At 46.1% G+C, this 72,089-nt stretch overlaps 1 protein-coding gene across 8 annotated transcripts; it reads right to left on the reverse strand.

Annotated features, from left to right (window-relative positions):
- Nucleotides 1-1,184: 1,184 nt before the first annotated feature.
- On the reverse strand, nt 1,185-37,436 carry IL1R2 (interleukin 1 receptor type 2). 8 transcript variants are annotated; one of them, XM_009442997.4, is made up of 9 exons: nt 37,312-37,436; nt 20,957-21,084; nt 19,761-20,025; nt 13,554-13,734; nt 9,802-9,976; nt 7,370-7,432; nt 4,948-5,083; nt 3,362-3,504; nt 1,185-1,389 (listed from the first exon to the last, which is right to left on the reverse strand). In XM_009442997.4, exons 2-9 carry the CDS (start codon nt 21,021-21,023, stop codon nt 1,223-1,225), a joined length of 1,197 nt encoding a protein of 398 aa, XP_009441272.1. In that variant the 5' UTR covers nt 21,024-21,084; nt 37,312-37,436; the 3' UTR covers nt 1,185-1,222. The 8 variants fall into 8 exon arrangements, with proteins under 8 accessions (XP_009441272.1, XP_525836.3, XP_009441270.1 ...); XM_525836.6 differs by having other exon boundaries at nt 37,297-37,386; XM_009442995.4 differs by having other exon boundaries at nt 37,275-37,328.
- Nucleotides 37,437-72,089: the final 34,653 nt, after the last annotated feature.

Genomic DNA, 72,089 nt, shown 5'->3' on the forward strand with positions numbered 1-72,089 from the left:
GTTGTAGCAGCCCAAAAAGACTAAGACACATGCCTTTTCTATGACTTTGAATAACTCTACACATGGTAGTTATTCATTCCTTGAACTTGTCTGACACAATTTTGTCTAAACCTTGCTTTTGTTATTTTGTTGTGCAGAAATTATAATGTAATTAAGCCTACTCACCTTTACTCTTGCAAGTCTTTGGGTAACGAACAAGAGAGAGTCCATCCCATCTTCATTTATTCTGCAAATATTCATTAAATGCCTGCTTTGAGGTACTGGAAATACAGCTGGGACCAAAATAATCTCTCTGACCTCATGGGTCTTCCATTTGGGTGGGAAACATAAATTGAAAATCAACAAGCAAATCTCTACTGGAAGGTCTGGTGGTGATAAAAGCTACAATGGTACAAAGCAGGGTGAGGGGACAGAGAGGAAGGAAGGTCCTCTCTGGGGACCTTCCCTCTGGGAAGGTCACATTTGAACAGAGACCTGAAAGGTGGAGTCACCAGCCGTGCTGATTTTCCTGCCATTGGAGTTTTTTTTTTAATTGAACTCATTTATCTATCTGGATTTTATTTTTGGTATATGATATGAAAGAGGCTCTGGGTACGTTTTATTCAGTTTGTCTACAATTCTTTTAATGCCCTTCCTTCTATTTTCAGACATGTTGTTATGAAGTTGGGTCTAATTCTCAGTTCACTAATACATTCCAATGTGTGTATTTTTAATTGCTATTTTTTGGATAGCCCTTTCCAAAAAAGTTCACCAATTCTTGCTGATTCTTCTGCTTTAGCACTAAATTATTCTTTTCAGTCTCAAAATGAACAACCAGCTTCCTGAAAGGCAAACTATGTCTTAACCATTACTGTATGTACAACATCTCCCATACAGTCTAGTCAAAATAGACTCATAATATGTTTTTGTTGAATGAATGTCAAAACTCATGTAGATGTTTTCCACTCTCATGCAGGCCTAAGAGCACCTCATTCTGTTAAATAGGTCACAAGTAGCAGACAGCTACTCACACCCACTCACAGGCACATCTACTGTTGTCACTGATTTTTAGGGAAAAAAAAAACAGAATGTAGGACTTTAGTCCTTTACTACAAAGCCACTATAAATGTGGCACCTTTGGTAGACAACTGAGGCAAAGAACAGAGTCCCTCAAAAAGACACAGCCACTTCCATAAGAGAAGACGTATGGAGTTTGTGTTTGAATTATTTCATTCCATTTATTTCACTTGGGATAGGATTGAAAGTCTTGATGATGAGGCCATAGCACAGTCAGACCATCTGCTTTTCCAGTTCTGTGTTTGCACCGTCTGTGCATCCATATTCCCCCCAAAACCAAGAAGGCCAGTGAAAGTGGGGCCAGCACAATGCCCCAGGAGAACGTGGAGGAGGCTGTGGGAAGAACAGAGTCACATCAGGAGCTGAACAGTCTCTCACTGTACAAGAGGACAGGGCAATGCAGGTGTACAAGATAAGAAAGAAATTGGAGTTTGTTTTTCTTGATAAATGTGCATTGATTTTCAGAAAGCACATCCCTCACACCAACATGGAGGATATTTGAGAGTGATGTCTGTGGCATTAGAGAAACGAGCGTGATAGGGCAAAATCTGTGAGAAACATCGTAGGGTAAGTGGGCAAGTGCTGAGGGTTTAACTTTGTTCCAACAGTGGGACACTGTGCGTTTAAGATGCTGTCTGTTTATGTCACAGTTGGCCAACTGTGACAGAGCCAGGAACAATCTGCCCTTTTCTAATGAGCATGGGTGTCATGAGGATCAAAGGAAGTAGCAAAGGAAAATAAATTTTGAATAATGGAGCTGCAGGGGCCAACACGATTGCTTGGGTCCAGCTATTTTATGTTCTGCTCCTTGGCGTCTCTGTGTTATGGAAATACAGGAAGAGATTCTGAGTAAAAAGTTAAAAAGCAAATGTGAGAACAGAGTGTTATCAGACACATTGTTGATGAGACTAGAATCCTGCATTTTTAAGCTATTATCTATCACAGTCTGTTTAGTCATCCAGGAATCGACATGACCTCAGCCTGTTGCTTCAGAGGATTCTCACATTTTAAAACCCCACTAAGATTAGAAATAAGTTCAGCTGTAATTTTCTGGGCAGCTGTTTGAATACACCTCTCAGTCCTGGTGAAAGACTTACAGCCTGTGTTCCCTGGATCAGTCACGGCCAGCCACATGCAGGGACAAGGCTCATGTTATGGAAAATTTTAAAGGTTCCCAGCATCAGGGCCAGACAAACCACAGGTTCTTTGGGCTCACTAATCTGACCCCGAGAGGGAACATTCTGATTTTTGTGGGTAAATGTGTACAACCACCATCTCTCCCAACCTGCTCATCTGGAAATGATCTGAAACGCCGCCCTTCACATGTGTGCCCTCATTCTCAAACTTCACTGTGAAAGGAGCTTGTTGAGTCACAGGCTGCAGCCTCTCCCTAGGAATATTTGACAGGGTGGATCTGGAGTAAGTCCAGAGATCTGTGTTTGTAACCAGTGGCTCAGGTGAGTGTGAGGCTGGTGGTGCACAGCGCACAGTTGGAGGAAAGTTGGGTGCCATTCCCTGTCCTGAGGCTGGAACACATCATTGGCTTTCCAGTTTACACTGTGTCTGTGGCTGCCTCCCCAGCAAAACATGGAGACCTGGAGCAATTTGTATTTATGTTATTGCTGTAAGATTGTCCACGAGCCATCACTGAGATGCTGGGAATCACTTTGGCTTGCCTGCCATTAGCTACAGGCTGTCAACAGAGACTACATTCAAGGCAGCTCTCCCTCCTGCTCAACAATTAAACATTGATATGAAATCAATTTAATCAAAAACGATAATGTGGGTTTTCCTCTTCTTCTTTTTAAATGTCCTTAAATGAACACTGGGTTGATTTGGCTGTAGCCTTGTACCTATTTCCGGTCATATAATGACTTTGACCCTAAAGCTACCCTGAACCCTGGGTAGCTCCCAATCCCCAGCTCTTAGAGGATGAAGTTTCTCATCTTCAGGATAAAGAACAATCCACCCTCCTCTAGAGGCCATGCGAAGACAGGTGATCAGTGACCCAAGGCAGAGCCACATGCAGACAGAGTATTTTGAAGTTTACTGTAGAACCATTTCATCCGTTTTCCAAAAATCAGCTTGCTATTTAAATTTTTCATTTGAGTATAATCTCCCAAAGTCCAGCCTCCACCCTACCAAAACTCTTTAAAAATGGGAGGTTTCTTTTCAGCTCTCCACTAGCAGGCAATGCAAGGGAATTTCTATGGAATCATTTGGAGAACAAGTAGATTTGTCTAGTATCCATGGAACATTCAACATGTTATATTCTCCTATAGTGCTCCCCAAAATACATACATACCTTCCTTGACTGTGGTGCGCAGCGTCTGAAAACTCAGGGTATTATGGACAACACATTTAAAATCCATGTGCAAATCCTCTCTTGTGACAGGATCAAAAATCAATGGCACTTCAATGTAGTTCTCATTATTTTCTGAATATTCCCTGAGTTAAAAAAACATTCACTTAATTATGATTGTATCAAATGCAAGCTTGTCTTTCACAATGTAGACATCCAAACACTCTCCTTTAGAAGTACCCATTGCGCTTTTATTGTTTTCAAGTTTCATAAAGTTAGGAGCTCTTGCCACCATACTTGTGATTCATTTGGGACACTTTCTAAGCCTGTCCCCGAAGGCCTTAGTGTCACTGAAGTTGGCGGTCACTGGCATCAAACAGTTGTTACACTACAGGGTTAGATAATGGGGAAGTTCATCTTTTAAGTCTCTTAATGAACAACAACAACAAAAAAAAAACAGTCATGGGAACAGAAACGTCTAGTTTGAGGAAACTTGAGTCCCTCACCATTAAATCACTTGTATATTGAAGGGCAGGGAGTTTCCAGGACTCCAGCCCTCAGTGGTGCCGTCTCTTCTCATCTCTACTGCTGACTGTCACTCTGGAAACCTGCAGACAGCCCAGGGGAATGGCTGTGGCCAGGATAGCTGCCATTTATAGTGTTAGAGGAATCTGTAGACACCTCACTACTATCTGTTAGTGTGAATAAAAACACAGATGAGTGGATCCACTGGGAATATTTTTGTTTTATTTGTAGGGGGAATATAGGTTCCTTTAAGTAAGTGGATCATATGAGTAAGCTGAGATGGGCATTTAGTTGTGGCCAGGTCTTTCGCAATGAGAACTTGCAAGCACATGATTGTGCTACCCACACATAGTTTTTATCCACTAAATTACATCCAGAAAGATCTTTTGTGATAAGTCTTTCAAAAAACACAACCATTTGGCAAGCAAAAGCTCAGGCTAATTCAAAGTATCAAAACTGTAATTTTAAAAAGAGTTACAATTTGGAATGTTGAATGGTCTCCCTCACAGGCAACAAGTTCCCACTTACAAAAGGTCTGATTGTTCGAGTCTCAGAGTAAGAAAACATTTTCTAGAGATGACTGCTTATGAGAACTGAATTCTTTCTTTTTTTTAATTATTAACCTCCCTTAGAGAGTGTGGCAGCCCACAGCTCCCTGAGAAACAGAAGAGGTAATATAGATACTGTGGCTAGGTCTCAGGGTCTTTTTAAGGGTTTATGAAAATGTTTGATAGTCAGGTTGCAGAGTGGAAAATGGAAAGATATGAACTCCAAAATATTTTTTAACTTGCAAAAATAAAAGGATCAATGTTTAATGAAACAGCTACAAAATGCAACATCAATACCAACATGTCAACTGCAACTCAACTTTTAAGTATTTACAGAGAAAGTTTGATTCTCAAGATAATTTTTAGCAAAATACAATTTTTTAAATTCTAAACATCCAACAGTTTGGAATCAAAAAAAGTAACTTTTAATGTGGTATGTGGGTCATAGTGATAACTGTCTCCAAAAGGAAGAGCGAAACCCACAGAGTTCTCAACAGAAGACCCTGGCCCACTTACTGGCGTGGCCCCTCGGTCACGCGGCCTCCCGGGTAGGCGCTCTCTATGTGGGTGTCATTGGCCGTCCACCACAGCATGGTGGTTAAGGGTGTGCCGGTTCCCAGAAACACCTTACACGGGATTGTCAGTCTTGACCCTGTGGATAGCAAGGCACAGCACGTCAACTGCAGAACCAGCACCTCCCACCCACCAGCAAACCTGAGCCCTGAGTCCCTCCTCGGCTTCTCAAACACCCCTCACCACCCAATTCTTTCCTTGGTAGAAAATTTAGTTTTCTCAAATGATTCTGTTCACACAGAGCTTTACTATTTACGAAGTACCTCTGGTTCCTACAACTGGTCTTCATGGCAGGCAAAAACCAAGAGGCACCTGAAGTTAAATGGCTTCACCAGGGCCCCTGCGCTCCCACGGGGCATGCTAAATTCAAGCCGACTTCCTCTGCCCCTCACTTCAGTTACCTCAGAAAATCCAGATCAATGTGTGGATTCTTTCTCTTTGCCTGAAGCTGGTCTTGGCTCTAATGTTTCTCCTGGGAACTCTCCATTCCCAGATGACTCTGACTGGGGATCAACCCTTCTTTAAAAACTCGTTTTTGTTTTGTTTTGTTTTGTTTTGTTTTTTTGAGATGGAGTCTCGCTCTGTCGCCCAGGCTGGAGTGCGGTGGGGCGATCTCGGCTCACTGCAAGCTCCGCCTCCCCGGTTCACGCCATTCTCCTGCCTCGGCCCCCCGAGTAGCTGGGACCCGGGCACCCGCCACCACGCCCAGCTAATTTTTTTTGTATTTTTTAGTAGAGATGGGGTTTCACCGTGTTAGCCAGGATGGTCTCGATCTCCTAACCTCGTGATCCACCTGCCTCGGCCTCCCAAAGTGCTGGGATTACAGGCATGAGCCACCACGCCCAGCCAAAAACTCTGTGTTTTCTATAGATGGTGCCCTCTGCAGTTGTGCAGTGTGATGTACTGGGTCCCCCTGCCTCAATCATAGGAAATTATTTTTTTTTTCATTCACCAAAGAAGAGTAGAAGGAAAAGAAGAAGAAAACCTTCTCACTTGTTTTTTCCTCGTGGGTGATACGGCTCCCTGTGGTGTGTCTTTTAATGCACCTGGCCCCACCACGGGTTGAGAATGCCAGCCCTTCTCCATCCTATGCCACTCCTATGACCTTAAAGATCTTCCTCAGCCGTAACAACCTACTAATCAGTGTCACGTGGCCCCACCACCCATTCCAGTGCATCCAAAGCAACTGATTGGGAACTGGGCCTGGAACTTGGCTGGGAAGCCCCAGGGAGCCAGAACACTGGGGCTCCAGTAGGTATCACCCATGTGCCCATTGCCCCAGATTTCCAGGTGGTTTTTCCTAGAGCTGCAGCCATGGGGACTGCACTGTGGCAGTGGCAACCCAAGTGCCAGCCAGCAGTCCCAGCAACTGCACAAAACCCCTCCTCCTCTATGGCCTCCAATTCAAATTTAAAATTTAAACCAGCACTAAACAAAAGGAAAAAGCAAATAAATTGTTTTTTAAAAGACTGTGCAGCCAGGGTTTCATAAATGAGTAACAGACCTACAAAAACACTACCCAGAAACAAACACATAAAAGGGTGCAGGTTTTATAGGCACACAGACCTGAATCTGAACTCCAGCCTGACTCTGAGCATGGCCTTTTGGCCTCCACTGAGCCAACGTGATGCCCTGGGTGGCTTTTTCCTTTTGGAAAATTGAGAGAATAAAACCTACAGGGTCTATGTTGAGATTGAATGGGATCCCATTGGACATAGTGGATCCTCAATAAACATCAGTTCCGCCCCACCACTAGCATCAGTCGGTTGTTAGTACAGTACACTTATATACCCTCACTGGCCACTAGTGTGGACCTGTGCTGGCCAGGATGGACTGTACCACATGCAGTGAAAAGCAGAAAGCCCCACTGGTCATTTTCATGGCACCATTCAACCAGCTTACCAGCTCTTCTGGCAACAAGAAACTGACCACAGCTGAGCCCACTTTACAAATGGAGTCTTAGAGAGAGGCAGAGCGCCAGCCAAGTTTTGGTGATGTGAATTATTTTAAATACACTGAGGGTGCTGGCTCTGCCTGGGGTTCATGCTGTTCATCTTCTCATGCAGTTGATAACTGCTGCCAGAACGTTCAGATTTTCACATTCAGATTTTTATAGGTAGGCTTTGCATGAAGCAAAGTATACCTGTTTTCAGATTATGCCATTTCTAACCAAACTGGCCAAAGGGAAATATTTCCTCACACTTGTTATTCCAGCCTCACACACTGGAGTTCTAAGGTCTCCACCCAGGCACATTGCACCCAAGGAGCAGGTATGATCAGCAGACGCAAGGGTCCCAAGCCCCCTGCATTGGGATACCAGGCACCCCCACAGGTGCGTGGAATGCATGGTCCTTGTGGGCCTTACCCAGAGAAGCTGATATGGTCTTGAGGGGGGAAATGATCACAGGAATGGTCTCTTCTTTTTTTTCTGAGAAAGATGTAAGGAAAAGAGATTCCGTTAGGAAAGCCTTCATTTGACGCTGTGGTTCAAGTCATTGTTTGGCTAATCAACTAAGTTATCCTTTCCAGTATGGCCAGTCATTATGAGAGTCAGGCTTTGTCTGGCAAAGGAAACAGGCTCTCTACAAAATCGAGCATCCTTGGCCAATGACTTTCCCAGCAGAGCAATTACTGGAAGAGGCCACAGCCAAACACACATTCCGCTGACAGGAGGTCTTCAGTCCTTGCTCTATGATAAACAATTAACCATTTCCCTCCCAGACTTCCTGAACACAATCATGTTTATGAGGTCCACGAGATAGATTTTCCCCGAAACTTGACCTGACCTAAAATACCTTCTCCACCTCTCCAAAGTGCCTGCCACAAAATACTCAAGACTCAGTTCTTCTAGAAAAGGCACAGGGCTCAAGAAACATCTATTTGGAAGGCTAGTGTGTAACCTGGCCTCGGCCACAGAGGCCTAGTTAATTGAAGAGATAAACTCTCTGGAGAGGCAGAAGTGGATCTCCAAGGGATTAGAGCCAACGTAAAGAAAGGAGGTGGCCGGGTGCGGTGGCTCACGCCTGTAATCCCGGCACTTTGGGAGGCCGAGGCAGGTGGATCAACAGGTCAGGAGTTCGAGACCAGCCTGACCAACATGGTGAACCCCTGTCTCTACTAAAAATACAAAAATTAGCTGGGCTTGGTGGCGTAAGCCTGTAATCCCAGCTACTCAGGAGGCTGAGACAGGATAATCGCTTGAACCCGGGAGGTAGAGGTCGCAGTGAGCCGAGATCGCGCCATTGCACTCCAGCCTGGGTGGCAGAGCGAGACTCCGCCTCAAAAAAAAAACAAAAAAACAAAAAAAGAAAAGAAAAGAAAGAAAGAAACGAGGCCCCTGAAATGAGCAAAAAGGACACCTGGGGGGTGAGGGCCGTGAGTTGTCTCCACGACGGGCCTCATCATCCTCACTTCCACGAAACAGCATTTTGAAATCCTGACATGAGTACACATTAGACAGCATGGCAGGACAGCCTGAGGGGCAGACGGCTTTTCGACCACGGCCAGACGCCTTTTCCTCCCCTCAAAGTCACGCGCTGCCCTATGGAGCTGGGGCATCCAGGGAGAGAAAGAAGCCTCCAGGATCTCAGTGCTTCTTAGACTTGAGGGTCCCCAGCATCACCCGGGGGCTTGTGAGACACAGATGACAGCCCCCAGACTCCAGTTTCAATCAGTAGGTCTCCACGGGACCCGAGATTTGCATGTCTGTTGAGTACCCAGGTGACGAGGCGCTGCTGGCCCAGGACCACCCCTTGAGAGCCACTGAGATCCTGGGAGGATCACAACACAGACAGGCACGTAGGGCGGCTGCCCCCTAGTGTTCATGCACAGTATCGCAGAGACAGGACCGTGCCGGTCCACGGAAAGGCTCAGGAGACCTGAGTCAGCGGCCTGTCCAGAAGCAAGGAGCTGATATGAACGAATCCTCACAGGACTGTAAAACAAACACAATCAGGACACCTCAGTCCGTGGGAAAATGCGGTGCAACTGAATCTCTGGATTCTCTGTGAGAAAAATATATTTTCCCCTTATAGACCAATTATTTAAACTTAGCATGTTGCTGAAGCTCTCTGAAATCCCCTCAAAAGACCCCAGCTGTGTTCATTATTCAGTATAAAAAACAAAGAAGTGTGGCCCACTCTCCAAGGCAAAGTCCGGTATTTACACATGGTTACACCTGTCTCCATGTCTGGCACACAGTTGGTACGGAGTAAATGTTGAACAAATGTGAAACAATAGCCAATACTGCTCAAAACAGCATTTTCAAACGAAACTCATTTTAATCAATGGCAGCTCTGACTATTTGAAATATCGCTATTAAGGGCAGCTAGACCCACCTTAGGGAAGACAAATAAAAGGCAATTTCCACTGGATGTGCAAGGCTAGCTCTCTGGTTAGAATACCCAATAAAATTGAAGTATCCTAAAATTGAACATAAAGTTACAGCATGTGGTGACCTCTAGCCCTATAGGTGCAAAGCTTCACAGGACACTTTCCAAGGGTACCTTCTACAGAAGCCACTGTTTGACTCTCTTGAGTGGTGTGTTTTAGCCTTCATCTTGCAACCCTATAACCTGCCCAATTCATTCACCTGTTCTCAGAACAACACCCTGATTTATACCTTTCAAAGTATCACACACGTCTTATTAACCTGATGCTTCAGGGGAGCTGATGGATCTGTTTTCCTTTATCCTTCATTCCAAAGACCTGCAAGGAATTCTACATGCACCGTCATTTGTTCTCTGCATGCTTGTTATTGAACCGGGATAGATAGGTGCCTCAATGGCAAGTACTTACTCTTGATGCGTAGCTCAATACTCCTAGTGATGTTGTATTGCTGGCCTTCATGGGCAAATGTCAGGACACAGCGGTAATAGCCCGCATCTTCCAGGGCCACATCGTGTACGAGTAAGTGAGTGGTCCCCCTCACACTTAGAAATTTCTCATTGTCTTTATCCAAAAGAAGAGAATCCTTAAGGGAAAATGTTTTTTTAAGTTGACATTATACCAATATACATCTCAAAGGCTATGAATTACATCATCATTATCAACCAATGTGGGATTTGCAATCCAAGAATTGTCCTGGTATTTACTTTGCCAATTTTGTACTTTGGGCATACTTTTGACTGTATTATTAGGGGAAGGAATTTGTTAACGTATAAACAAATAAAATTGCTAGATTTGGTTAACTACAATAGTTAGAGCATATTTGTCCAAGGGGAAAAAAAAGAGACGAACTCTTCTTTGACAAAGTAAGCCATCTAAAATACAAATATGTTTATGTCCTGACTGCTACCTTCAGGCCTTAGGAAGTATCTGGGAAGAGCACTATAAATCGTCCTGATGAGCTGGACAACAATGCTCAGAAGAGATGACGTTGCAGTAATTACTTTAAAAAGCATTTCAATTTTGTGAGTCAGTAACAGAAAAATTTCTGTTATAAGAAAAACTAAATAGGGGAAACGAGTCCACACTTTTTATATGGGCACAAGGTTCTCTGGGGTCTCTGCAGAATAGAATCCTCAAGATCAAGGCCTCCAGGAAATAGAAAGAGCGGAATGGGATTTCTAAAAACACCCTAATGAGCACACAATGTTCTCAGGGACATCACTTTCAAAATCATGATTATTCAATGTTTGCAACAGTCAAATATAACCTTGAGTCATTTCAGAATCTTACTCCGAACAAGAACACAGATAAAATTGAAATTGCCACATGGCTCATGAAGTACCATTTTAGAACATATTTAATTGAAAGGAGATATTTCATTGTTCTAAGCATGAGTAGTCAAATATGAAAAATGCCAAATAGAGCCCAGCACCACAGTCATTCCAGTGGTGTATGGGAACTGGCCTCCTGGGTTTGAGTTTTGACTTCACCATCTACTGGCTGTGTGATCTTGGGAACATCCTTATGGGTCCTTATCTGTAAAAAGGGGGGATATTTACAGTTCCTACTTCATCGGGTTGCATGTCAGGGAGTTTAGAACAGGCTTGGATATAGTACATGTGCAGTAATAGGTAGCATTATTATGAAGGGAATAAATATTACTAAGCATCACTATGACATCTTTGTCCATGCACATTTATTGAGCACCATTTATATGTCAAGCACTGCACCGGGTGCTTCATACACATGATTCCATTTAATCTTTGAAACAATCCCAGGTGGTGAAAGTTATTAATTGCCACTTTACAGAGGAAACAGGTTCGAGAGGTGGAGTCACTCGGCCACGGCTGCACAACAGATCAGAGAAGGAACAGAGTTTCAAACCCAGACCCATTGACGCCAGAGCCTGTGCTCTTTCCTCTCCAGGTAAAAACTTTCATTTGTCCTCTTTATGCTTTTCCCAAACCAAAAGAGAATGCATTCTAGGCTGGGCTTGGGGGCTTGTGCCTATAATCTCAGCACTGTGGGAAGCTGAGGCGGGAGGATCACTTGAACCCAGGAGTTCGAGGCCAGCCTGGCCAACAGGGTGAGACCCTATCTCTATTAAAAAGAGAGAGAGAGAGAGAATACATTCTAGAGCTCAGCCAGCTTATTCATAGGAGCTGGCTACTTTCCTCTACTTTCAGAAAATCATTTCAAAGTTTCTAATATTAAATCAATATCCTATATAGAGATACTGTAGTTACAAACCAGCCAACTACTTAACCTATTGTCAATTAAAGGGTTAATTCTCATTAATGATTAAGCCAATAACTACTTTTCAGTATCAATCTAGGGTCTCTATCAGGAGTTGACCAATGTTTTCAGGAAAGGGCCAAATAGGAAGTATTTTGGATCTTGGAGTCTGCAGGGTCTCCATCACAACTAGGCCGTGCGAAAGCAGCTACAGACAGTACAACAAGAGGATGTGGCTGTGTCCAGTGAAACTTAATTTACCGACCCTGAAATTTTAATTTTATGTGATTTTCACATCATAAAATATCCTTCTTTTACTTTTTTTCAAACATTTAAAAAAGTGACAACTATCGTTGGCTTGTGAGCCATTCAAATCCAGGAGACAACTTGATTCCAGGGCCCAACCATGGTTTTCCAACCCCTGGTCTAGATAAGCAATATCTAATGACAATATCTGATGTTCTCACTAGGAGCAGTGAGCACATCAAATAACATCTATTCAACCAGACAAGGGAAGAAATTGTGTTCATATTTGCTCCCTTAACCCAAAAGTTTGCTATCATGTGCTTTTTTTTTTTTTTTTTTTTCTGAGATGGAATCTCACTGTTTCCCAGGCTGGAGTGCAATGGCGCGATCTTGGCTCGCTGCAACCTCCACCTCCAGGGCTCAAGTGATTCTCCTGCTTCAGCCTCCCGAGTCACCAGGATTACTGGCACCCACTACCACGCCCGGCTAATTTTTTATTTTTAGTAGAGATGGGGTTTTGACATTTTGGCCAGGCTGGTCTCAAACTCCTGACCTCAGGTGATCTACCTGCCTTGGCCTGCCAGAGTGCTGGGATTATAGGTGTGAGCCACCGCACCCAGCTGTCATGTGCTTTTTAAAAAAACTCCTTTAATATGTCTATAAAATTGTTATGTAAGCTTTTTTCTACATTTTTGTAGACAAATTACAGTAAAAAGCTATTTCCTTCAGCTGTTATGTACTCTGTCTTCACAAATCACTATTTCAAGTACCTTTACTCAACCCACATAAGGACTAATAGAACATATTAATTACGGCCGTTTTAAATTCTTTAAAATACAGTCATCCCTCAGTTTCTTTGGGGGATTGGTTTCAGCAAACATTCCCCACGGGTGCCAAAACACAGATGCATAAGTGGTTTATATAAAGGGGTGTCATCTTTGCATATAACCTACGGATATCCTCCCATATACTTTAAATCATCTCTAGATTACTTGTAGATTACTAATACAATGTAAATGCCCTGTGTAAATACAGTCATGTGTCACTTAACAATGGGGATAATTCTGAGAAACAGTTTAAGTGATTTCTTTGTTGTGTGAACGTCATAGAGAGTACTCCCACAGGCCTAGATGGTAGAGCCTCCTACACACCTAAGTGACATGATACAGCCTGCTGCTCCTAGGCAACAAACCTGTACAGCATGTTACTGTCCTGAATACTGTAGGCAATTGGAGCACAGTGGTCAGTTTTTGTATATATAAACATATCTAAACATAGAAAAGGTAATGTTTTGCACTATGATGTTGAGACAGCTATGACGTCACTAGGCAATAGAAATTTCTCAGCTCCATTGTAATCTTACAAGACTACCATTGTACATGCAACCTACTGTTGACTGTCATGCAGCATGTGACAGTAGATGATGCACTGTGTTGGTTTCTTATTTGTATTATTTGTATTGTACTGTTATTTTATTTGTTTATTTGTTTATATTTTCAATCCCAGGTTGGTTGAATCCCAGGATGTGGAACTCACAGATATGAACGGCAAACCATGTGTGTGTTTGTGCGTGTGTGTGTGTGCACTGTCTTCAGAAAATCGATATTTTATGTCTTTCCTTTATGGCTAGTAAAAAAAGAAAACACATTTTAGTAAAATGGCATTTTTGAAAGCCGTACCTTGTACCATTGAATCTTCACGTCAGTTTTGTCACGGGTGAATTCACTCAGATCAGGGCACACTAATACCCCAGAGGTTGACAAGGGTAAAATTTGCGGGTATGAGATGAACGGCAGGGAAGCATCTGTATTCTCAAACACTCTGAGCTCAATGGACATTTTGTCACAGTAAGAAGCATTTCTGATTTAAAAGAAAAAAAAAAAAGATAAATGGCAAGGCAAAATAAAAGTAAAGCTAAATGAAATTAAGCATCATTTCCCCAACTCTATTAAAATCTGCATCTGCATTTTCTGGATTAGTACAGATGGTTTCCCGACATAAGATGGTTCAACTTAGGGTTTTTTGACTTTACAATGCTGCAAACACAACAAGCATTCAATAGAAACCCTACTTCAGTATAGTATTCAATAAATCACATGAGATATTCAACGCTTTATTACAAAATACGTTTTGTGTTAGATGACTTTGCCCAGCTGTAGGCTAATGTAAGCGTTCTCAGCCCATTTAAGGAAGACTAGGCTAAGTTGTGATGTTCGGTAAGTTAAGTGTTAAGTGGTAACTTAAGTTAAGTGACAACGCTACTTCCAACTTACAATGGGTTTATTGGTATTTACCCCATTGTAAGTCAAGGAGCATCTATATTGCAATACTTCTGTCCCTGATCTTTTCGAACACTGGGGGGGCAAAAAGTGTCGTAACATAATTGTACAGAAAAAAGCATATTCTGTGTTTTTCACAAAGGACTGTCTACAAGCCCGATTCTAATGCCACCAAGGTTCATTAAGAAATCCCCAAGTCCTCTTCAAAAGGGCTTATGCCTTCCAGGTTGTGGAGCTCCTTGAGCCCAGCCTCCGCATACTCCAACTTCATGATCCAGGAAACCATATCCACATGCAGAGATTGTTTCCCAAGAGCCACTGTTTCCGTAAAAAGGAATATTCCCTTTGCTCCTTTGGGGAATGATTTACCAACTGAAGTCTAGTTTTAGAAAACTGCTGGAAACTTAGTGTAAGACCCATAAAAGATTTTTGTAATACTGCATGGGGAAATTAACTTGGTAAGTTTGCTTTATTATTATATTATTATTATTATTATTTTACTAGCCTAATCATTATTTCACTGCCATAATTCTATCAAGACCTTAGAGCTGGAAAAAGGGAAGAGGCAAAACCTTGCTGGAAACTTGTGGGAAATGGATGGAGGACAGAAAACAGTAATTAAAACTACTCTTTTAAGTAGAAAAATATAAAAATATAATTATCTCAGCTAAATTTCTGGCTACCTAAAACACATGAGACTTTGACATAGACAATGAGGACGAGTTTTACATATAGCGGTAAAAATTACTTGCACAGCAAAATCTAAACCATCCATATCCAAACAAGTAACAAAATGTAAAAAAAAAAAGTGAAAGAAATGTGATAAAAGCTTACCACTTGAAAGTAAGAAGAATTAATTTAAATATATGAAGCCAATATCTGTATTATATTTAGCTGAAAAAGGGAAAATAGATGAACAAATATTATATTTTGTGCATAAAGAAATACAGAATGTTAACTCTCACCTTGAAAAATGCGTAATGTCACTACATGTTGAATAAAGGCAACTAAGGACAAATCTAAAGACCCAGGCCTACTTGAATAACAGTCACACAGCAGGTAGCCAGCAGGGAGTAGATGCAGGCCAGACCCTGTGCTGTGTACTTTGCACACGTTATTTCATTTATAGTCCAGCCCCCATGAAGTAGGAATTACTATTATATCATTTTTATATGAAAAAGGTAGGTGTACAGAAATTGAGTGGGCTGTACAGCTGCAAAGAGGTCAAACCAAAATGGGAAGCCCAGCAAGGCTCTGGGAAAACCCATAAATCTATCTTCAGTACCCATAAGTACTATCTTCAGAAACCAAGCTTAGTAGACATATTGAAAGTTACAAGGCTATTCACATTATTGATCTGGTAATTCCCCTTGAGCAAGAAACTTCATAAAAATAACTCAAAAGAAAGAGAAGGGTGAGGGGCAATTTGATCACCACTTGCACTCCCCATGTAGTGTGGCACCCCCATGGCAAAGGCATGATAGTCATTCATAGTGCTGCTCACCAAATAGGCCCAGTTCTCCCCATTCTGAGCACATGGTGTATCACATGTCCTCGTCCCCACTGTGGGGACTCTTCCTAGCTCATGAGTTGTATGTGTGGCCCTTCTACATGAAAGTTGTAACAGCCATGAGAGACCCTCCAAAGCAGGCTTCCTTCTGTTCTAGCAACCAACCAATAACATTTGAAATAGTGACTGTGACTGCTCCTTCAGCCTAAGTCCCTAACTGTCTGCAAACCCACAATGGACCTGATGCATGTGTAAGAAATAAGCCTTTGTTATTTTAAGCCACTGAGATTTAGGAGCTATTTGTTACAGCAGCATAACCTTGACTGCCTACTCTTTCTCTTTTTTTTTCTTTTCCTTCTTTTCTTTTCTTTCTTTCCTTCTTTCTTTCTTTTTTTTTTCTTTTTTGCAGTGATAGAAAGTAAGGCATTTATTTGCAGAGCACCAGTCAAGGAGGCCCAGGCAGCTACTGCTCAAATCTTGGCCTCTCTGATGGCTTGCATCCTTGCCTACTCTGACTCACCATGTGGGTTCTAGATCACAAGGTCTTAAACAATCATGAGAACAGGGCAGTCTCTTGCCTCATGACTATCAACGCTAAAGAGTATTATGGCAACTGCTGGTGATTCTCACTCAATTAGAACCCCAATCTTACAGTTGACAAAGAGTATTAAAGGTCAGCCAGGTAAACCTTCCCATCATGCAAAGAAAGTTTGACACACACTGGGATTTCCACCGCCCCCTCAATCTCAGCTCTTTTTTTCCTACAAAAATTGATCATAAAAGCAAACTTTAACACAAACAGGACTCAGCTCACATCTCCCTGATGTTTGCACAGTCTCACTTTCAGTAGTCATGAGGATTGCCTTTTGGGAAGGAGAGGGAATTTTTATGTATATATTGACCACCTACCATGGCAGACCCCACGCTAGTTCCTTCACATGCTGTGATTTCACATAACCCTCTCAACAAACTTCTTTACAGGAAAACTAACACCCATAAAAGTCAAGTGATAAGCCCAAGGTCCCACCAGATAGGAAATGAGAGAGCTAAGATTCCCATCTTTCTTTCTGACTTCAGGTTTCATGTTTTCTTACTATGCTATGAAGTTTTCCTAGTAGTACTCCTTAGAGAAAATTAGAATTTTTACCGTGGACAAGAAAGAAGAAATATGCATTTATAGCTACTGTAAAACCAGGCATCCACATTTTCCTAGCATAAGAATAGAAGATGGTTTGCCTGCTTCTTAGGCAAGGTTCATTGACAGGATTAAACCTGTCCCTAAATTGCTTATAGTTGGGGCTAGGCATATGGATGGTAGTGTCAAGCTGGGTTTGATTTGAAAAGATTCTTAATTTCACACATGCACGCACACACACACACACACACACAGAGGGCACCCTCTACCTCATATCTCCTCCCACCCCCCCATCCCCTGCCACACACACACCCAGCCCAGGACTGGGGATGACGTGGTGTGAAATTTTTCCATTCACCAGTACTTCCACTGTGCTAAGAATCTCACTTCTCTGGTTCTTCTTCTAAATGTACATATTCCTGGGTACAGTTCTTCTTAAGTCAAATGAGTTTATGAAATCTGGAGACTCTGAAGCCAGCTGGTGGAAGGAGCAAGCAGTGCCTTTGGAGGAACAGAAGAAGCAGCTGAAGAGAGAGGCCAAAACACTAGTTCCCAATCAAGCCAAGAGTTGTCTTAGTTCAGAAGAACAAAGCCAAGAAACTTTTTATTGAAGGAACAGAAGAAGCAGATGAAGAGAGAGGCCAAAACAGTAGTTCCCAATCAAGCTGAGGGTTGTCTTAGCTCAGAAGAACGAAGCCAAGAAACCTTTTAAGATCACCAACACTAGGCCTAAAACTTCATCCATCAAGAAGCAGTAGGACATGTCAAGACCATTCAATGGGGAAAGGACAGTCTTTTCAGCAAATAGTACTGGAGAAACTGGATATCCACATGCAAAAGAATGAAGCAGGACCCTTACCTAACACCATATACAAAAATTAACTCAAAATGGATCAAAAAACAAAAGAGCTAAAACTATAAAATTCTTAGAAGAAAACAAAGGGGAAAACCTTCATGACATTGGATTGGGCAATGATTTCTTAACACTAAAAGCACAGGCAACAAAAGAAAAAAATAGATAAACTGGACTTGATCAAAATTAAAACCTTTTGTGTAACAAATGACACTATGAACAGAGTGAATATGCAACTTAGAGAACAGGAGAAAATATTTCTAACTATATGTCTGATAAGGCAAGGGGTTAATAACCAGGAAATGTAAAGAACTCCTACAAATCAACAACAACAGCAAAATGCAGTTTTTAAAATGGGCAAAGGACTTAGAGTCCATAAAGGAGATATGTCTGTGTCTCCAGAGAAGATGCACAGATGGTTAATAAGCACATAAAAAGATGCTCACATTGCTAATCATTAGGAAGACGGAAATCAAAGCCACAATGAGAGACCCCTTCACACCCATTGGGATGATTATTATCAAAAATAATAGAAAATAACATGTGTTGGTGAGTATGTAGAGAAATTGAGTGTTGGCACTGTTGGTGTGAATGAAAAATGGTACAGCCACTATGGAAAACAGTATGATAGTTCCTCAAAATTAAATATAGAATTAACAGATGATCCAGTAGTTCCTCTTTGGGGTCTATACCCAGAAGAACTGAAAGCAGAGATTTGAACAGATATCTTCATATCCATGTTCATATTGGATTCACAATAGCTGAAAGGAGGAAGCAAGTCAAGTGTCCCTGGATGGATAAATAGATAAACAAAATGTGGTACATACATAAAACGGAATAATAATATTCCACCTCATAAAGGAAGGAAACTCTGACTCATGCTACAACATGAACGAACCTTGAAAACACTATGCTAAGTGAAATAATTCAGTCACAGAAAGACTGATTTCACTTAAACGATTTAAACGAGGTACCTAGAGTAGTCAAAATCATAGAGTCGGAAAGTACAGTGGTGGTTGCCTGGGGCTGGAGGGATGAAGAGAGGGGAGTTATTGTTTAATGGGTTCAGAGTTTCAGTTTGTGAGGATGAAAAACTCCTAAAGATGGATAATGGTGATGGTGCCACTGATCTGTACACTAAAAAATGTTTAAGATGATAAATTTTTCGTTATGTGTATTTTTTCTACAGTTAAAGGGGAAGAAAGCAACAGGACAAAGAGGGAGGAGGACTGGACCCAGGGTCAGGAGACTCGGGCTCCAGAGTCAGCTCTACCACGCACCACCTGGGGAACTTTCCAAGCCAGCTTGGTTCCCTCATCCTTACAACGAGCAGTTGGACTAATTTTTTTTTTTTTTTTTTAGACAGAGTCTCGCTCAGTCGCCCAGCCTGGAGCGCAGTGGCTTGATCTCCGCTCACTGCAAGCTCCATCTCCTGGGTTCACGCCATTCTCCTGCCTCAGCCTCCTGAGTAGCTGGGACTACAGGCGCCCGCCACCATGCCCAGCTAATTTTTTTGTATTTTTTTAGTAGAGACGGGGTTTCACTGTGTTAGCCAGGATGGTCGTGATCTCCTGACCTCATGATCCGCCCTCTTCGGCTTCCCAAAGTGTTGGACTAATTTAATCCTAAGGTCTCACCCAGCTCTAAAATCCTATTCAGAGTAAAATCCTATTCTATGTCTATTTCTTGGTTCCTTACCATGTGGCTTCAACAGTGAACAACATAGACCAAGTCCCTGCCCTTGCAGAGTTTACATTCTAATGGGTAGACAAACATTAAATACAGTAACGCACACAAATGTGTCAGATGGGAAAATCTTATCGCAAGGAAACTACAGCAGGGTAAGGAGAGAGTGACAGAGGGCGGTGTCAGCTAAAATGGCTAGGGACGTTGTCTCCAAAGAGGTGGCATTTGAGCAAAGACTAAACGGAGACAGAATGAGACTGTAGGGTTGTGGGGGGAGTGTCAGGAACAGCAAACGGGATGCAATGTGGATTCACTGGATTTGTATTTTGTACACTGGATTCTGAGATCCGGATCATGACTGAAGACCCTCGCAAGCCTCCATCCTGCCAGGATCCCCTCCCAGCCCCACACAGGAAGACTTACCTAGTAGTGCAGACGTAGGTGCCAGAGTCCTCCTGCAAGGCTGGCAGAAGCCACAGAGCACCGTCCTGGGCCCACATCCGTGTCTCTTCTTCTCCTGGGACCGTCCTAGCAGAGTCATTTTTATGCCATGTCAGGTTGATGCGGGGGCTGACAGAGGCCCACAACCAGTAGGGCACCTGGGGGCACCTCAGGGCTACAGGCTCCCCTTCCAGCCTGAACTCCCGCTTGTAATGCCTCCCACGAAACCGGCAGCTTCTGGCAGCCCCTGAAGGACAGAGAGCCCATGGTCAGGCTTTGGGTCCAAAACTTGCTCAGATCATAAAACCTCCCTGCACCTGGGACTGATCCTGATTCTGGCAGGGAAACCTGGAACACATTTGAGAAAGATGTCATTTGTCCCTAACAAAATGACCTACACCCCGGGGTACTATTAAACTCCCTCCCTCCCCCGTTATTATACTTTCAAAATTTCCAAATAACAAGTTCAGTGCTACTATCCATTCCAACTTATGTTTTGTGAAGAAAGTTAAATCAGGTTTCTATGGTGACAAAAAATTAAAGATTAAAAACTATGGCCATAGTTTTCACTGGCTGATTTCTCATCATTAAAAGTAAATCTGAGCTGAGTTTAGATGGTAAAAGTTTAGTTCTGGCACGTCGTATGGTTAAACTCCAAAGGCAACTTTGTTAAGGGCAAACACCTCACTTCTTCAGTTTGCTCTTTGACAAGAACATTCGCACCATTCTTTCCTTTTCTTTTCTTTTTTCTTTTTTTTTATTTTTCCTTTTTTATTTTTTTGAGACAGGGTCTCATTCTGTTGCCCTGCTGGAGTGGAGTGATGCAATCTCCACTCACTGCAGCCTCAACCTCCCTGGGCTCAAGCACTCCTCTCACCTCAGCCTCCCAAGTAGCCAGGACTACAGGCACGCACCACCACGCCCAACTAATTTTTTTTTTTTTTTTTTTTTTTTTTTTTTTGTAGAGACGTGGGTCTCTCTATGTTGCCCAAACTGGTCTCAAACTCCTGGGCTCAAGCAATCCACCCGCCTAGGGCTCTCAACTACTAACATTACAGCCGGGAGCCACCGAGCTCGGCCCACACTTTGCTTTCTGACAAGGAAACTTCTCTAGATAACATCTTTCCCCAGCGAAGCTACAGGCAAGCCTTTTTGCGTCTGAAAGGTTTACTTCTAACCTGTGTGTGCCGCAGGCTGAAGGGTGAAGGCAGAAACTCCCATTACCAACACGTACAAGCGGAACATTGCTCCTGACAACTTCCAGAGGACACGGGAAGTGGAGGACTGAGACCCAGCAGCACGTGGCCTAGGGGAGGAAACAGAGGTGTCACCAGGAACCAAGAACCCTGCAGAGAGAATCCCTTGAAGACGGAGTAGGGGCAGGGTCTGGAAGCTTCACTGGATAATGGGAACCTTTTGGCCTACTCTGTTTAAGAACAAAACTCAAAATTTTTGGATTTGTTTCTCTGCAGCTATATTCACTGAACATATCTAAAGTCGAATCCTTGTAGCACCTAGAGGCGTGCTTGGCAGAGGGGCTCAGCCCCATAAGCTGCTGTCTCTGCAGAGACCTGCCTTAGCCATTCCTGCGCCTTGGCCAGAGATGCTGCTTCCTCAGCTAAGGCCACTGCCAGCGCCCTTTCTGCTCGGACTTCACTTTCTTCGTGAGGTCTCCCTCACCTCCCTGTCTAAAATTGCACCACCTTTAATCCCAATACTCCATGTTTTCCTTCCCTTCCCTGTCATTCTCTGTGGCATTCATCATCAGCCTTGTCTCCCTTCTCCAGAATTCAGGCTCCACTGATGGAAGGACTGTGAAAGGAAAATAAAAACTTGGGACCCCCAATTCACTCTGCCAAAAGGAAAAAAATAAGCTGAAGGCTGAGTCCTGCAAGAAGCTGCCTTTCCTTCTGTTCCTAAGCAGAGAGCGTACAGATAAAAGATTTTAAAAATTTTCCACAGGTAGCCACTCTATGTTTACCTTATCATATGTGAAGAGCAGATTTACTGAGTATAAGAGGAATATAATTGACTATTCCCTACCTGTTTCTTTTCCCTTGCAACACATGGATTCAGTAATGACTGCACCCTCCCTCTCTGCCCTCCAGCCTGCTTTTCAATAGGGGAAAAACTTTACATATTGAAGCCCTCAAAATCATCTTTGGAGAAAGGCACAGACCACAGACTGCTTTTTCTGTGATTCCATGTTTTTTCTCCTGGGCATTGTCCTTAATCTTGGCAAAATAAGCTTCTAAATTATTAAGACTGTCAGATACTTTTTGGTTGACAGAACCCTGCTTTATCTTATTCACAGTTCTGTCCCTAACTCTCATTTTTTGAATGAATGAATGAGTGAGTTAATGGATCACTCAAAGCCCAAGAGTCCTCATATTTCACTTGTCAGAGAATTTTCCCTATATCCCCTACGGATTAACTCCTGTTTTACATACAACTCTGACATGCGCCAAGAGATTCGGTGTCCTGCTAACACTCTGGTCTACAGCATCCCAGGGAGAAAAGCAACAAGAAATCCAAAACAGAAATAGCTTGTACGAGTTTATGAAGCAATCCTCCCCCATGCCCCCCAAAGACTGGAGAGTCAGATGCCCTCCTCGTCTCCCTGATGACCTTCTCACACTATCACAAGTGTTCCCTGTGTCTGCTAACCACGGCCACAACGATGCTGCTTAACAAACCAACGACCCCAGAACTGAATGGTGTGAAACAACGGTCGTTCACTCTTGCTCACAAGTCTGTGGGCAAGATGGAAGTTGGTTAACCTAAACTTGGCAGGGTTAGGCCTGGCTCTGAGCGGCAGATGGGGTCCAAGTCTGCTCCATGGGTGTCTCATCCTCCTTGGACCAGTAAGCTTCCTGGGAGATGATCCTCTTTGGGGATGGCAAAAATGGAAACGATGTGGCCAAAAGCACACACCAGGCCACACTGGGAACTAGCTCACTCTTCTCTGCTCACATTCCATCCGCCACAGCAAGTCAATGCCCCACCCGGCCATCGGCAGGGCCGGAAGTGGGAGCAGTCGTGCCAGCTGCCATGCCTGACTCTTCTGGCTCCGCAAGGGTGGTGACAACCTTGGGGCCGAGCCCTGGTCTTGCTCACAGCCCTCATGGCCCACACACTAGAACATACCGGGGAATACTTATGACTAAAAGCCTGCCCACGGCAGGAGTTGTGAATGAATCCAGGGGAAAAATTCCCAGCCACCTTTACCTTGAGTTGTTCCCTGCTCCTTGCACAGATATCTCTGGGAATGACTTGCAGTAAATCCAGGGCGGCATTGCGGCATTGAGGAACCGACCCTCGCACTCCAGAAACCCTCCCTCGTGAGTGGGGAACCCTGAGTCCAAGGACTCAGAGTTACAGTCTGAGCTCCCCCTTCTGGTGACCTGAGATATTCCCCTTAGCTATGTATCTGGCCTGGAGCTTTCTCCCTTAAACTCTGTTTCTACACAATACTATTCTTCATGAGTTTCTGAAGCACAAATAGTTCCTGTGACTTTACCCCTAACCATACTGTCAGGTTTGCCAGATGAAGGTCACATAAACATCCACCAAGCTGCTGCGTCCTCCTTGGACACGCATTAGCTTATCACATCCCCAAATATACTGGTCCAAGCCAGACTCACTAGTGCACCAGTAAGAACATGAAAGAAGTAGGAATTTAAATACACTGTAGCTAACCAATACCATATATCAGGATAAGTAAATGAAGTCAAAGCTGATGTTGTAGGGACTAGTGTAAAAGCAATAGCTATTGTGCCAAATATTGAACATTCATTCTTGCATTTTATCCCCACAAAGTGAGTATCATGCTGATTTTACAGAGGATGTATTGTAAGAGTTCAAAGGGGTTAAAAGGCCTGGCCGAGATCTTACAGCTAGTAAGCAGACGTTGAAATTTAAACCCAGCACTGGTGATTCCAAAGCCCTTGCTCTTTGAAAATACACCTTCTATGACAGATGCTGCTAGTTTCTTCTCCCAATATCTGTCCTCCCTGCTTTCCCAATAATAGAACCCCCGAATCTTACCTGGGCACATGGCCCTCTATACACAGACATTTCCCATCATCCCTTGCAACAAGGAGTGGCCATGTGACAAAATGTGGATCAATAAGATGTAAGTGGAAGTGTCATGTGATCCCCCGGGAGGTCTCCACTAATCTTCCTTCCTGCTGCTCAGTGTGGATGTGGTGGCTGGATTGTGGCCGCTACCATGAACCACAAGGTACAGACCACTCACTGAATGCAATAGGGCAAGGCAGTAAGAGGGGAACCTGAGTCCTTGGTGGCTTCATGAAGCCGCCCACCACCCTGGACTACCTTTTTTATGTGTCCAGGCTTTCTGTCACGCACAGCCAAGCCTATTCCCAATATATTGTTTTTCCACAGTTTATAAAAAGATCCCAGGGGAAGGAGCCCTGCCAGGTACTGTCAGGCATTGTGTTCTCACAGTCTTCTTTCTGATACTCAACTATTTCAGGTAAACAGTTTCTGCTGGTTGACTCTAAAAGTCACTTTGACTCAAAGTCAGGAGCTGACGTGCAGCCTCCCCTCAAATGAAAGGGCCCCACCATGCTCACATTCTCTCAGGGTCAGGCTTATGGGAATTATGGGAAGGTTTGTAACCATGTTTAAAATTACTTTGACACCGGAAATCCAGGCTGTGCCATTCAGGATCAGTCAGTAGCTAATGCTTCACAGAGCTATGGAGCTGAAGAGTCTTTGAGAAATCTAATCCAGTCTCTTCTTTCTACAGGTAAAGTGAGTTTCAAGTTAACTCTCTTCTTCAAATGATATGGCTGGATGGGTGAGAAGAAGTGTTTCAACAAGGATCCTGTTCCAGTAGAACGAATCCTAAAATGCTGTCCTCCTCCAGTAACTGCTAGCCTCATCTACCCCCACCACCATCTCCAGCCAAGGGAATTGTCTTGGTTTCTCTCCCTGGACTTGAGCAAAAGAGCTGCTTTACTGTGACTTCTCTAGGAAGTGGCTGCAGACAAGTAAACCACAAACACATAGTAGTGACAGTTTTCAATAATCAAAACCTCAGAAAAAGGTTGGAACCAAAATTGCTGTAGCGTGAGAAACAGTAAATCTTTGGCAGACCCAGAGGGGAAAACAAATTAGTTTTGCAGAAGTTTGCAGCAAAACACTATTCTCCTGGCCTACTTTCTTTAAATGAGTTTTTAAATCACAGACAACTTGACATTTCTGCTGGAATCTGAGTTGACCTTCTTACTGGAAGAAAGAAATTTCAAGGGCAGCTCCTTCCAAGTATTTGAGTTAGAATTCTATCTTTTTTTTTTTTTTTGTCAAATAACCATGTTTCACCACATTCAACATAAGAAAACAGAGGCATATGATGAAAAACAGGACCAGGCATAAGAAAAAGACAAAAATGTGTGACATGTGAAAGGAAGGAAAAAGAATGCTGGAAGGTAGAAAGAGCTGATGGCACAGCCTTGAGTTGGACAGGTGGTAGAGCACGCACTGAGGCCCAGGTAACCGTTACCTGCCTTTGATTCCCAGGTGTCTGCAGCTTCTAGTCATAGACAGTACATATAGCCTAAAAGGATGTAAGTGCTTACTCCACCTTTTCATTTAATTTTTAAAAATTACAAAAAGACTGAAAAGTTGAAAGCATAGTATGACAAATGCAAGTATATATTTCAGTAGATTCGCCATTGTTAACCTTTTGCTGCATTCGCTTTATTCTCACTCTCTCTCCCTCTTCTTCTCTTTCTATTTACACACAGGCACATAGACATAGACATAGACATAGACATAGACATAGACATAGACATAGACATAGACATAGACCCAGACCGAGACCAAGACCTAGACCTAGACACAGACACAGACACAGACCTAGACCTAGACCTAGACATACACATAGACACAGACAGAGACACAGACACAGACATAGACACAGACCCAGACACAGACACAAACACAAACACAGCCACAGACACAGACACAGACACAGGCACAGCCACAGACACAGACACAGACAGAGATATACACATAGACATAGACCTAGATATAGACCTAGACACAGACACAGACACCGACATGGGACACAGACAGGGGACAAAGACACAGACATAGACATAGCCCTAGACACCGACACAGACACTGACACAGACACAGACACAGCCACAGCCAGACACAGACACAGACACAGACACAGACATGGGACACAGACAGGGGACAAAGACAAAGACATAGACATAGGCCTAGACACCAACACAGACACCGACACAGACACAGACACAGACACAGCCAGACACAGACACAGATATAGACATAGACATAGACACAGACAGAGACACAGACACAGACATAGACACAGACACCGACACAGACACAGCCACAGCCACAGCCAGACACAGACACAGATATAGACATAGGCATAGACACAGACACAGACAGAGGCACAGACACAGACATAGACATAGACACAGACAAAGACACAGACACAAACACAGACACAGACATAGGCACAGACACAGACACAGACAGAGATATACATGTAGACATAGACCTAGACATAGACCCAGGCACAGACACAGACACAGACACAGACACAGACCTAGACCTAGACACAGACATAGACACAGACACAGACAGGGACAAAGACACAGACATAGACATACATATAGATATAGACATAGACATAGACACAGACAGGGACAAAGACACAGATATAGACATAGATATAGATATAGATATAGATATAGATATAGACATAGACATAGACATAGATATAGATATAGATATAGATATAGACATAGACATAGGCATAGACATAGACATAGACATAGACCTAGACACAGACCTAGACCTAGACTTAGACATAGACATAGACACAGACACCAACACAGACACAGACATAGACATTTATACAGACATAGACACAGACACAGACGCAGACATAAACTGAGACCTAGATTAGACATACACATAGACATAGACACAGACCTAGACCTAGAACTACACATAGACACAGACACAGGCACAGACACAGACACAGACAGAGACATAGACACAGACACAGATAGGGGACAAAGTCACAGACATAGACATAGACACAGACACAGACCTAGACCTAGACTTAGACATACACACAGACACAGACACCGACACAGACACAGACACACCCGCAGACACAGACACACAGACACAGACACAGACACACAGACACAGACATAGGCATAGACATATTTTCTCCTGAACACCTGAAAGTTTCAGACATCATCAAACTTCACCTCTAAATACTTCAGAATACATGCAGGAATACATTTTTTTAACAGATTGAGAAACTAGTAAGTAAACGATAGCTCCAGAAAGGAATTTTCCAGCATGTAGAAGAAGTAACAATTTTTTTTGATAATATATTTGAATATATCTGGACTGAATTCACCTAGAAGATGAAACTCTTCTCTATTTCTATCATTACCTTGTTCCCAGAAGTTTTTAGGCAACTGTCTCATCTCTGAGTCAGGTGGCACAGTCATTCAAAGAACAAAAACACGGTGGCAGGTGCTGAATGTTAATGAAGTCACATAGCTATCAGGCCTTACACCTATCACTGAGTCACTTCTAGTGTGTAAAATGAATTCCTAGGATACCGAACATGTTTTACGCATGTCGTATAAATTCTTCGAAACCCATGAGGAAATAAATATTTACATCAAAATTAACCTGGAAATTTTTTATAAATTCAAAGGTGAAACAATATAGAATGTATTTTTTAACTAAGCCCTAGGAAATAACAGAATTTTAAGAGGGAAGACTTTCTAGACTCAGATACAGAGAAATACATGACCAGGTTTCAGTCAGCTTTTATTGAAAAATGTGCTGGCTCAAAACAAAAACCTAGATGAGTTGTCCAGAAACTGCTTTTGTTCTATAGGAAAGAAAAAGCTAGACAAGGAATGAGCTTCCAAGCAGCAGGCTGAGACTGTTCCTGGTCTGCATAGCTGTGTCAGAATGATAGCTGGCGATGTCCTGGACACTAGCCTCCCGTCCCTGGTGGGGTCTGGTGAGACAGATCACTTCCTGGAGGCCAAGTTGCAGGGAGACCCATCTTTGGCAGAATAGGGCATTAGGCCACATTGGGCTGAATCTCAGAGGAGCAAATCGGCAGAAACTGATACAGATGGTTCCACCAAGGCATAGGTGCTCTCTTTATACTGTCTGCCAGCAAACATCCCTTCTCGCTAAAACCACCACTGAAGTGTCTCTTAGTCAGTGGTTCTTGGGACAGAAGTTGGTCAAGTTCAGTCAACCAACTCAACTCATGTTTTCGCTCATTCAAATCCTGTATCAACATTCCATTCCCTGTGAGTCTGGGTCATTCCAAGCCCCCAGCAGGCTGGACCATCAACCAACACTTGCTTCACCTGCCTCCTGCATCATTAGACCCTGCCCGGACTGACACCCAGGAAGACCACTCCTCTAGCCTGGAACAGTTACCATCCTCCTCCAAAATGACTGATGAGGAAGCTCTACCTGTGAGGCCCTAGGCATCTGCAGGGCAAACCCACAGGCTTCAAATTCTCCCAGCCTGGTATTTGTGTAAGAGGAATGCACTGCTCTGAACAACTCCAGAGGACAAAACTCGTGAGTCTGGTAGAGCTCAGCATCCCCATTATAAACACGGAGCAATGGAAATAGACTTGGGTACATTAAGTCACTTGTCCAAGGTCACAGAGCTAAGGAATGACAAAGTAGGATGTAAACCCGAGCCTACACAATCCTTGGTTTTGGCACTCATTCTCTGCTCTGTAAAAGCATCAACACCTGGAGCTAGAGGGGGCTCCAGAAGCCATTAAGTCTATCTGCCCACCCAAACAGTCTTCTGAAACCCAGCATCCTCTATAGAAGACAAGCTTACCCCATCACAAGATGCACACTGCCAGTCTTGGGAAGTATCCATAATTAGAAATGTCTGTCATTTTGGATCCCAAATTTGCCTCCCTCTTAACTTCATGTATTAGTCATATTCGACCCTCTGGGGAAGCTCCAAAGAAGTCTGTCTACACCTTCCAATAACTTTGAGAGTTAGAAAGTGTATACAGAAGAGCACAGTGTACCTGGACAGAGAAGTGGGAATCCTGCCTTCCTTCCTGCCAGCAGCAGGGTGGTGGGCAGGTTACATTACCTGTGTGAGGCTCAGTCTCCTCATCTGTGAAATGGGCATACCCTGGTGTGCACTACAGGAGGAGTAGATGTCACACCATATGTAATGAGCTCAGCAGTGCTGCAAAAAGAAAGTGTTCAACAAGCAGTAGCTCTCATCAGTGTTTTACAGAAGCAGAGCCCGGTACTCAGGGAGATAAGGAGCTTGCTCAAGGACACAGTTGGAAGACGTGATGAGAAATCAACCCTTCCACCATCTGCATTCTGCCGAATTCCTGCTAAGCGACCATTCCACAGCCCAGCCTGAGAACTCGTCGGTATTGTAGTTGGTAACTTAGCTAACACCAGTTACTGTACTAAAAATATGTACAACTTTACCTAATGGAATCCATAAGCCCAAATTCATAGATCCGTATTATAGACCATATAAGTGTTCTATAAATATTTACTTTATAAAATACACAATATAAATGTTGCGTGCTTAACATATAAACACACAATTCTAAACACATACACATGCATACACACATATACATCTTCAAGGCTGCCAGGAATTCTAAGGTTTTTATCTCAGTGACAGCATATGGAGCTGGAGGTTGGAACTGGGTTCCTGTCTTCACTCTACCATTAACTAACTATGTGATCTTAGGCAACCACATAGTCATTTGCTCAATCTCTGAGTCACAGTTTCTTCACCTCTAAAATACAGGGGTTGGGCTGGTGAGACCTCCCAGGTCTCTTGCAGGTCTAAAACCCTGGAACTCTAAGTCAATCTGGATTTGAGCTTAGGCCTCCTCAGTCCTAGATACAGCTTCAGTTTCTAAAGCATCGAGTCATAGCAGACAACCACTGAACTCAGTCAACTCTCTTGCCGAAGGCCCCATGGCCACCAACGGCAGAGCCACAACTCGGGGCTTCTGAGGTCTCCTGGGAACTGGACTTCCAGCTCTGCTGGGCTACCTGCTGGATAAAGTTAATTAGTAACTGGACGCTCTGGCATTAGAGCAGGGGTTGGTTGTTAACAGACATACACCCTTAAAACAAATTTTGCTTTCTGTCTTACAATCTGAGTGTGGGAAACACCTAAAATATTTGAGTAATCAGTCATCCAGAAAACCTGCCTATCTAAAATAAGACAAAGACAGAAGAAACAAGGACAGAAAGATCTGAGTAGGGGAAAGACAGCCAATCAGATCCTGGTACAAAGGCATGTAGCATATTTCACTCACAGAAGCAGCTTTAAAGTCTTCCTTCAGAAGCTCTTTCTGTTGATTTGTATGAGCGTCGCTAGTTTTTAAGAGTAGCAGAATGTATTTTCCAGAGGTGACCACAACAGTATCTCCCATCCCACATGGTCTTCTAGAATGTGACTGTGCCACTCTGCCACCAAGAGGTGGAGTCTAACTCACCTCCCTTGAATGTGGGCTGGCCTGTAACTTGGTGTAACCAATACAATGCAGCAGAAGTGATGCTGTGTGAACTCTGGAGCTAGATCAGAAAAATCCATGCAGCCTCCACCTGGTTTCCATGGGGTGCTTGCTTCTGCCTGGCTTCCTTGGAAAGTCAGCCACCACGAAGACAGTCCAACAGCCCTGAGACCACCTCGCTAGGGAGGCCACATGTAGGGCATTGGTTGACAATCCCAGCTATGCTCAGCCTCCCAGGGACCCTGCAAAGGCACCAGCCATGTAAGTGAAGCCATCGTGGACCCTCCAGATGAGTCCATTCACCAGCTGAGCACCACTGTTTGAATTCAATCAGACACATGGAGCAGAAGAATCACCTAGTTGAGCCCTCAAATTCGTGACATACAGAAACTAGGAGTTATCATAAAATAGTTGTCATTTTTAAGCCACTAAGTTTTGGGATAGTTTTTCATGCAGCAACAGGTGAACAGAATGCTCAATCAAAAGCAGATTCCAGATGGCAAATTGGAAAGAGGGAGAAGGCTAGGAGAAGAAAACACACACTGGAAAAAGCGGCAGCTGATTGCCCAGTAACAGAGGAGACAGGAAAACCATTAAGGCAGGTGCGAGAACCAAAGCACACAGCCATTTCGGGATTTTAAGCGCAGACACCAGCAGTCCCTTCCATGTTACTGTGCCCTACTGAGTATATCAGGACGTTAAAGCACAAAATAATTGATGCTCCTAATGATTTCCTTGAATCACAAAGAACAGTTTAAATTTTGTTCAAACTCCTCTTTCTCTAGGATGGGACAGTACATGCAACACGGACGCAATGAAGGTAATATTGCAATTACCTCCCAATGTGTTTTCCTCCTTGATATTCTGGATTCTTCTGCCACTACAGCCCCAGGAAAGGGAGAGAGCAAAGGCCTCCTCAGAAGGAGGGAAGGAAGTGAATACGATGCAGGGGAAGTTCCTTCCTGGTAGGAAGTGTCAGTAGAAGAAAAAGACCCTTTGGGCTCCAGGGCTAAAGGAGGGAAGGTACAAGAGGAATCAGGCAGGCAGGCATTGCTGCTTCTTATTCTGGGTTTGAAACCTGAAGGCAAAGGGACAAGAGGTAAAAGAGAGAGGGCTGGACGCAGAAGAATTTTTGCTCTGCTTCCAAGTTGCATCTCTGGAGGAATCCCACCTTGGTGAAGTAAGGGGCACTAAAGAAGAATGGAAATAATGGTGTGGCTGTTAGGTAAAGGGGTGCTTCACTGATGGGAGAGATTCAGACCTTCCCCTGCACTCCCAGGAGAGAATGGAAGGTAAACTGAGATCTGGGCTGAGATGGGGCTGCCATGATGAAAGACAAGATGACCTATAGCCACAGCTTCAGGATATTCAGTGAGTAAGGAGCAGTGAGGCCAAGTGGGGGAAGACTGCCCCACCTCTTGGTAGATAACCACTTCCCCAAGGCCCTGAGCTCTCCACCTTCTGCTCCCTTGGCTTTCCTGGTGCTCCTCGGAGCTCTTCAGGTGCAGCAACAGGTGCTGTAGCATCTTTTCTGATGGGCTGGTACTCATGCCCTGCTGGTTGCTAAACATTTTGAGTATCACCTGGGCAGTCTAAGCCACAGAAGAAACAAGGTCATGGCCAAGATGCAGAGAACCTGTGGAGCCAGGGAGAGGCACAGCATGGTGACCTCGGACGGAGCACTGGCTCTGACAACTGAGGCACTAGACCTCGGGTTTTCCCAGTCACAGACGCCAGCAGTAGATTCCATAGGACACCTCATGACCAGGAAGGTCCAGGGACATCTCCACAGAAGCCAGTGCCGACCCCAGGTCAGCACGTGTGGATCAGCTGCCCACCACTCCCTGGGGACACAATGTCCCCCTCTTCTCAGGCTTCTTCCTGGCTAGAAGAAGGTGCTGGTGAGAAACTGGAAGAGTGAACATCTACCCAAAAGAAACAAAATGAATGCAAGAGAGGTAGATTTGAGCCAACTCAGACAGCAATACATGTAGCAGCAGGCTTAATTCCCCTGCCCTAGTGGGAAAGGGCCTTTAGAGCCAAATGAGATTCCTCCTGGCAAAGCTTTAAAGGTACATGTTTTGTCATCAATTTTTAGTGAGTATATATATTATAGCAGTATATATTATATATATGTATATACTGGGTCTGAGTATATATATACACACACGTGCACACACACACACACACACATATATATATACACTCACTACTATATATATATTTTTTTTTTTTGGAAATATTTTCTTCCAAAGTTGTTAAGATGTCAAAACAGATGGTATTTTCTTTGCATGCTTTGAAAGATCATCTTCCACTCTCTGGAAAATGTGCCCACCTTGTCCTCTGAGGGGCACCAAGGGTGGCAACTGTCCCTAGCCCTGTGTCCAGGGTGTCCAAGTGACAAGAAATCAGCCACTCTCCCAAAAAAAAAAGACTGAAAACACCCAGGGATTTTTATCTCTACTGTGTGGGAAAATCTCTCACCCTAAGCACGAGAAAACCTGATCTTCAACTTGAAGATAGCCCAGACTTGCTGGGTTTCCACAGACCAGACCCAAAAAGCCCCAGAGGAAAACTTTGGCTTGCCCTGGGGCTGTGGGCAAGTGTTCCATTTGCATTCTTAGCCCCTCTGGCTCCTCTCAGCTGTCAGATGCCTGGCCAGCTCGCTCCTTGGTGGTGAGAGCAGCTCCGTGAAGCTTGGTGAGCTGAAATCCTGTGTCCCTCCCTCCCACCCCAACTGAGCTAACTGGGTAACCCTATGTGGTGGGTACACTCATGTTCACCAATATTCACTTCTTTGAACCCTTGAAGTCAGGCGGGGCACGTGACTGCGAAGAACAAGTGCCGATTCCAGGCCTGTGCATTTCACAGCTGGTGCTCTCTTGCCAGCTCTCTCCTGCATGGTGCAGGCTGAGCCCTTGTTCATCCATACTGCCAGCACGGCACAGTCAAGCCATCCGGGCAGCAGGCTGAGGTCCACCTGCATCCATCAGTCCACTCACTTGCTCCTGCTATGCCTGCTTCTGCTTCTGATAAATAGGAATAATCTCCACCCTCCAGCACTTGTGTCAAAACAATAGGCGTCCCACTGCTGGTCTCCGTAAATTCTGTCTTAACAATGACCTGGGTCTCCGAGTGGCTCTGATGAGTCGTCATAGTCCAATGCAGTTAACCCGTGACGATGCTGTAGCATGAGCAAGAAATCAGCTCGTGTTGTATGAAGCTACTGAGGTCATTGCCACAGTACACCTTGGAGGGCAGGCACCACAATCAAAGTGAAGTATCAGGACCTTGTATTCATTTTCTATTGCCGTGTAACACACCAGCACAGACTCAGCCACTTAAAAACAACCGCATTGGTTAGCTCACATTGCTGTAGGTGAGATGTCTCTGCTCAGGGTCCCACCAGACTGAAATCAAGGTACCGTTTGGGCTGTGCTCCTTCCTGGAGCATGGGTTCCTGTTCCGAGCTCACAGGGCTATTATGACTGCAGGACTGGGCCCCCAATTTCTTCCTGGATAAGGCCACTCTCGGCTCCTACATGCCACCCCTGTTTCCTGCCCTGAGGTCCTCTCTACACCAGGGCAGTTTGTTTCTTCAAGGCGAATGGAAAAAAAAACAATATCTGCTGCTGCTTTAAGTCTCTGACCACTTGACACTGACCTCCTGATCCTCTTTTAAATAGCTCACCTGGTTATGTCAGGCCCACCCAGCACATGTAATCTTTTAAATAGCTCACCTGATTATGTCAGGCCCACCCAGCACATGTAATCTTTTAAATAGCTCACCTGATTATGTCAGGCCCACCCAGCACATGTAATCTTTTAAATAGCTCACCTGACTATGTCAGGCCCACCCAGCACGTGACCTTTTTTATTAACTTCAAGTCAACTGATTGAGAACCTAAATTACTTCCACAGAATTCCTTCACCCTTGTCACATAAAGTAACTTAATGATGGTAGTGATGTTCCATCTATTCACATATCCCACAAGGAGGGAATTATACAAGGGCATGGATCAGCCAGAGTCATCTTAGAATTCTGCCTACCACAGACATTTAAGAAAACATTCTCATGAATATTAGTTCTAGAAAATTTAGGATCCATCCAAAACTTTACACTAACTTCTTCCTTGCCCCCAAATAAGAAGACCTCTTCCCAGACTTTCTAAATCCTTTCTACTCAAAGTGTGGTCCATGGACCGGCAGCACGAACACCATTTATGAAAAATTCAGACCAAGAGAATCAGAATCAGCCACATATTCACAAGGCCTTCAGCCAAATATTCACAAGACCCTCAGGAGATGTGAAGGCACCATCTCAAAAGGCCCTTGTCCTGAGATAGCTCCCCCACAGGCTTGGCCCTGGACACGTCTCCTAAGGAAGGGGTTCTCAAAGTGTGGTCCCCTGGCACTGGTGTCAGCATCACCTGGACACTTATGAGAAATGCAGATTCTCAGGTCGCCAACCAGGACTTACTGAATCAGACATTCAGCCCTCTGCATTTTCATAAGCCCACCAGTGATTCTGATGCGGGCTCAAGTTTGAGAACCACTGGGCAAAGACACTGTCATGATCGAGTGTCTCCCCTATGGAAAGCCATAATGAAAACATGAAAAAGCAACCTGAGTCTGCTCTGCTTCAGTCCTGTTGCTGCTAGAGGCCAACTCTGCTCTCCAGGAGGAGGGGAGGAGGGCTCGGGGTCCATAGATGTTCTGGATCCCTCAGCTCTAATTGTCAAACAGGCTTTGGAGGTCGGGGTGGGAGTGGGGATGTAGAAGGGAACCCCTACTAGCAGGGCCGGGTAGGAGGCTCCCAGGCCAACTGAAGACCCCTGGAGAGAGGATAGCTGCCCTGAAACATTCAGCCAAGCTTCCTTCTTGCCTTTTAGGGTAACCAAGTACCAAAATACAATCCAAATGGACAAACTTCTAAATGAGGTTAGAAGAAAGGCACTCTCCTGTGTCTGTGCATGTGGTAATACCAAATGAGCAGCTGGGCAGGAAGCCCACTGGCCTTGAGAGGGCAGAGCTGATGAAATGGGCATGGAAAAGGTGAGTGTGCAGGAGGTGGGATGGAGTGCAGAAAGGGGGCCGGCAGCTCCCACTGCAGCCATGCAGCGCTGGGAGGCTCCGGGAAGGTCTGGACATTTGGCTGCCTCTGCTCACACAAGAGAGAACTCAGGGCAATGTAGGGTCTTGACAAAGATCTTAGAGCAGAGTTGTGGGTGGGGGTAGAGGAGTCCTGAAGGGCTCTAAGAAGAGCAAAGGCCCCCAAAAGTGAATGCAATTAAAGAGAAGGAGCTTCAAACAGCAAGAGCAAACTGTGTGCCATGATTTAAGAGAGACAGAGAGAGGAACAGAGATAGGGAGAAACAGAGACAGAGAGATAGAGAGAAGTAGAGACAGAAAGAGAGAAACAGAGACAGAGAGAGAGAGAAACAGGCAGACAGAGAGAAACAAAGACAGACAGAAAGAGAGATCTGGGAGTCAGGACACCTGAGTCTGTTTCTGTTGGAGCCTCAGGCAACTTTCCTGATTTCTCCAGAACTCAGGTGTCTGATCTGGGCCACCTTCCTCACTCATGACCTTCTTCCCCTGTGTGAGGGTGACCTTCAGGCCTGAGTGCTTGATACTACTTGGATTCATCGACTGTACTCCTCATCACCCTTGACCTTACTATTTGCAGGTGGAAATGGAGACCCTGAGCAGGTGAGCTGTCATGCAGCTCGTCCCAGGCAAGCTGGACTCTGAACCCAGGCCAGTTCACCTCTGGGTACACACCGCAGCCCTAACCACACTCTACTACCTCTCCCAGAAAACCACCCGAGAGCCAGGCATTAGAGAATCCACAGTGACTTTAGAATATCAAGCTTTTCACACCAGAAAATCTCATGAGGCTTCTAAGGAAGAAAGCCCTCCATTCGGTGCACATCCCACGTGCAGCCTCGTGCGGTAGAAACGGGTCTCAGTGGTCCGCTATCTTGTGTTGGATTCCACTGCGATTTTACTTGTGGCCTAGAATCATGGAAGGTCCTTAGAAACCCCCTGATCCCGCCCCTCTTTTGACAGATAGAAAAACTGAGGCCCAGAAATATCAAGTAATGCTTCCAGCCACCTTCACACAGGTGAAGAAGGTCATGGGCAAGGAAGGTCACCCGGATCAGGTTCCTGAGGTCTGGAGAAATCCGGAGAGTCGCCTGAGCCTCCACCAGAAATGGACTCAGATGTCCCGACTCCCAGATTTCTCTCTTCTGTCTCCGTCTCTCTCTCTCTCTCTGTCTCTGTGTTTCTCTCTGTCTTTCTCTCTCTGTCTCTATGTCTCTCCCTCTGTCTTGGTCTCTTTCTCTGTCTGCCTTTCTCTGTCTCTCCCCATCTCTGTCTCTCTGCCTCTCTCTGTCTCTCTGCTTCTCTCTGTCTCCCTCTATCTCTGTCTGTTTCTCTGCCTCTCTGTCTCTCTCCATCTCTGTCTCTCTGCCTCTCTCTGTCTCTCTGTCTGTCTCCGTCTCTCTACCTCTCTCTGTGTCTCTGTCTGTGTCTCTCTGCCTCTCTCTGTCTCTGTCTTTCTTTGTCTCTCTGTCTCTGTCTCTCTGCCTCTCTCTGTCTCTGTCTTTCTCTGTCTCTCTCTGTCTCCCTGCCTCTCTCTGTCTCTGTCTTTCTCTGTCTCTCTCTGTCTCTGTCTCTCTGCCTCTGTCTGTCTCTCTCTGTCTCTCTGCCTCTGCCTGTCTCTCTCTGTCTCTCTGCCTCTCTCTGTCTCTGTTTCTCTGCCTCTTTCTGTCTCTCTGCCTGTCTCTCCATCTCTCTCTGTCTCTTCTCTCTGCCTTCCCCCCTGCCTCTCTCTCTGCCTCTCTTTGCCTTTCCCTCTCTCTCTGCCTCCCTCTCTCTCTCTCTCTCCAAAGCCTCTTACCTGCAGCTCTGCATTCTCTCACCTTGTTGCTGCTCACCTGGGGAAGGCTGCCAGGCCAGACTTTCACCTCCAGCAGGAGCTCAGCAGTCAAGCAGGGATTTATACCCTCTTGGGAGCTGGGATTTCCTAACCGGGTGGTGTCACCCGCTCACACTGGGTGGCAGCGGACACACCTTTTCCTCCTCACGGGGAGCACCCCCAGGCTGCAGTGCTGGGTCTGAGTACATGATCACCCAGATGGGGAAGTGGCCAAGGAAATGCCGCATAAGTTTCCCTATTTTTCTGTGACTCGCTAAAAATTACGTACTTCCAGCCGAGAGGTGGTTTTAAAGTGATGGGCGTTTTGCCCAACTGTGGCCCCATTAAAGAGAAAAAGACGCTTTTGATCTTTAGCCAGTGGAAGAGTTGGTTTTCCATCCAAGGAACGCTTTTAGGATCTAAGAAAGGTTAAGTTTTTGTTTTGTTTTGTTTTCAGAGTCCTGTATGATTTTTAACTGTTAAGTGAAGGAGGGGGTTGGTTATCTAATTCCTTATTCTAGATTGTGGAGTTTGCAGAACTGAATAGTTTGTCTTCTGAAAGTGGGAATCCAGCATCAAGTCATGTCTGTACAAAACCAATGTCTCCTAAACCCCCTAACCAGCCCGAAGGTGTTGTTGGTTGCTCCTCTCTCCCATGCAAGTCACCACCGTGGAGTTAGAGAGGACAAAGCCGAGTCAGGGTGCACCTGGCTTGCTCAGAGCCCGCGGATCTGAGAACTCATGGTTCTGGGCCTCCTTGATATGAACAGGAGGCCAAATGGGAGTGTAAAACCTTGGCCACAGCCTCCCTGGAAAGCCAGGCTCCAGGGCTAGAACCCTCCATCATCCCCTGTGACCTCTCGCCTATGTGCTCACTCATGTTTCATCGTTTAGGAAGAGGTGTAATTTGGAATCCCTCTGTTGGTGGTTGGAAAGGAAGAATGCTTTTCAAAATGTACTTTAAAACCCATGGCATTAACCTTCATAACACTGTCTGCCTGGTTTATGCAGATCTTCATTTTCTTACAAGTAAAGAGGCAGGTATAGAAACTCCTTTAGAGAAATCTTAGGGAATTCATACCCAGAACAAATGGCTAAGTCAGAAGGGCCCATGGGCCCTAGTTTTATCCTTTTGCTAACAAAGGATGGTAACTCTCGAAAGTCAAATCTCAACTGGTTAAATAAAATCTTAGAAAAATACAATGTTAGAGCTAGGTAGAAACTTAGAGATGGTCAAATCTGTCTTCCAGTTTAAAAAGAAGAGAAAACTGAAGTCCAGACATTTGAGGATGGGGAGCAAGGTGAGTAAGCTGTATTGATTTAATGGTGTGTATAACTTCACAATGGATGGATTCTTATGGAAACTGTTTGGAAACTGTGAATGCCCCAAAATGGGGTTTGTTGAGCAAAGGGTAAATGTTACATTTTATCATGTTTATTCTTTTTAAGGACCATTAGAAGGTGAAATATTTGGGGCTTTTCCCATTATTTTGATGTGGCAAGATTGAAGAACAAAGCATAAATTTTGAGTCAAGCCTAGTAAGTTTCAATGGTGGGAATTCATCCCAGTAGGAAAATCTCACCAAATACCATCATCATCCCAGGATACAGAACGCGCCAATAATTGAGCCCCTGTCTCCACCCTCGCTCTGTGCTCAACTAAACACATCACTCCCAGCTGACCTGCCTCAATTAGGATTCGGTTCATTAAATAACACAGGAAGCCCACAGCTTAATTCAGCCAAAGAGAGGAAGCAAAACCATGCCATCTGCTCTTGGCCATGCTGGAGTTAACTGCTGATCTTGTGATCTATAAGGAGGAATTTACATAACCTCACTTCTTTCTATGGGAAAACTTGATCACAGAGTCACAAGAATTGCTTACATAGTCTTTTCAAGAACTAATGCTCAGACCCAACAGACACCCAAGAGTAAGTCCCCAGGCCTGCTGGAGCCTCATGGAGCCATGGCTACTTTACCCCTCCGCCCCGCTTCATGGCCTATGCTGCACTGTGTCCACCACCAATAGCACATTTGAATGGCTCGATTTCTCCACCAACTGATGGGAAACCCACAAGCACAGAATGTTCTGTAGCATCGTGAAATCCTCTGAGGTTTGAGGTGAAAGTCACCCAGGATGTTTATTGCAAAGATTGAAGCAATGATTCCTCATTTTTTAGACCCAGGAGGCCTTTCCAAAGTCTGGTCTGGTTCAGAGATCAGCAGAATCCTCTGAAAACCCTTGTGGCAAGGTTCCAACCCCTCTCTCTTCCTTGTAATGTACAAGCCACAGGGTGGGGAAGGTGAGAAGGGAGAGAGAGGCTACGTCATGTATTATGACAGGAAATATGTGTCCCCAGTTTTTATGGGACACCCTCAATTCCAAATACTCTGTCATATTATCCCCAGAAACTCACTCATTGTCAGATCAGAGAGCCTTAATTTGGATTCAAGAAAATATGGTCATCAAAACCATAGGATAAATTTAGCAATCAGAACCCATAAAATTAAAAATTCTGGGCAAGCACGGTCCTAGCACTTCGGGAGGCTGAGACAGGAAGATTGGCCACGAGTTCCAGACCAGCCTGGGCAACAAAGCCAAATCCCCCATCTCTACAAAAAAAATTTTTTAATTACCCAGGTGGGGTGGGGCATGCCTGTAGTCCCAGCTACTTGGAAAGCTGAGGCAGGAGAATGGCTTGAGGCCAGGAGTTTGAGGCTGCAGTGAGCTATGATTGCACCACTGCATTTCAGCCTGGATGACAGAGCAAGACACTGGCTCAAAAAAAAAAAAAAATCTAAAGGCTGTCCTGGTCAACTGGACAATAACAGGAAAAAAAAAAACTCTGTGTCTTAATCCCTTTTCCCATGTAAGGTAACATGTTGTTCACGGCTTCCAGGGATTAGAATGTGGACATCTAATGAACGGCTCCACTATTCACCTCAATTCCTTTCATACCTAAGGCTAAGATTGTCTAGAAAGCATAGACAAAGTATGCACAGAGCTTTAGAGATCTACAGGAGAAATTTTATTTTGTTGTTCATTTCAGAGAAAATCCAGTCTTCATTGCTGAAGTGTTTTTGGTTCCAGGATTTCCTTCTGCTTTTTCTCCCACCTTGGGTTTCCATGAGAGACACTGGGAAAGGTGAGAATTCCAGGACACCACCCATAACACGAACAGCCCCTGCCCACTTTCTCTCCAACCCCCCTCCCATGAGACCCAGAGCATGCATGAGAGGGCAGCTGGAACCTGGCCCCCTCCAGAGCCTGCTCTCCCTCCACAGGCACCCAGGCCCCATGCAGTACCTGGCCCCGAGCATTCCACCCTCCTGCTCTACCATCCACACAACCAAACCCTCTGCCTGCCGGTGGCTCAGGAGGCTCCAAGCAGGCCCCTCCTGCTCTGACCTGAGCCGCGCTGTCTCCCTTGCATGAGGTGGAAGCCCCTGCTCCCCGGCCTTGCCCTTCTGCCCCGTGGGCCCAGGAAGTTTATTGCAAGGACTGAAGCAATGATTCTTCATTCTTTAGACTCTAGAGACCTAAAACCTGTCTCTCTCTATCTGAGAGAGAAACCCTGGAAGTCAGCCTCCCAGGACATGGATGAGCCACTCACTGAGGTGGACCTACACTCTCTGCTCTGGGGGAGAAATGAAAAAAATTCCTGTTCCTCATGATGGAAATCTGATTTTCATTCTGCATCAGACAGCAGCTCAATGTTTATTCGTCTAGCTATTATTTGCACTGCTGCGAACCAGCTCAAGTGTCCCCACACCAAGAATAGACAGATTGGCTTTTCTTACCAATAGTCCCAGTTGCTTTCTGATCTGGTCCAAACCAACAGAGAAAACCCCAAATCATGGCACTCTCACAGACACAATCAAGACAGCCTTTGTTATGCACCTGGGGGCTGAAAGAGGCTGCTGTCCACCACAGCTGAGGCTGTGCTTCCACCTCTGCATGTCACAGGCAGCTCCAATCTGAAGCCCTGGGAGCTGCACCTGCCGTGGAGCCTGCAGTCTGCAGGACTCATCGCTGAGATCTGAAGGTCGATTCAGTCCCACCAGCCTCAGCAGGAAGAGATGACGAGCAGACTCTCAGACAATAGCTATTGGATCCCAACCAATGCCAAACACCTGAACCAACCCTCAGCCACCCACCTTGCAGCAAACACCCCAGCCCATCCTCCACATCACCCTTCCCTCCTCTCACCTACCCCGACCCACCAGCCCCACCAGCTATTCTAACCAATAACCCACTGGATCTTCTCAGCTCCTGTTAGATGTAAAAATTTCAAATAGCTGGTTAATTGAATTGACTTTAGACTCATAATGAAGGTGGTAAAAAAGCAAAAAACAAAAAAGGTGAAGTCTCTTCCTTAGGACTCCCAGCTGTGTGTAGGTGCACGTGTGTGTTTAGGGGTGGGTGTGTGTGTTAATGAGTTGCTATCCTTCATTCTGGCTCCCCAAGGGCCACACCCAGCCTCCCACAACGACTGCCTAAGCAATAATGACTGCTTCTGGCTAGCACCTGGCAGGGCCTCCAGCAGGTAAGAAGACAGACCCCAACCACCACCATTTTGCAGTTCTAAGTATATGAAACATTAAAAACCTATGCCAAAATAAAGCAACAGGAACTAGACTTTATTCTAAAAGTTTGCATTTAGAAAATAAATGCTTTAGAATCAAACAAACCTCATATGCACAACTCACTTGAAGATAAAACCTCAGCATCACCATCCACACACAGCCTTTGTAACTGTCACAGAAATGGTTTTTCTGGCCACCCTCACTCACACTGCACAACCCTCAACCACCCACCCTATTTTTTTTTTAATTTTTTTTTTTAGAGACAGAGTCTCCCTCTGTTACCCAGCTGGAATGCAGTGTGGCTCAATCGTGGTTCACTGTAACCTTGAACTTCTGGACTCAAGCCATCCTCCCACCTCAGCCTCTGGAGTAGTTAAGAATACAGGCATGCACCACAACACCCAGCTAATTTTTTTTTAATTATTTATAGAAATGGGGTCTTGCTGTGTTGCCCAGGCTGGCCTCCAACTCCTGGGTTCAAGTGATCCCCCCTACCTCAGCCTCCCAAAGTGCTGCGATTACAGGCATGAGCCACCGTTCCCAGCAACACACTCTATTATATCCCTAGCTTCCATATTATCTTCCAGCTTCCAGGCAATTGTTTCATTGAATCTTGAGACCTGCTCTGCTTTCTAATAGACTCTTGGTAACATAGGACATCTTGCTAGGCTCAGCTGGCATCTATGCCCCACACTTCTGAAAAGCAGTGATGGTGCTTGAATTGGCCTGCAGGGTCCAAGGGTACCCATTGCCTTCTCAGTGTGTATTGTGTTACAGAAAATAACAGCCTTGCACAAATTCCACCTGCATGTCCTCCTGTGCTAGCTAGGCTGTCAGGCACGCAAACTCCATGCAGGACCTGACTTTGATTTGTCATCTTCAAAACACTCCTCTCCCCCAGGGCAGGCAATCAGGGCAGGCTTTGGCAGCGGAGATGATGGCCTTGGCTGAAGTCAACCATGAAGGGGAATCCACGCTCCTCTGTGTCCTGTCACGGGCTGGCACGCCAGCTTTCATCGGAAATGACATTCCATGTGGTCACCGCGTCATCCCACTTTATCCAGCACTGCCGAAGAAATTGCATTTGCCAACCGCCCTAGGCCATGGAGGCACACTGCTACAGCCAGCCTTGGTCCCCAGATCATAATGGAGGGACACCCAGAGAGGAAAAGGGAGGTGGGAAGACCCCTCACCTGGCATGGGAGGGGCTGCCTGAGCTTAGAGACAAGGAGCAGTTACACACCAACGCATATTTACAGAGAGACTTTAAATGGATCTGCAGGGAACACCGTTTCAATCCCCACCCAGCTCAGAGCCAACAATTTCCCATTTCTTTGTAAACTACCCTGTATTAATGCAGTCTTTTACTTTGTGTATTCTGGTGCTTTGATATTTGGTGCCTTGCTGATCCTAGAAGGACAGCCACACCCAGGCCTAGCCCATTCCTTGAGACGGTAACCAACGGGCCCACAAACATGCTTCCCAAACCAACCAGCCCTGAGCCCACCCACCCCCCCGACCGCTCTGGGTATTAGGCTCTCACCTTCTGGGCCTCTGTCTATCTACCCTCATCACCCCGGGCCAGGTACCAAATAACCAGAGCCCACTGAAGACATTCACAAGAACCAATCCTAAGCCTGCTTCCTCCACCGCACCTGTGCCTCCCAGCAGAAACACCATAAAGGCAGCTTCCCTCCATCTGCCTTCTGGCTGCCCCTCCTGGCACACCCCTTCCACCTGGGAACTGTATGACAGTCTTTTCAACGGCAGGCACCCCTGACCTGCTAGTCTTGCCACACCTAAATCATAATGATACCTGTGTTACCGTCACCCTTCCCTGACTCAGGGGAATGTTTGCGCCCCAGGGGCTGACCACTGAGATAGGCTTATCATATCCGTTTTTGATTTTTTTTTTTTTTTTAGGAATTTGGAATTTGGTCCCAGAAGGAGACAAGTTGGCTTCTGTGAGGACCTACACATCTAAGGTGTAAACTCAAGTGCTGATGGGTCACCTTGTCCCACCTGGTACCCAGAGGGGCCAAAAGGGTCACAGTTCAGAGAGAAAAGAATGAAGGAGACGTGCAGAGAGAAGCAGGAGTGAGCTTGGCGCCAGCCCACAGCTGCTCTGCTCTGCTCTAGGGCCTCCCCGGATGGCGGCATTCCTAGCCCTGGGCCCGCATCTCTTGAGACCACATCTGGTCACTTCCAGGGCCACATCTCAGGTCCAGGAGCCTCTGGTGTCCGCTTCTATGCTTTTAGTTTGCCATTTGGGTGGTCCAACTGCCTGTCAAGTAGAACCCCTTGTGAAGCATTCCAGTCTCCTTTGGGCTGAGAAAAGTAACTTAAAAATTTTTTTTCTGCACCCTGCCAGGGATAACCCAGGCCTCAGCAAAGGGCAGGGCAGCATAGCGAGAAAAGCAAGTGCCCCAGGTTGAGAAAAGAATGGCAGAGACAGGAAGCAGCAAATGCCCTGGGTCAGGGAGTGAGGGACCACCTGATCGAGCTCCAACGTCAGCAGTTCTCATAGCACTGCCCAGACCCCAGCAGCAGGACATCCTGTGCCCCACCCCAGGCTACTGGATCAGAGGCTAGAGATGGGACCCAGCAACCTGCAGTGAACAAGCCCCCGGACGATTCTGATGTGGCCAGAAGTGTGAGAAGCGCTACTCAGATGGTTCTCAACTCTGGCTGTACGAGAGGATAAGCCCAGGAAGCCTGCATCCCACCTTCACACCAAAAAAGACCAGGCCAGTCAGTACTTTTTAAGCTCCTATGTGATTCTAACGTGCTGCTCGCCAGGGTGGAGGGCTGTACCACCCACGTTCTCCGTTGCTATGTCTTTGGCTCCTGCAGAGAGAAAAAGCAAGTAAGTGAGAACCTTTCAAGGTGGACTCACAGAGGACGGTTAATAAAGACAGAGGTGTAGCAAAGGCTGCCGAGCTGGGTGAGAAGGAGCCTTACAGGACAGTGGTGCTTCCAATGTCTGATCCTCAGTGTCTAATCAGGGAAACCAGGGATCTCAGACTCTGGTTCACACTCACCAAGCTCACAAAAGACCGAGGTCTGCACCAGCATCTTCACCTATTCTTTCATTCATTCATTCATTCATTCATTTTGGTAATATGCTTTCAAGCACCTGCTCCAAGCCCAGCATTGTTCTAGGCTCTAAGGATTTCCAAGCCAGTGGAGGAAAGTGGCAATAATAAAGATGTAAACAAATAAATGGCTTCATTATAACCAGAAAGATGTATTGTAAGCAATACTCAGGCAGGTCCTCTGCACTGGACAGTTCCCTCCACAAGGTAGAGCCATTCCAATGTCATTTCTTGCTGGATTCAATCTGGGCGATTGGCATTATCTGTTGTCACTCATTCTGCAGCATCGCCCGTGAGTCTGTAAGCCTTGATCTGACAACACTCAGGCAGTGCAACTAGGGGCACCAATAATATTTTGGAAATAGAACTAGGATGAAATTTATTCTGATTCCATCTATATGTAAAAGGGTTGCTAAGTACAAAAACACAAAATTATAGACACTACAATCACATACTTAAGAAAATCAATCGTGTACCATAAAGTGATGATGCATTGATAACAGATCATACTTACTTGTTTTAGGCGTCTCTATTCAGAACACTCTGTTAGCCTGAATCCATTTCCAGAATGCACTTGACAGACTTCCAGCTGCTTTTTAAATACATTCCATGCTCATTCAAGCCGATCTGCTTCTCAAAGCAGTGAATGAAAATCAAATAAGGCAGCGTGTGAGTCAGCACAGGCTGCGTCTAACAAAGTACCTTAGGGCGGGATGGCTTAGAAACAACAGGAATCTGGAATTTATTTCTCACATTTCTGGAGGCTGGAAGTCGAGATCAGGTGCCAGCATGGGGTTCTGGTGGGGGGACCCTCTTCCTGGTCGCTAATGACCATCTTCTCCCTGTGTCCTCACTGGATGAAAAGGTGAGGGGGCTCTCTGGGGTCTCTTTTATAAGTTCACTAATCCCATTCATGAAGGCCTGCCCCTCATGATCTAATTACCTCCCAAAGACTCCACCTTCTAGCAGAAGAACCTTGGAGGTGAGGATTTCAACAACTGAATTTTGACTCTTGGGGGAAACCAACATTCAGTTCACAGCAAGCAGTAAATGGTGTCTTACCTGAATCATGGGTTCATGCCTTGCCTTCCAGCCACTGAATGAGGAAGAGCAAGTCCATCCCCTGAGGCTCCAAGGAAACAGCCCCAACACCACCCATCAAAGCCCTCAGGAGGGGGAATGAATGGCCAACCATCCTGACCACACTCCCAACAGCCAAAGTCACCAAGAAGATAATGTTCAGATCACTCCTGGGCCTGGTCTCAGAGAAGTCAGCCCCAGGAAATGGTGGTGAAGAATTTCACCCCCCAGACTTTCTTACAGTCCTGGCTGGGGACTGGGGAGGAAGCCACCAGGCTCTCCAGGATTCTGTGGGCCTAGCCGTTAATTCTCAGGGGGATCTGAGAGCTCCATGAGCTTCCCTGCCCGGTGCCCTGGCTGCTCTGGCCCTTAAGGCAGAAGAAGCCCGCCAGGCCCACCCTCACCAGCCCAGAGGAGCTGTCCAAGTTTTTTGGCTGTCTTGGGCCAACTACTGCTGGAACTAAGCATAATATTAGCTGGGGCTTGGGAGTGTCTAGTTAGATGGTCGTGTTTCGTTCTCGTGCTTGTAAATCCACAGACCCACAGATCATCTGCATAGAAAGAGCCTCAGGGCCACTCCAGTGCACCATCTGCATTTGTAGATGAGGAAGCCACTGGTGGGGCTTCATCCATGTTAAATATTGAGGGCTGAATATGTATTTGAACTTCAATGGCAAATCTTTGACAGAACAGATGGAAAAATCGTTTTCCAGCACAGGGTCCCTGCCTTCTGGCTGCACCTGATGTCCTCCAGCTGCACAGGGCCAGGCCATGCTGTGTGACGCTGGTCTCAGGGGAGGCCTATCTTGGACCTGTGTCTGGGTCCACGTTGACTCAGGTTCTCAATCCAGCTTTGAAACCTTTAGCAAGTGCCTTAACCTCCCCAAACCTGCATTTCTGCTACTGTGATAAGAGGGCTGTGTGAGCAGCAGTGCCCATGCACACAGCATTGATGGAGTGCCTGACTCTGTCCCAAACACTTTACTCACATATCGGCTGATTGGATCATCCCAGCAACCCAAAGAGGCAAGTGTTATGGTGTATTAACAGTCCTACTTTACAGGTAAAGAGACTGAGGTATTCAGACATTAAATAACTTCTCAAAGGTGATACCGTGTTATGACAGGTTGAATTTTGTCCCTTCAAAACAGACATGCTGGAGTCCTAACCCCCAGTATCTCAGAATGTGACCTTAGTTGGAGATGGGGTCTCTATGGGGATAATCAAGTCAAAATAGAGTTATTAGCCTAGGCCCTAATCCAACATGACTCGTGTCCTTATAAAAAGGAAAAATGGGGGCACAGAGGCAGACATGCAGGGAGGGACGATGATGCAAAGACACACAGGGAGGAGATAGCTGCATGCCTGGAGTGATGTGGTGTCCACAAGCCAGGGGACGCCAGGGGTTGCCAGTGGCAGCAGAAACTGTGAAGAAATAATGAAGGATCTCCCCCTAGAGCTGTCAGAGAGAGCCTGGCCCTGCCAACACCTTGATGTCAGACTTGTAGCCTCAAGAACTGTGAGACAATACATTTCTGTGGTTCTAAACCACTGACTTGGTGGTACTTTGTCATGACGACCCTAGAAAACCAATACACACAAGCAGCTCGTGCTGGAGCTCAGACTCCCTGTGCAGGGTGGCTGCGAGGAGGGGCTGCCACACATGTTCCCATGTGATGGTAGCAATGGCAGTGGTGACGGCAGTGAGCTAAGAACCCTGCAAAGATGGAATAGGCACCATCCACATTCTTGGAAGATTAAAATAGACCAAAAAAGATGGCAAACATCTCTAACAAGACTGAAACATCCCCTAACTCCCCAGCAAGTAGCAACAGGACAGTTCAGAAAAGAATGTCATGTACCCTGGAGAGAGGGGATGGCTTTGTTTATCACTTTCTTTTTACAGCCAATATTTCACTCTGAGGGGTGCAGCCTGTTCCCTTCCATCAAGAAGTGAATGATTTTGGCTGCTCCTGCCAGGCGGAATGAGGCCAGAGCCAAACGCCTCCCAGGTGAGGCAGGTGAGAGGCCTCTTGCAAACAGGCCCCTCCCCGAGCTTGGTCGGCACAGAGTCGACGCAGGAGCCCAGATCTGGAAGACCCACCCCATCTCGGGGTGCTGGGTGCTAGATGAAAGTACAGCCCCTCACCTGCTTCAGGAGTAGAGTGCATTGATGATCTACACCCTAAAAATAGGGGCCCCAGTGAGCAAGAGTGAGAACAAACTGCACGAAGTGATATCGGTCACTAATTCAGTCCAGCCTAAAAACCATTTCTTAGTTCTTTGTTCCGTCTTTGTTCGTGGATTTCAAGTGCAACGAGAATACGACTCTGTACTGGTTGGTCGCTGGGCACGGGCTTCACCTCTCTGCGCCTCAGTTTTCTCCTCTGTACAAGGGAGACAGGAATACTATCTATCTAGGATTGTTTTAGGATTAAAGCAGCACTTAATAAAGGCTGGGCACAGAGGAAGGCACTCATTAAGTGTCAGCAACTGTGACAAAACCAACATGTGGACTGATGAGTGCGCTAGACAGGAAGACACGGTCTGAAGCATAATGACTCGAGGTACCGAGAAATACTTAGTATAAGGTGGATTCCACCTGGAGTCAGTAAGGACCGGCCCTGCTCCCAGTCTTGGCTGCACAGCTATTGGCTCCCACCCATGTGCACAGCCCCACCCGAGGTGCTGGTCCCAGCCTATTTTGGTCAGAGGGAATTTAGGGAGCCCCAGGCAACTGGCTCAGGATCTCGTCAGCCTGACCAGGCCGTGCTGACCTTGTTCCTGCCAAGCCCCACTCCCCGGTCAGGCTGAGACCTGCAGGGGCTGCCTTCCTGGCTCTGCATAGACATCCAGGGCCAGGCACCCAGGGGAGGCAAGTCAGAGGCCAGGAAACTGGTCCTGGTGCCTGGGAGGTAGAGACATCCATGCAATTGATGTGAGGGGCTGAGGGAGGTGGCAGTGGGCTGGTGGGAGCAGGAGGGATGTGGCAGTCGGTGAAGTGGGCCCCATCCTCCCTTCCAGAGACATCCCTGGGTGCCTGCTCTTGTGGGGCTGGTGCCTGACCTGGCCATAGAGGACAGACCCCTAAGGAAGCAGACTGACCCCGCAGACCCCGGGTTCTGATGACTGAGCTCTTGATGTCTTCTTCATGATCAGCTCCCCGTGCACCCCAGTTCCCACGAAAGGAGAGATAAGGGGCTGATGTTTACGCAGCTCGCTCTATGCTCCAAGCACTGGACCTGCATCATCCCATTTAATGCCCCGGCCCTCCATGCAGTGAGCAATATTAGCTCATTTACCAAGGTGACAAGGAAACCGAGAGTCAGAAAGACTAAGTCACGCAGCCGGTAAAAGACAGAGCCAGGAGTCTGATCCAGGAGCCCTGGGTCAGACTGGGTCAGCCCTGTTCCCTGCTCACAGTTCTGCTCCCCTATCCTGCCAGGCAGGCCCTCAGTCCACCTCCAGACTCCCTGCTGCCCGCAGCTGGCAGAGCCTCTGCCTCCCGACCTTCTTCAGGACCTCCTCCAGTAGCTGGGGGGGCTGTGGGCTCATCTCTGAGCGACACCTCTTCCCCAGCTCGGCCAGTTCTGTGTTCCTTGGCACCCTGGTTCTTGCAAGGGTGAACATTGGGAACTGGTTGCTCAGGCTAGGCAGATGGAGCAGAGAAGTCTAAGTGATGGGCTCCTGAGAATCCGTGGGCTGCAGGTGGCGGCTGGGCAACAGGGTTGTCAACACAGGGCGGTAGGCTCTAGCCCACACCAGCAAGACCAAGTGTGCTCTATACGAGGTCAGGAATTCAAAACAGCCCCTTTTGAGTTGACAGCACTTCACATCTTCCCAGTGAAGCTCTTGGCCACAGAAGCTTCCCTGAATGAGCCCAGTGACTCACTGGGCAGTGTGAGCAGGGTCACACCAGAACTTGTCCAGTCCAGTAGGGAGAGGGATCACTGGTGGTCGTCTTCTTAGTCAAAGTCAGGACATCGCTCTTGTGGCTACAGGACCCAGGGCTGTCCCTGTCCACCATCTGGCCTGTCCACTGACCACAGGCCAGACCTTCAGTCCAAGCCCTCATCCTGCACATGCCCAACCCGCTTCGCTCCAGCTGCCCCCCACACAGGCTGGTCCCACTGTCTCCCTCTCTCAGGAGGGCCCCTTCCTCTTCAGATGACGCCCCATCCAGGTTAACTCCTCAGGGGGCCTGCACTCCCAAACCAAGCCACCTGGAAACATTGGCCTTCAAATGCAAATGCTATTGGCCTTGGAGCAAGGCAGCCAGGACTTGAACCCAAAGGCCTGCTCTCCTCCTCTTCAGAGGGAAAGGGGACATTCTTGTGTTTATTCTTTCAGGATCTTCCTAGTGCCCTGAGAATCAGATGGAAAGTGGTATCTCAATAGATTTTCCTGCAGAAAACAGTTGGGCTGGCATGGGGACTTTAGCTCCCGGGCCTCCAGGGGAGGCAGCCAGCAGGGTGGAGATGCTGGGCCTGCACAGCCCCGCCACAGCCAGTGCCCACAGCAGGAAGAGGGGAAGCAGTGCACCTGGACAGGAGACTAAAGCCTCACCTTCCAGAAAGGAGTTTCTGGAGATCCCTGAATATGGATCCCCACCGTGCCTTCCTCCAGTGATGGGCGGCAAGCAGTCATCTTGGCCTTAAGGGCAGGTGAGTCAGGACTGGATTTGGTCAGTACTGGGGATCAAATCCTACCCCAAATCTCCAATCGGGCCTTCTTTGTTCAGAGCGGCCTCCCTCCACTGTTTACATCTGGGCCCTTCCAAGATGTTGAAAGAATGAGGCCCCCAAAAGTGATGGGGCAGAGAAGGCGCAGACAGCTCTCTGGCCTCCCTGGCACCCACCCTTGAAAGGACTTTCCCTTCTCTTCCTGCCCCCTTCATGGGTTCTGATCTCCTAGGTGGCAGGAGGGCAGGTCTCAGCTCTCCAATCCCCACGGGGACCAGGGTTCTTCCTCCAGGGGTTCTTAACCTGGCTGCACCTGCTCATCAACTAGGGAGCATTTAAGAATCCTGATGTCCAGGCCCCACCATATACATTCTAATTTCAGAGTTCTGAAGTTGGCCTGCGCATCCAGATTTTTAAAATAGATTTAACAGTACAAGTGCGGTTTTGTTACGTGGATACATTGCCTAGTGGTGAAGTCTGGGCTTTTAGTGTAGCCATCACCTGAATAGTATACGTTGTGCCCATTAAGTAATTTCTCATCCTTCATCCCCCTCCTGCCCTACCACCCTTCCGAGTCTCCACTGTCCATTATTCCTCTCTCTTTATCCATGTGTACACATTATTTAGGTGCCACTTAGGGAACATGCAGTATTTGACTGCCTGTGTCTGAATTATTTCACTTAAGATAATGGCCTCCAATTCCATCCATGTGGCTGCAAAAGACATGATTTCATTCTTTCATGATTTCATTCTTTCTTAAAACTGAGAAGTATTCCACTGTGTGGAATACACACAGATATATATATATATATATATCACATTTTCTTTATCAAATCATCCATCAGTGAACACTTAGGTTGAATATTCACTACTGTGAATAGTGCTGTGATAAACATGCAAATGCCAGTATTTTTTTTTTTTTTTCACTTTTTGTAGAGACAGGATCTCCCCATGTTGCCCGGGCTGGTCTCAAATTCCGGAGCTCAGGCGATCCTCCCGCCTCAGCCTCCCAAGTGCTGGAATTATAGGCATGAGCCACTGCACCTGGCCTCTTTTTTATAGAATTATTTATTTTCCTTTACTTAGATACCCAGCAGTAGGATTTCCGAGATGAATAGTAGTTCTATTTTTAGTTCTTTGAGAAATGTATATGCTGTATTCCATAGAGGGCATACAAATTTACATTCCCACACACAGTGTGTGTGTCCCTTTTCTCTACACCCTCACCAATATCTGCTGTTTTTTCACTTTTTAATAATAGCCATTCTGGTGTGAGATGGTATCTCATTGTAGTTTCAAGTTGCATTTCTCTGATGATTAGTGATGTTGAGTATTTTTTCTTATGCTTCTTGACCATTTGTATGCCTTCTTTTGAAAAATGTCAACCATCGAGATTTTTAAAAGATGCCCAGGGGAATTCCAATGCTCAGCTGAGCTGAAAAATAACAACGCTGTGCTCTGAGCAGGACTTAGCTCTGTATTACCAGCTGTGTGTTCTGTCTGTTAATGCAGGATGGCATGAGACAGCCAAATCCCCTCAAGCACAGTTGAAAGAAGGGCTCTTGGGCTTTCTTAAATGTTTCATGACAGCACCAAGAAATTCCCCTCTGCTGCAAACTGACCTGATAGAGAACTCTGGCCCTGGAAGAAGCCTGAAGATGGCGAGGGCTCTCTACTGCAACTTTGCCACCAGATTGCCATGAAGGCAAACCGAAGACCAGCCTTGACCCCATGTATACACAGACATTTTTACACTAAACCTTTATTACCAAGCAGGGACAAAAAAAGTGTTTATACATTCTGTTCTGTAGGCTCGAGAAAGTTCCAGTTCTCCACCCTGGTCATTACTGCAAACTCCACCTGACATGAAATGTTCATTTCAGCCAAAAACCAAGCCAGCATTAGAGAACCGGAATCTGCCAGTGACCATGGCTGGATACAGAATGAACAGGGCATCATCCCTAAGGAGGGTTCTTGTGTCCTATTTATGCAAGCGTGAGAGTGCTTTCTAGAATCATTTAGCCAACCCACACATCTCAAATACCTTTCATCTCAGCAATGACGGCCCGTTTCTGACTTGAATTATGAACATGAATAGGTCACTGTTTTCACCAATAAAAGGTGACTGACATTCTGTTGGTTGCTGATTGAGATATAGGTAACAGAAGCCTCCTCTGGGATGCATACTGTTTACTGGAAGGCCAGCTGATGCTTTTGGCCTGAGCTGCCTTGACTGAATGCTTGTAGCACGTGGGTATAGCTGAATCTCAGTACCACGCATGACATCACACACATAGATGCTGACATGATTAAAAAGCCAATTACCTGATGCAGTGAGTAGAGCTCAGCCCTACCCCTGAGATGCCTACCAAAGGTGCCAACCTTAATCTGATCATGAGCAAATGCCAGGCAGAAAGACAGGGACTTGTACAGAATCACCAGCTGGCATTCTTCGAAAGTGTCAATATCATGAAATACAAAGAAAAGCTATAACTTATTCCAAATTACAGGAGACTGAAGAGAGATGACAACCAAATGCCACACATGACCTTGGATTCTCTTTTGCTGTAAAGGGCATTATTGAGACAAATGGGAAAATCTACACAAGGTCTGTGTATTAGATAATAGTATCATGTTCATTACCTGATTTCGATCATTGTCCTGTGGTTATATGAAAATTCCTCTTCTTCAGGAAATACACCCTAAAGCAGCGGTCCCCAACCTTTTTGGCACCAGGGGTGGGCTTCGTGGGAGATCATTTTTGCACGGACTGGGGAGGAAGGAATGGTTTCAAGATGAAACTGTTCCACTTCAGATCATCAGGCATGAGTTCTATTCTCATAAAAAGCGTGCAACCCAGATGCCTTGCATGAGCAGTTCGCAACAGGGTTCGCGCTCCTCTGAGAATCTAATGCTGCTGCTGATCTGACAGGAGGCGGAGCTCAGGAGGGAAGGCTCGCGGGCTGCTCACCTCCTCCTGTGTGGCCTGGTTCCCAACAGGCCACGAACTGTACTGGTTCTCGGCCCAGGGGTTGGGGACCCCTGCCCTAAAGTATTTAGCAGTAAAGGGATGTGCCTAACCATACCTTTAAATGATTCAGGAAAAAAATAATACAAAGACACACCACACACACACACACACACACACACACACACACGGATATAAGGAGGGCAGAAGGTGAAGGATAAAGTAAATATTAAAAAATGTAAACATTTGGGGAACCTGGGAGAGTAATGTGGAATTCTGTTTATTATTCTTGCAGCTCTTGTTTAGGTCTAAAATGTTGTCAAATTAATTTTTAAGTTAGAAAAACTTCTGTCACCAGCCTCATGACACCGTCCACACCTGGCTGGTGTTCCCAGGTGTGCTCTCGGGTCTGGTCTCCTCGTCCCAGTCCCAGCCCCTCTACCCATGTCTGTGGCCACTCAGGACAGCCACGCAGGACTGTCGGCCGGGTTCCAGAATTCCTTGGCTCAGCCGTTGGCTGTCAGGGGCCCCTCGCTTTCTGAAACTCCCCAGGAGCCTAAGCGGCAGTCAGGATTCTCCTCCTGTGGGAATTCCTCATCTCTCCCTGCTATCAGAGCCTAGGGAGGAGCCACTGGCTTCAGCCCCAAGCCTTGCTCCCCTGACCCCGCCCCCCGCCCCTGATCCCGCCCCCCTCCCCTGACTCCAGGCAGGAGGGAAATTGAGAGGAGCCCTGAGTCGTCGCCCTTGGGACTGGCCCGGCCCACTTTGTTTTCAGTTTCTCCATGAGTCAGATCCATGCTTTGGTGGAAAGAAAATAAAGACCACCCCAGTGAGAAAGAGCAAAGGCTATTTGTTCAGAGCTGCTCTAGCAAGGGAATCGGCCACCATCTCTCGCATTTTAGAAGAGACTCAAAGGCAGGCAGGGAGTGGGAAAGCATCATAGTAGAAAGAAGAGAAGGCTTCAGGCTTGCCCTGATTGGAGGGTGATGGCCTGTAGGAGCTGCAGGCAGGCTAATGGGGTGTTGGGGCCCAGAAAACGATACCCCAAAGTACCTTTGACATGCACTTTGACATGGTGAATTAAAGAAGCAGCCTCAAGGCTCAACGTCACTCTGACCTTCCCCTGTCTTCCCCCAATCCTCTGTCTTTTCCAAAGCACAGGATGAAACTGTTCTCTGAAGTTCCCTTCTCTACCTAGAAACTGGACTCACCAAAGAGGAATACAGATGCCTTCCCTGAAATTTAACTAGAGAAAATTGAAATTCATATCACAGAGGAAGAGACTGAAAATTAAACACCATACCTGGAGCCCAGACTAACTTCGTGCCAAATGATTGTCTGTCTGTAGTCCAGTCCCATTCAATTCCCAAAGAAATCACTTATTGACCATTGTCTGAGCATTGGGCCCGTTCATTCCTCCTAGAAGTCATCGACTACACCTCTAGAGGGCCCCGTTTCCCCCATCACTCCCTCCCCTATGAAGAAGAATCTGCAAGCACCTGGACTTCATTGTGTTATTGGGTTATCACTCTCCTGCGACTCCACTGTGCTTCTGCACAAGTGTGTGCCTTTTTCTCCTATTAATCTGCTCGTTGTCAATTCATTTTCAGTGAACCCTCAGAAGGTGGAAAGGAAGTGCTCCCTCCTCGCCCCTACAGGGGCATCCTGTATGATTGTTTGGAGAGCATACTTGCCTTTCTCCGATTGGTTGTAAATTGGAAGCAGGGTCAAAAATCAGGGCAGCTGCCAGTGCTCATCAAGTGCTGGCCATTTGGGGCCAGCTGCTACAGGGGTTGTTCTTTGGTTTCCTGGACCCATTGCTAGAGAAATACTCTGACTTCCTACAAGTCTGACTTAGAGCAGGCTGGCTTCCTGGACTGGTTGCCGTGGATAACAGGTTGGTTTCCTAGGTTGGTTGCTGTGGATAATAGGTAGGTTTCCTAGGTTGGTTGCTGTGGATAATAGGTTGGTTTCCTGGGCTGGTTGCTGTGGATAACAGGTTGGTTTCCTGGGCTGGTTGCTGCAGATCATGGGTCAGAGTTCTATTTTTGTATGTATTCTGGCCATTATCCACTTACATATTCAGTCTCTCACTTTCCAAGACCAAAGACCTTCCGCCAGTATCCAGGGAACTCAAGTCCCATACCTCAGGCCACACCCGGTAGATTTTTAAGGAGCTAGGACAGCCAGTTATCTGATAGGTGCCCAAAGGCATGTTTTGGTGTGTTTTTAAGTCCTTAGTCATCCCAACAAACTCCCTGAAGCATGTGCATTGTGAACCCTGGGCATTTCTTCAGCAATATTACTTCCTGGCCACCCGGAGCTACTATCATGTCAGCATCTCAGATGAGCCAACAGACCAAAGTTCCAGCCCTCCTCCTCAAGGGTGCCATGTCATCCTCCAAAAATGCCCTCAATGTAGTTCACTATTTTCCTAATTGTCAGCACAACCCACCCCAGTGCCTGCCCATCATGCTAGCCCACACATCTCAGAAGCCAGACTCAGCCTTGGGCCAGGATGTCCTCCCACATTCCCACTCATGACACAACCCCTGCATACCCTTCTTTCTCCTGGAAGGGCTTCTGGTTTGCAGAGTTAGATTCAGTTTCATTTCAGGAAGTTTTTGTGTTGCAGTGGTTCTCACTGCTGTTTTTAGTCATTCAGAGTCTGAAATTAGACCCCTAAAATCATCTTCCACGTTCCATGCCCTTCCCTTTCTCAGCAGTATTTTGCACACCAATTCTTTGAAGCCTGCCTTGCCTTCAAATCAACTGGGGTTGTAGTGAGCATGTGCAGATACATGCTGTACAAATGTACTCTACAAGTCCAGACAAAACTCTAAAATCGAGCAGCCATGGTATTTGCTCCATGTAAAAAGTAGAGGTTCCTCTTCAAAGAGACTTTCCTCCCCGTGTAATTAGGAACAAATAGTAACTTCTCTTAGAAGCAAAGTTGATTCTAAGGACTGGACTAACATTCTTAGATATCTGCTAGCTGTAATAAAGAAATCAATGTACTTTGTGTTCTTAGCTCCCAAGATTTAGCCTAAATATTTGCCCTGGCAAGCTTACACTGGTCCAAGCAAGCATTGGGTCATAGCCTGTTCCTATTCCTTATTGGGAGGTGTTTTTACCTTTCTCAGCATTCCACAAGTTACTTCCTCCTTCATTTGTTCTCCTCTGCCTTTGCCTCTTTTAGAAAGTTCTAAGTTGCTAGCCAATCGGGACAAATACAGAATGTGAGGTCCCATTCCAGCCAATGGAAACCAGACACAGCAGTAAGGTGGACGTGTCAGGTTATAAATGACCCTGTCTCCTTTGTTCAGTGTATTCTTGTGGCAAAACTGCTGGCAAGTATAACCTTTCTGCAGAAAGTAAAAAAAATGGCCTTGCTGAGAAAATTAAATTTATATTCAAGTGCTATTTCTTTGCAGCACTGGAGAACAAACATGTCTAACACTCCATAAATCTTAGATACAAGAAAGTCCACATTTCTTCATATTTCCACATCAAATTGATCTAGCTCTGAGCCCTCCCCTGCCCAACCTTCCCAATCACAGACACACATAACTTAGTCAGAGCTGATAAGAAATTCAATCTCAGTCAAATCTTCAGAAGGACTCCCTGTCCCCCAGGGTCAAACAAGAACTCATAGAATGGGCCTCACTGCTGTAATCATCCCTCTCCATGGACAAGCCAGCCCCAAATCCCTGCATCATCACTCTCAAGCCCAGTCTGCTTTGTAGGTGGTCTCCGGGTATACCTGTAGCCATCTGGCTACCCTGCTCTCCCAAACACACACACACACACACACACACACACACACACACACACACGTTAAAAGATATTTTTGGGAAAAATAAAATCATGACTCTCATACAAACATAAAAACAAACATGTACTAAAGGTTTTATGTTACTCATATGATATGAAGGATGCAAACAATGTCATAACCAGGTCAAAGAAAAGGTCAAAACACACACATTTATGTGGGAAAAGCAGTGTTGGGATGAATTGCAAGTGGAGACAAAACTTGTTTTCCCAGGGAGGTAGGGGAAGTCAATTAAATCAAATCACTACTAGACAAGACCCAATTCATATTCATATCAGCTACAACTTACTAAGAGTTGCAGAATCACTCTGAGATAAGGAACAGAGCTGGACTCTGATATCCCAGCCTGGAAGGTCACAATGTAGATGATGCATAGTTTTCTGATGAAATATATATGTATTTTCTTCAATACAAAACTGGGTTCCACCATTGCTCTCCCATTTCTCCCACATCTGGGTCAATCAAAGCTAATCCCCTACAATGAGCCCAGACTCCCTGGAGGAAAAATGGAGTGAGATAGTGGATATACAAAAAGACAATGGCCAGACCATACATAAAAATAGAACTCTGATCTACAAACTGCAGCAACCAACGTAGTGTGACATCAACACAATATCTACAGTAAGCAGCTCAGGAAGCCACAGTATCATCTCTAGCCATGATTCCACGAAGCTAAACAATAACTCCTGTAACAATTAGCCCAGAACAGCCAAGACTTGATGAGTAACTGATAGCTGCTCCGATTTTTGCCATCCCCCATACACACTCATGGACTTCCAGCATAGGGCCCACTAGAGAAAGTTAAATATCCCTCTGATATAGGTTGGATGTGTGTCCCCTCCAAATCTCAGGTTGAAATGTGATCCCCAATGCTGGAGGTGGGGCCTGGTGGGAGGTATTGGATCATGGGGGTGGATCTCTCATGAATGGCTTGCTGTCATCCCCTTGGTGACAAATGAGTTCTTGTTCAGTTAGTTCACATAAGATCTGGTTATTTAAAAGAGTCTGAGACCTCTCCCTTCTCTCTCTTGCTCCCTCTCTCTCCATGAGACATGCCTGCTCTCTGCTCACCTTCCACCATGATTGTAAGCTTCCTGAGGCCCTCACCAGAAGCAGATGCTGGCACTATGCTTCCTGTACAGCCTACAGAAACTTGAGCCAAAATAAACCTCTTTTCTTCATAAATTACACAGCTTCAGGTATTCTTTTATAGCAGCGTAAACAGACTAACACAGCAAATTGGTACCAAGGAGTGGGACATTGCTATAAAGATACCTGAAGCTTTGAAACTAAGTAATGGGCAGATGTTGAAAGAGTCTTAGAAGAAGTCTTAGAAGAAAATAGAAAGAGAAGGGAGAGTTTGGAACTTCTTAAAGACTTATTAAGTGGTTTTGACCAAAATGCGGATAGAAATATGGGCAGTGAAGGCCATGCTGAGAAGGTCTCAAATGGAGATGAGGAACTTATTGGGAACTGGTGTAAAGGTCACCCATGTTAGGCACCAGCAAAGAAACTGGCTTCCTTGTGCCCATGGCCTAGGGATTTGTGGAGGGTTTAACTTTAAGAGTGATGACCTAGGGTATCTGGCAAAAGAAACTTCTAAGCAGAAAAGCATTCAAGAAGTGGTGTGGCTGCTTCTGACTGCTTATGATCAGATATGGGAACAAAGAATTACTTAAAGTTGGAACTTATATTTAAAAGAGAAACTGAGTATAAAAAATTTGCAGTCTGGCCTCAGCATTTTCAGGAGAGGAATTCAAGTGGCCTGTGGAGCAACCATTTGCTAGAGATTAGCATGACTAAAAGTGAGCCAAGTGCTAATATCCAAGACAATGAAATAAAGGCCTCAAAGGCATTTCAGAAGTCTGTGAGGCAACCCCTCCCATGACAGGCCCAGGTGTGTAACAGAAAAGAATAAGTTGAGGTGTCAGGCCCAGGGTGCTGCTGCCTCATGTAGCCTTGGAACACAGGTCCCAGCATCCTGGCTGCTCTAGTTCCAGCTGTGGATCAAAGGCCACAGGTACAGCTTGGGCCACCACTCTGGAGGTTGCAAGCTGTAAGCACTGGTGGCTTCTATGTGGTATTAAGCCTGCAGGCTTGCAGAATGTAACAGTGAAGGAGGCTTGGCAGCTTCCCTCTAGATTCCAGACGATGTATGGGAAAGGCTGGGTGCCCTAGCAGAAGCTTCCCACAGAGGTGGAACCCCAACAAGATACTCTACCAGGGCATTGCTAAAAAGAAATGTGGGGTTGGAGACCACAAACAGAGTCCCTACTACTAGGGCACTGCAAAGTGGAGCTGTAGGACTGGGCTGCCATTCCCCAAATCCAAGAATGGTAGAACCACCTGAAGCTTGCACCCTCTGCCTGGAAAAGCTGCAGGCATTCAATTTTAATTTGTGACAGCAGCCTTGGGGACTTTGCCCCAAAGAGCTACAGGGGCAGAGCTGCCCTAGGCCTTGGGAGCCCACCCCATGCACCAGTGGGCCCAGGATGTGGGGCATGGAGTCAAAGGAGATTATTTTGGAACTCTGAGTTTTAATGCATGCCTTGATGGGTTTTGGACTTGTGTGGGGCCTGTTGCCCCTTCCTTTTGGTTGATTTCTCCCTTTTGGAATGAGAATGTTTACCCAATGCCTATACCCCCATTGTATTTTGGAAGTAAATGACTTGGTTTTGATTTTACAGGTTCATTGGTGAAAGAAACTTCGAGTCTCAAATGAGACTTTGGACTTTTGAGTTGGGGCTAGAATAAGTTAAGACTTTGGGAGACTATTGGAAAGAGATGATTGAATTTTGCAAAGTGAGGACGTGAGATTTGGGGGCAGTGGTGGAATGATACAGTTTGGGTGTTTGTCCCTTCCAGATCTCATGTTGAAATGTAATCCCTTATGTTGGAGGTGGGGCCTGGTAGGAGGTGATTTGATCTTAGAGGCAGATCCCTCATGAATGGCTTGACACTATCCCCTTGGTGATGAGAGAGTTCTCACTCAGTTAATGTGAGATCTGATTGTTTAAAAGAGCCTGGTACCTCCCCCTCCTCTTTCTTGCTCCCTCTTTTGTCATATGACTTGCTGGCTCCCCTTCACTTTCTGCCATCATTGTAAGCTTCCTGAAGCCCTCTCCAAAGCTGATGCTGGCATCACGGTTCCTATACAGCCTGCAGAACTGCGAGCCAAAATGAACCTCTTTCCTTTATAAATTACCCAGCCTCAGGTATTCCTTTATAGTAATGCAAACAGACTAACACAGACCCCCTAACCAATCATACCGGAGGCCCCATTTCTAGTTAGCCACCTGCAGCTCCCCAACACCAACAGCCTCCAATCGGAACACCTGGAGCCTTATGTGCTTTCCATCATGAAGCGTTCTTACCCCTCTGCCTGCCTTTGAGTCTCTGCCAAACACAAGTGCTGGTGGCCAACTTCCTTGCTATGGAAAGCTCTGAATAGCCTTTGCTTGTTCTCATTTGGGTGGCATTCAATTATTTCCACAAAGGCATGAGTTGTGCAACTGGCTATAAAAATTTTGCTAACCCCTGCAACAAAGGAGGCCAGAATCCAAAATCAAAAAGCTCAGCCTGCTTACCCATATTGAAAAGAATAGAAACCTTACCTTGTTCATTCTCTTAGAGTGGTAAGTGCAAGATAAATGTACACATTACCCATCAGGCTGTTGCATAGGTAGGGTGCATGGTGCACAGGCCTTCAGACTGTGAGTCCCCACCTGCTTCCAGGCCACTGAAGACCAAACTGCGTTGTTTGTAAAAAGAATTTGAATACCTCACTCTTTCCTAAACCTGTGAAAATCTTACACAAAATCCCTTCGGCTCAGCCTTTCTTCCTGGTATCATTGTGAGCACAAGGCCACCTAACCAAACTCCATCCCATCCCTGCTCAGGGGCACTGTGGCTGCTCTATCTGATGCTGACTCTGTTGCTGAACTTCCCCTTTGGGAAGCCAGCCACTGAGGCTGTATTCTGAGACATCCTCTTTCAGGGTGGCCTACCTCTCACCTTAGACTCCAAAGGGCCCTCATTCCAAATATCTTGGCAGGTGCCCCTGGAATAAGCCTTCCTTCAAAGTTTTCCCTGCAAACCTGGGGTGAGGGTGGGAGCAGAGATGAGCAGGAATAGAAAATGGGAAAAACAATCATTGCAAGAGGTGCTGTGATCTGTAGCCACACCAGGAGTTATCAGGAGAGTGAATTCACTATATTCTCACATGCAAAAGTTACCATCTACCAAGGTTATAGAAGTGCTTTTCTTGCTCCATAAAACATAAATTTATTAAAAGCATTGGTGAATCCATTGTGGCTTTCTGTGTTTCTGTGTGCTATAAATTTTTTAAAATATTCCAAACACCATTACTGTTATCAAACAGGAGATCAAAAGGTTTTCTTTACTCACTACTAGCTATCACTAGCTTCTGAGCCCCAGAAACAAGATGTGATGTGGAGACCCCAGATCCAGCTAAGCCTGACTTCCACCCCTGCAAGGACAGGTGGAAGAGAGCAGCTAACACGGGCAACCATGGCAGACACCTGGTTCCACTGCCTTTGCAGAAACAGGAGTGAACTATCTCCTGCTCTGGGTCCAGCCTCCCACACCACAGTCTTAAGCAAATCACAGCCTCTCTGAGTCTGCTTCCTCAACAAAAATGCAGCAGTACCTTTCCTGACCAGCTCAGCAGGCTGGTGTGGAAATCAAATTACATGGAGTTTGTGAAGTTTCTTTGAAAATGGTTTAAAAGATAACCCCCCAAACACACAAACAAATAAATAAAATCAAAGCCATACACAGGTAAGACACTGTTGCCTACAAAATGTCTTCTTCCTTCTCACCATAATTCTGGAAGAGGTTGGGAGTGACGGTAGCAGCCATTACCACTGAATCTGCATTTTATAAGGAGTTATTTTTAGTTCAAGGTAAAAGGAGTCAGTGGAAGGGATTTACTTGGATTGACCCAGAGCCACTATCTGCAGGTATATGATTTGGGTCACTTGAATTAGCTGCTATGAGCCACAGTTTCCTCATCGACAGATTAAGAGGTGATAGTTCCTAAATTATAAATCATTGAGAGGATTAAAGGAGACAATTCATAGATAACACACTTAGGTTCAGTGTCTGACTATAGTACTCATAGTAAGTTCTTAATGATTTATGATAATGATTGAAAACCCATTTATTATATCCCCACAAGGCCAGATCTGAGAAGACCAGGGACCAAAATCTTTTCAATTCAACCAGAGTTAATTGTGTCAATTCAGCACTGTGCCAAGCATTCTATAGACACAAAATAATCAACCCAGCCCACTGTCCTTCACACGTCTAGAATCCCACAGGAAAGACCAGCACATCCACGAAGACAGGATCCATGAGCTCTGGATATGTATTTTACTTCTATGTGTAGTGTAAGTTGGTCATTTGGACATTAAATGAGACCCCAGAGGAACCTGGGCACAGGAGGAGCCCAGGCACAGACACTCCTAAGACCACGATGGCACCTCTAGTGGATGCACGGCCACAAGGTCCCTCAGGCCCAGACAAAGGGTAGAGGACGTCACCAGGCAGCACAAGACTAGGGGACCTTATGCATTTACTGGAGCAGGCAGATTTGGCTGTGGAATTCCCTTTGGTGTCTCCTCTAAACATATTTATTTATTTGTTTATTTATTTATTTATTTATTTTGAGACTGAGTCTCCCTCTGTCATTCAGGCTGGAATGCAGTGATGTGATCTCGGCTCACTGCAACCTCTGCCTCCTGGATTCAAGTGATTCCCCTGCTTCAGCCTCCTGAGTAGCTGGGATAACAGCCACGCACCACCATGCCTCGCTAATTTTTGTACTTTTAGTAGAGATGGGGTTTCACCATGTTGGCCAGTCTGATCTCGAGCTCCTGACCTCAGGTGATCGGCCCGCCTCGCCCTCCCAAAGTGCTGGGATGACAGGCATGAGCCACCACACCCAGCCTTAAACATCAGTAAAAGGAAGACTTGGCAGTGGAATCAGACAAGGGAACAAGAGAGTTAGATGCTTTGGAGAACTTGATATTTTCCGAACACAGTACGTTTAAAGGCTCAGAAGATTCCCAAAGAGTAAGAGTACCATGCTACTTGTATCGTTGGCCCATTGCAGTTTAAGACCTTTTATACGTACATTTCCTCTTGTAATCCTCTCCAAACTGCTGTGACGAGTTCTCTCCCTTTGACACAGGGAAGTTAGGTGGTTTACTCGAGATCACCCATGTAAAAAGTGCAACCCCATTTTTCTAACTTGGAGGACAGTGACCTTTCCCTACACAGATCGTCTCTGGAGGAACCCCTTTCTCAAGCTCCCGCCAGTGTAGGAAGCATGGAGAGGCTGATTACAAATGCAGATTCCTGACCCACCCAACTCCAGAGTTTCCAGTTCTGGAAGTGCACAGGGCCCAAGAATCTGCATTTTAACAACCTACCCTGGTGAGGCAGATATAGTTCCTCAGATCCCACATGAGAAAAAATATGAGACTAATAAGACTATGTCCTGGATCCCAAGGAAAAACATGGAATGGGTCTCTCTCTCTCTCTCTCTCTCTCTCTCTCTCGCTGTCTTTAAAGAAGAAGAAGTAGGAACAAAGAAAACCACATGAAATGGAATGGGAGCTGGAAAAGCAATGTTAATGAAAGGTGTGTCTTTTCTAGGAACCACAAAGAAGTGCTGCCTTGAGGTCATAGGAAGAGAAGGCAAGAAAGAAGGCTTTGAAACTGAAGGCAGGCTTCCCTCCTCTGCGGCTCCCAGGGTCCAGCGAGGCCCATGGCGCCTCTTCTGAATTCAGAGCCTGCATTCAGAAGTAGGAGGAAACCAGATGGTTGGAGAGGAGAGCATGAGGCCCTGACCGGGGGCAGAGACAGGCCCAGTGCATGGTGGTGTCCTTCCATGAAATACCTTGGCTGGTGGGGTCCAGGTTCCCCGGCCTCCTGTTGGGCTGTGGCCACTGTCTTCCCAGATGGATCACCGAGCACATAAGTGGAACTTCAGCTTTATCCAAACTCCTCCTGCTGATGGTTTCAATAAGCGGCATGACTGTGGGTTGAAAATGGAAAGCAGGGGTTGTCTGAGCTCCACCAAGTCTGTTCTCTGACTGTAGCAATGTGAACACTAGATTTACAGAGACCGGATTTGGCTATCCAGTTTACTGTAGCTTAGCCTACTTCTCCCAAGCCTTAATCACTTCATTAGCCCAAAGATCCCCACGAAAGAACTGAGTCCGCTCCCAGCACCCACCTGCACTGTCCTACCTGACTGACTATCCATCCTCACTGAAGTCTAAATCACACCCAGTGTGCAAAAGAAAAGACCAGTTAGCTGCACCCTGGTGCCCTCACTCCTTTCGAACTTGCTGAGGTCTCTCTGGTACCGCTACTCATTTCCCTGCTTAGAGGCTGGAAGGACAAATACAAAGTAAAAATAAGAGGTTGAATTCTCCTTGCTGAAAATAAGAGAAAAGACTTCTCTCCTCTTTTTTTTCTTACAGCATTTACTTTCGAAAACTTGTAAGTTCTTTTCTCTGTCTCTTCGAAATGGATGTAAATCTTTTCAGAACCTAAATAAGCCTCTTGCCAGCTTTATGACTGGGGCATGCCTTTCTCCAGGAGCTGGCAGTCAGCTCTTTGAAATGTGAGCATTAAGGGAGATGCACCCCTATCTCCGAGCTTAACTTGAGAGGGTACCTGGCTCCAAGTTGCAAAACTCCCTGTTGTCATAAAGATAGGACTTTATCTTCCCTTTAAAACCAGTTAACTAACACAGATGGTGGCCCCACTTACCAGGTAAATTTAGGATGAACTATGTGTAAGAAACAGTGCTGTCAAGCCCTCTTTCTTGAGGACTGACTATCGTATATCTTGAGAACATATATGTAATGGGTTCTATCTGATGGCTGTATAACAAGGGTAAGATTTGTTTCTGTCTTTGCGTCTCCTTGCAAATTGCCTGTAATGCATATCACATTGTGGTTTAATGCTTATTTAATGATAAAATTGTTTCCTTTCTGTTCTACCTTTGTGGAGAGCTTTTCTGAGTTGGGGGAAGATTTTATGTTTAATGATATCCTCCCCTCTACATAGGGCAAACAACTTCACGTCTCTCTTCTCCCAGAGGCATGAGGTACACTCAAACTCTGAGCCCATGCTGTGAGTCTAGCCAGTGCTCCCTTACAGCTTCATGCCTCTGGAAAGTTCTCGAAGTTGACAGCTGTAGGTCTATGGAAGCCCTTGCACCCCTCTAAGCTTGATTTGAAGCTACCCTGCCCTAGGTCTTGCTGTCCTGCTCACCGCTGTGGCCCAGTGCAGCATGCAGGTGGCTGAACAAGTGTTGAATTCCTGGTCTCCAACGAACGTGTAAAGTAACCCAAGGCCAAACAGAGTGGGAGGAGAGGCCCCTGGGAGCCAGGACTGGGGAGATGGATGAGAAGCCCTTGTAGGGTCAGTGCAACATGGCCTCTGAGGCTGTCGGCTGTCTCCCTTCTGAAACTTTTCCTGCCCAATATGGTTCACCCAGTCTTCTTTTTGCCATGTTGATATCTCTTAGCTTCTAAGTGGGTTATAGAGGGAGGGACCCACAGCCCCCAGCTGCTCAGAGTCCCACAAAGGGGACTCCCAGCTCCCAGTTCACTCTAACAGATTTCGGGAATGTGGTTTCTCCCGGGTTGGCCTCCCACATCTAGAGACAGTCAAGGGTGAGGCAGGGACAGGGACGAGGGTGACAGGAAGCCACAAGCTGAACATGCTCTCTCTTCCCAGGGTGCGAAATGTACTCAAATGATCAATTACAGTATGATTTGTAAAGAAAATAAATAGGGATTATATTATGCAGTTGGACTTGAGATGTCACACTAATTTCTAAGTGAATGCAGGAAAGGACAGATACAGTCATGTTCCACCCTTAGGGCTGTGTTTTCTACCCCTAGGCTCCCCACCCCTATCCCTGGCAGAGACGCCTTAACTGGCAGGTTTGCAAAGCTCCACTCATGTGCAGATAGGACCGCCCTGTGAGGAATGCAGGGCAAGGGGTGTCTTTTATTTTTTATAGGTGAGGCTCAGTGCAGCTTGGCAATGAGCTTGGTGCTTTCCATCACACACACACACACACACACACACACGTGCATGCATACACATATGCACGTCCATGTGCACACATATACACACACACTCACATACTGCCCTGCTCTGGGCAAGCAGGCTGGCCCCTCACTCTGCACCCCTCCCTTCAGCTTTCAGGAGGCCCCTGCAGAAGGCTGGGAGGTGAGAGGAGGCAAGGAGAGTGCTTCTGCACACGTAATGCTGTCACCGCAGCCCTCTTCATTGCTCTGTTCTCACAAGGCTGGGAAGCGCCCTGTGCCCTCCTCGCCCTCCGCAGGGGTGGAAGAGCTCCTGCAGTTGCTGTCTGTGGCTGCCCCAGCAGCCCTGTCATCTCCTAACCCACCCCCACCTTGGGAAAGAGGCCTTCCTTAGAAACTCCTGGGGTGACCCTGCTTTCTGCCACATCCCTGGTGGATATGAGGGCTCTGGCCAAGCCACACAACCAGAAGCAATGCTGCCTCTGACTCCCAGACCCAGCTTTTGGCATCTCACCCCAAGGCCTCTCAACTGCCCAAGCAGACCCTGCCTTCTGGAATTGCTCCCAGCCGGGTGGCGAAGAGCGGTGTGGATGATTCTTCTCCTCCTCCTGTAGATTAATCTCAACTGCCTCACAAGGGACTTTGGTTTGTGTGATGCAATCCCCACCCCCATCCCAGTCCCTGACTCCCGTCTCCTCCCTCCCCAACCCCGCAGAGGCCTTGGCTAATTCTGCTTGGCTATTGCTAAACTGCCAATGAGTTACTGTCCTCAACCCCACAGGGGGTCCCATGGGGTAGGAACCTGGGAACCCACTAGGGTGGGGAAATTGGAAAGGAAGCAGGCACTGAGATAGGTGCTTCTCCGACATTATTTCATTCCATTTTCTAACATTCATCATGTCATATGCTTTGAGTCCCGTGTTAAAGGTTTGGAAACTGAGGCCCAGAGGGTGTGAGTGGATTTGACTGAGGCCCAGCACCAGCAAATGGCACAGCCCGTGTTTTCTCCACGCTGACGCCTTTCAGCCTTCAACACCAGGAGGGGCAGCACTGTCTGTGTGTGAAGGGCTGAGTCCAGGACAAAAGCCAGAACCCCAGGTTTGTTCTAGAAGCTGCTCCGTGTTTCAACACAGGGGTTGCCTAAGAGTCATTTGCTTGCAGAGAAGCAATGCCAGAACTTCTCTGCCTGGTTGAGAAACAGCATGCTGTTTACGCTATGCAAAACAGAAACACGTTATGAAACCCACTAACCAGAGTCCAGCTGGCTGCGCTCAATTCCCAGCTCCCAGGGAGAGGTTGTGGCAGGGGACCCTGGGAAATGTTGCTTTAGGCCAAGCCACTGCATGACTGTTGGCCCAGAAGCCCCTAAATTCCTTAGATTCTGAGGTAAGCTCACAGGTCCCACCAGGACATGGAGAGAAGGGTCCAGAGCCCGAGACTTCCAAAGAAAACACCGGCTGTCTTTCAGAAGACTTTAAGTGCAGAGGCTGAGCCAATAGGCACATGGCAGGAGAGGAGGCAGAAGTTCAGGGACTGTGAACTGCCCAGACCTGCTACTTCTGCTACTATGTGTCCTGGGGCACTCATTTAGCTTCTCCAGGTCCCCACCTGCCGCAGCACAGCCAGCAATTCCTGCCCTCCCAGATATGAAGGTGCCAGGACCCTTGGGAGCACCCAGGTGGATATGCATAACCTCCAGATATACAAGGCCAGTGGTCATGTCACGGCGTCTGCTTTTACAAACTGACGTGTTTGTTTTTGTTTGTTTTGAGACAAAGTCTCACTCTGTCAGGCTGGAGGGCAGTGGCACAATCTCGGCTCACTTCAACCTCCGCCTCCTGGGTTCAAACAATTCTCCTGCCTCAGCCTCAAGAGGAGAGTAGCTGGTATTACAGGTGTCCGCCACCATGCCCGGCTGATTTTTGTATTTTTAGTAGGGACAGGGGTTCACCATGTTTGCCAGGCTGGTCTCGAACTCCTGACCTCAGGTGATCCACCTGCCTCGGCCTCCGAAAGTGCTGGGATTATAGGCATGAGCCACCACGCCCAGCCTACAAACTGACTTTTTTAAAAGTCCCTCTCCCTTCCAACTTCATCAGCCAGAAGCAGGATGCTTTCAGTCCTTGCAATGACAGGGAGGGGAATATGATAAGTCAGAAGCCTTGGAGGACTTTAGACATAAGTCACAGTTGCTATGCCTCAGTTTCTCTCTCTGTCAAGTGAGGGGCATGGGTGAGATCACCTTGGAGATGACCTCAGTGGGGGCTCTGGGAAGCCACAGCCATCCTGCTAACCTGCCTGCCTCTCTTGAGCTCTGTGCCTACCTCTGGCTCAGCTTAGATGGATGGTGGAAGGCTCAGCCTGAACGCCCCAGTTATCCATCAACTGAAGATCATCTCAGAACAGAATGTCCTCTCCATGGAAACCCACCTTGGCCCCTGAGAATATCATACTCTAGCCCTTCAAGGTAGGCAAGGAGGAAAAATCACCACGAAGCAAGCGGTGACTGGATCAAGCAAACCCCAGTCTGCTAGGTTTGCCAAGGCTCACACTCCCAGTGGATGCTTGGCCTTTCTTAGGAAGTTGAGCTTGAAAGAGTGAGGAGTCAGGGCAAAGGGGAGGAGCCACTTGCTAGGTAGAAAGAACAGGATGGCCTGCTGGAAGAAGCCCTGGCAAATGGTTGGTTCATTCTCCCGAACAAATGCCCCAAGGCTGGACCGAGTGCGTTACCAGCAGGTACTGCCCAACCCCCATGCCCAAAGTTGGCACCCAATGCAGTGACCACAAATCCTAGAGGCACCATCTCCCTGCAAAACAAAACTTCCAGACAGGACTTTTTACCCTCTATAAACAAGACAATAATCAGTTGTTCAAAACCCTGTAATCCCAAAGGCAATTGAAGAGGCGGGATGGAAAGCCTTGGCACTCTGCTTAAAGATCAGCCCAGATCAATGAACTATCACTGTCTCGGTTATCATAATGAATATGCTGAAGTGGGTTTTGCAAGAAAAGCTGTTAATGGAATCCCTGAGGCCCAGTACCAATCGTGCTATTTTTAAGATATGTGGGTGATATGGTAGGATGGCACTTGGTGCCCAATTCAGCCTTCCTGTACGGCAGATCCAAAACCCTGGCTGCTAGGCTTTTAGATGCAAATGAGGTCTCATCAAGCAGATACATTTCCTCATGGTTTGGGACACCATTTTCCATAGCTTCTGCCGTTGCCACTGGCAAGCATGGCTATTGGGATTCTGAGGGCCACGCTTTGCCAGCTTTGTGGGTGTTCAGGGCTCACTGCAGTGGGGCAGTGGCAGCTTCCCAATGTCCAGATCAAGCTATGTGATGAGCCCATCACCTCAGCCATTCTAGGATTGGTCTCCTGATTTTTCTCATGACTGTTGGTGGTAGAGACAGCAGCTCCCCTGGTGGGCCAGTTCTGCATCATTGTTCTAGGAGTCATTCCAGAAGGCCTTTCCTAGAGCCTGCTCCATTCCTTCTAATATAACCATCCACCACATGCCAAGGCCTGATCTGTACACCATGGCCACAAAAATAGAGGTGTATAATTCAGGTGGGAAAACACACGGAAAAATGACTGATAGGCCTCTCTCCACTCATTTCCCTGCCCCATGCCCATCTCTGCCTAGTGAAACCCTGCTCGTCCTTCAAGATTCAGCCCTGCAGGAAGCCCTTGTTACTACCTCCATAGACATACACCTGGTATTGTAGCTATTTATATGTGAATTATTCTTTCTATTAAGATGGTAACCTCTTTGCAGAGCAGAGACCCTGTCTTCTCTTATTTTTTTGTCTTTCCCAATACTTGCCCTAATGTTTGATGCTTGGAAGCATCCCAATCCCAGTGAACACCATATTTGTTGGTTTAATGACTGAATGATTCTCAGTGAAGACAAAAGACATGGGCAAAAACCAACAGGGAGCAGCACATGGCAGTATATGTAAAAGCTGAGTTAGGTGCTACCAACAAAGAATGGCAGCCTCCTCCTCTACTTCAGCACCCCAGCAACTCCTGTCCCCATCCCAACCCAAGCCACAATGGTCAGAGGTAAAATCTCTGAGCAAATCAAACTATAGAGGTGCTGGGCTTCTGGTTACTAAAAGCAGTGAAAATCTAAGGCCAAAGACAGGGAGCAAAATGAATTTTTATCTGATTGAGACAAAGTTCTGTTTCCAGAATTCCCTTAGCTAGGTCTATGTCACCTTTACCAAAAGAATTCAGGGTGTGGGAGAAATTTGGCATGTCTGAAATCCACAGGAAAAAAATGTGTCCAGTTTTAGAGCTCTCTCAATGGAAAAGCCCAGTCAACAAGCCCTGAGCTTCTAACTTGCCATCTCATGCCTCATTCTTAAACATGAATGGACGGTGATGAATCATCAGGCATTTCAAGAAAGTACCCAATGTGAAAGACAGGAACCAAAAGAGACAAACAAATACGCAGAAAATTAAAGAGAGGAACCAAAAGAGACAAATACACAAAAAATTGAAGAGAGAAGAAATAGGGAACAAGAATGATAAAAACACTTAGAATGTTCTTCAAGAAATAAGAGAAGGTACTGCCCCTGTCTTACACGTATACATTATAAAAATAATGAAAGCAATAATCAGAGAATATGAAAGATTTCTTCAGAAATTACAAGAATTTAGCCAATGGCCAAGTTAGCAGACACAGTTCACAAAAGACCCCTCTCTCACTTCTGAGATCAATTGCAAGATCATGAGGTTCCCACAACCACCCTCAGGTTTGATAATTTGTTAGAAGGATTCACAGAACTCACTGAAAGTTGTCATATACACAGATACAGTTTATTACAGGCAAAGGCTACAGATTCACATCAGCTAGGGGAAAAGCTCATAAGGCAGGGTCCAGGAAAAGTACAAAACACTGAGTTTCTGGTTTTTGTAAATGCACCGTGGAGTCAGGAGGCATTACTTTCCCAGCATCAATAGATCACAATATGTATGGAGCTAACCAAGGAAGCTCACTTGAGCCTCAGGGTCCAGAGTTTTTACTGGAGCACTGCTGTGTAGACATAATCAGTCCATGTGGCTGATCTCGGTCTCCAGTCCCTAACCCCTCCAGGCATGACCTGAAGCCTACCTTAAATTACATTGTTGGTCTTTCTGGTGTGGCCCATCCCAATGTTAAATACGAAAAGACTCAGACCATTTGCTTCCCATGTACCCTTTTGAAGAAAGTACAGGAATTTGTACTTTTGTAGAACTAGGAAATAAACCAAAGAAAAAACACATGTTTTAACATGCTGAAAAAAAAAGACCACAAATTCTTTACAGCTCTTTCTATCTTTATCCCCACCCTTGAATCTGGGTGGGGAATTGCAAGTTTAACCTCATGAACTTGCAATTGATCTCAGAAGTGAGGGAGGAGTCTTTTGTGGACTGTGTCTGCTAACTTGGCCGTTGGCTAAATTCTTG

This window comes from Pan troglodytes, chromosome 12 (genome assembly GCF_028858775.2).
Source record: "Pan troglodytes isolate AG18354 chromosome 12, NHGRI_mPanTro3-v2.0_pri, whole genome shotgun sequence".
In the NCBI taxonomy this organism is placed as follows: domain Eukaryota; kingdom Metazoa; phylum Chordata; class Mammalia; order Primates; family Hominidae; genus Pan; species Pan troglodytes.

Bases quoted from the DNA above. Each gene is read 5' to 3' on its own strand.
- IL1R2 (XM_009442994.5), bottom strand. From the start codon at position 23,074: ATGCCGCCCTGGATTTACTGCAAGTCATTCCCAGAGATATCTGTGCAA. The intron at 9,977-13,553 runs GTACGGCTTTCA...TTTTCCCTTAAG, and splicing joins TGAAGATTCAATGGTACAAG to GATTCTCTTCTTTTGGATAA. The intron at 5,084-7,369 runs GTAAGGCCCACA...TGCTATCCACAG, and splicing joins GACCATATCAGCTTCTCTGG to GGTCAAGACTGACAATCCCG.